Source organism: Cupressus sempervirens, chromosome 6 (genome assembly GCF_028749045.1).
Source record: "Cupressus sempervirens isolate cs-2001-9-10 chromosome 6, ASM2874904v1, whole genome shotgun sequence".
In the NCBI taxonomy this organism is placed as follows: Eukaryota; Viridiplantae; Streptophyta; class Pinopsida; order Cupressales; family Cupressaceae; genus Cupressus; species Cupressus sempervirens.
In genome coordinates, this window is record NC_143123.1 from 145,770,638 (window position 1) to 145,842,726 (window position 72,089).

Sequence of the window (72,089 nt, forward strand, 5' to 3'; positions counted from 1 at the left end):
TAGAATAACTAAAAACATCAGTCGGCTACATTAATTCCATGAAACAATCAAAATAATAAAATCCTTCGCTGGCCGACTTAGCTCAGTAATCTAGTGTTAACCAAGTGAAGCTTGGTAAACACTGCTTCAGAATTTTTTCTAGTGTTAACCAAGTGAAGCTCGGTAAACACTACCAAATCTTGCAAAAGTATTTTTGAGACTGAGTGAACTCGGTGAGCACTAACTTTCCTTTACTGTCCTAGTGAACTCAGTGGAAGTTAACTTCCCGCCATATTTCCTTCGATGACTGAGTGAGCTTGGTAGACACCAGATTTCCTTTTCTAACTGAGTGAACTCAACAGAAGCTAACTTTCCTTTGCTGACCGAGTGAGCTCGGTAGAAGCTGACTTTCCTTTGCTGACCGAGTGAGCTCGATAGAAGCTAACTTTCCTTTGCTAGCCTTGTGAGCTCGGTAGAAGCTAACTGATGACTGATATGAAATTTGTGTAACATCAAAGAGAACATTCAATTAACAATTGTATCCAACATGATATACATACATGTGCACACATGCACATGTCTAAATTAAATTAGTTTCAAATGATTGAAATTTTAACATGAACAAATTTTTTTTTACCTATGTAGATGGTGGCATCTGATAATACTCAAACTGCCTATCATCAATCATGTCCACTAATGCATCCAGATTTTGCTGCGTCGCATCAAGGTCAATCTCTACATCTACACGGGCCCCATGACTAGTGACTGGCACATGTGGACTATGTAGATGAGATGGCATAGAAGTAGAATCATCACGTGTCAAAAAGTTCATCCATCCTGTGGTCGACAAGCTCAAATTAACATCATCAAAGCTCACATCTAAACTCTGAGCCTACACTGTAACATTGGCTAAAGGGTCTGTGGTATATATATTTCTCTCTATAGCAAAAGAGTGGTTAGTAGATGGATCATGACCACCATGACCACTATGACCACCATGACCACTACTTGATCGATGAGAGGAATATGGTTGAGGATGTGTCCTAGTACTACCATGGACACGACCTCGAACATCTGATATGGGTATGATAAGATGCTCTGATAAAAATCTATATGTATCTAATAGATCCTCAGCCAGACCAATCATAGTATCTCATGCCAACACTCTAGTGAGACCCTCTAAGCTAGCCACTGAAGGTATGTCTGCTGCACTATACAAGTCTCTTGAAGATGAAGCATAGGATGATGATTTGGAACATCGACGAGACATCAAATACTGATTAAACTCATCACTCAAAATAGATCTGATAGCTGCTGCAATCTCTCCAACTCCCTGAAGGACCCCATGTAACTGAGTGCTATGCATGGACTCATCAACTGATGGACCTAACATAGGGGAAATAGTAGTTTCCCTCTGTCTAACAATCGATCTATGTGCTAGTGGAGGACGACCTGGCTGCCTATCAGCTAGTCTACCACGCCCCTATCCTAAATGTCCTAGTAAATTTTTGTAGTTCACCGGCCTGTGTAAGAAAACCTTTGCATAAAGCTATCGAGCAAAATAAAGTGGAAATTGGTTGTTATTTGGATAACGACCATGGGCAACAAGGAAGCATGTGTATATTAATGCAGCCATCTGTGGATCTGTATACTTAAGGGGAGAATACCCATTCACATACTTTTGTGAAAGATAATAAGGGAAACATTCCCTCTTTAGGACATCTTTGGGCACCAAGCCCTACACCTCTTGGAGTGAAAGACTAGAGGAGACCTCTCATCTCTTACTGTCAAGGACAATCTATATAGTATGTGCAGAATATGGGGTAGCGCCATGAATCTCATCTTGAATAAATGTCAGGCTATGTAAGATACTCTGGCATGTACCACTATAAACACTAGGGCATGTGCTACTAGTCAGGGATTCCCGAAGTCTATGAATCTCCTAGTTAGTGTGATCATAAAGCTCCTGAGGTGGGATAGGTAGTTGATCATAGGGGACATGATGCTACTTAGGGGGGATAGGTTGCTGCTCAGAGCCTGTATAGGTTGCTCAGGCTTGAGTATACACTGTTGCTCAGGGCTCGGGATAGGTTGGTCAGGCCTGGGTATAGGCTGCTTGAGGGGGACAGGCTGCTCGGGGGGGATAGAAGGTTGTTGATCATCCATGTCAATGTATGTAGGTGCATGTATAATGTGTAAACCTGAAAATTAAAATTAAAATGTATGACATTTAATAAACTTGAAATTTATATTAACATATGTATGTACAATTTGACAAAATTAAAAAACTTGTATCTAAATTGTTTAATAAAATTAAACATGCACATACATGTCTACATATATATATATATACATATATATATATACATATATATATATATATATATGTATGTATATATATATACATACATATATATAGACATACATATATATAGACATATATATATATGTATATATATATATATACATATATATATATGTATATATATATACATATATATATATGTATATGTATATATATATGTATGTCTATATATATGTATGTCTATATATATGTATGTATATATATATACATACATATATATATACATACATATATATATACATATACATATATATATATATATGTATATATATATATATATATATATGTATATATATATATATATATATATATATATATGTATATATATATATATATATATATATATATATATGTATATATATATATATATATATATATATATGTATATATATATATATATATATAAGTCCTAAAACATAAATGAACATATACCTTAAAAGAAAACTAAATTTTAAAACACACATGTTGTTATATATAATGTTTGTAACTCAAGGACTTTTTAAGAACTACATGTGTGCAAGTTATATTTCTGTCTAAGTTAGATTGAATGTTCAAAGGTTTTAGACATATGTGTGCACATAAACTTGTCAAGTGTAATTTAGGTCCACGAAGTAAATATGTGCATATATATCTATATGTATATATAGATATATGTGTATATATACATGATATGTATATTTTCACATATATCTATATCATGTGTGTGTGTATATGTGCATATGTGTGCATACATATACACACACGTGCACATGATATGTGAAAATATACATATCATGACACATATGCATATATAGATCTATTTATGTACACACACACACACACACACTAGGATAAAGTTTAGGTTTAGGGTTTTGCATTGAGGTTAAATGGTGTGGACCTTGTTTAAATCATGGTTAGCAAATTAGAGTTAAAAGTTGGAATAAAAATATAGTTAGGTTTGGGGATGGCTAGTGTAAGTGTTACTAGTAATATTACGCTTTAGGGTCAAGGTCAAATTTAACATCATGATTAAGGTTTGGGTTAGGTTAAATTGTATTAGTGATATATTTAGGTTTAGAATTATTCTTAGATTAGAGAAATACTTTTTTTAGGATTATTTTTAGCATAACTTTGGTTATGATTAAGATTGTAGTTAAGGTCATGGTTTATGGTTAAGGCTATAATAAAGGCCAGTGTTAGGATTCATATAATGCACCATGTAGGGTTAGAGTTATGACTTTGATTAGGGATAGGGTTACGATTAGTGTTTATATTATCTCTTAGTTAGGGAGAGAATTAGAATTTGGTTGGGTTGAGGTTTAGATATGGTTTGAAAATATTATTTGACGTTAAGGTTAGGGTTTACATCGTGGTTGGTCACGAATAGGGTTTGGGTTAAAATGACATACCTAAGTTTTATGTTTGGGTTATGGCTAGAGTCAACATTAGGCTTTATAGTTGAGGTTTTACATCACATGGTAAGGGTTTGGATTAGTGATATATAGTTAATTTTAGAATCATCTTAGGTTAGAGAAATAATTATATTGGGGTTTTAAAAAATTAGGGTTAGCATTTCAATTATGATTAAAATTGGAGTAAAGCTTATAGTTGAAGTTAGAATTAATGTTAGAGATTTTTTTAAAGGTCATGGAACTATGGCTAGTTTTAGAGTTTAGATTAGGTAAAATAGCTATAGTGTATTTAAATACACTTTAAATTAAAAGATAATATTATATATTTAGATCTAATATGGATGAAAAATTATCTTTAAAAAATATCTTATTTGTGTATTTAGAGATTCACAATGACATTAGAGGCTTAAGTATGAACAGTAATATAAAATATACAAAGAAACATATATAAAAAACAATAAAATATACAAAAAAACATATATTTAAATACTAAAAATATATAAATTTTAACTAAAAAAATAGAACAAGAGAAAAAACAAATGTTTCATACCTTTTTCAGATGGTTGATAAGGCAGATGTCGGTCTGTCTCTAACTTTTGATCAAAATAATGAGGAGACAATCGGCTATGCCCCTATTTATGCTGACGGATTAGGGTTTTGATCGAAACTTAGGTCAAGTTTCAATCAAAAATTTGAAACCCAAGCAAAAACCCGCGTTCCACGTTTCGATTGAAACTTGACCAAAGTTTTGATCAAAACTTTGGTATTTGGTTAGTTTCGATTGGAAGTAAGTTTCTATCGAAAGTAGAGATTTTCGATCGAAACTTTTAAAATCAGTTTTGATTGAAACTTCTTGGATTATTTTTTGCCTGTGTGCTTTTTTGGTGGAATTTCTTCCTCCAAAAAAGTGTAACCCACTATTGTGGGTTCACCCCATGGAAAATGAATTTTATTCACTAAAAATGAGGATTATCAAAGTGTGGATGCATATACTGATGTTGACTAGGCTAGAGCAATAGATAACAGGTGTTCTACTTCAGGTTATTTCACCTTTGTAGGAGGTAATCTCATTACATGGCAAAGCAAAAAGGAGAATTTTGTTGCACGATTAAGTGTAGAGGTAGAATTTAGAGGTATGGCACTTGGAGTATGTGAAGTGTTGTGGCTAAGAATTCTCCTAAGAGATTTGGGTTGTCAACCTAGGTGACCAATTCAACTATATTGTGACAAGAAAGCAACATGTGATATTGCTCATAGTCTAGTTCAACATGATCACATAAAGCATATGGAGGTAGACAAATTATTTATTAAGGAGAAGCTGGATGAGAAGATTGTGGAGCTTCTTAAGATCCGATCAGAGGTTAGCTAGCCAATATTCTTACCAAAGCAATTTCAAGTCAAGCATTTTTGAATTTTTTGGGCTAGTTGGGCATGTGGGATATCTATGCACCAACTTGAGGGGGAGTGTTGCAATATTGGATTGTTTCTAATATTGGATTTGTTCTTTCCTAAACTTGATTCTTTTATAAACTAATTATTTCCTAAACTATTCTTTTCTAAATCGATTCTTTCCTTTCCTATAGCTGTATTATAATGGCCTTTTTAATTAACACTTAGTTCCAATCCCCCATTAATGCCACTACTCAAAGACTCTTCAATGAATCTAACTTTTTTTGGTTGATTAGAGTTTTAATAAAAACACTCTATTCGGCAGCTATAGTAAACATTGATAAACCTTGTAGTTAACTCCTAATTTCTCATTCACACATTGAAATTCTTCCACTCCCCCCTATTCATAGTTTGCACCTTGAAACACATGGCATAAAAATAGAATAACAATGATAGTTGAACATTTCTGAGTAAAATCTCATTAATGGTTTACATTTATTTTTATTCTTTCATTTCATTCATTTGAAAGGAAATAAAATACATAAAATAATTTATGTGCAAAAGAAAATCATCCAATTATTAGTCATTTCTTTTCATTTTGATGCTAAATTTTAAACAAATATGAAGACATTTGTTTAAAATTTTCTTTTTTTTATGCAACATTAAATCTAAAACATTTTTCCATATCTAAGTGTATGTGTGTGTGTGTTCACCAAAAAAATCCAAATCAACCCTACCAAGGAGCTAAACTCCTCTACCTCAACCACTCCACCTTCATTCCTGCATACTTGCAAACTCAAAAAGTAACACAAGTTTATCACTACTGTCATCATTGGAATAGAAAAATAACATCATTAAAAATGATATCTCTTATTGAAATTTATGATTTCATTAACATTTAAATAATATGAATTTAAACATTCATCATTCTTATAAATGCAAATCTGAACGATCTAAAATCAATCATTTACATCATGCATCAAAAGATATAAACATGTAAATAAAACCAAAATGTTAACCATCATGTCACTAACTCATAAGATCAAACATAAAGTGACTAACATAATAATGACTAGTAAGGTCTAATCAAAGTATATGATGTGTTTGACTCGACTCAAGTCATAACATAGTCTAAGTCAAAAGAATCGATCACATACTAAGTCTTGAAAGATAGCAAGTCAAAAATTGAGTTGTGACAATATGATAGTAAGGGGAATATATTAGAGCTCATGACTACAACCATGATTTTTCTAAAAAGATAATAGAAAGCATTTATAGGTGCTAAAATTTATGATTTTTCTATGTTTGTCAAAAATCACATATCAATTTTTTTTTAATCTTAGTTTCTTCTTTCCCTTCTACTACCAATTGTAATATTAACTATTATTGTAAATAATTTAATATTAATGAGTGAATTTGAAAGTTAGTAGGAGTTTTTATGGTGGAGACAACAAAAAAAAGCTGTGTGCACAATGTAATGACTTTGAGATGTACATAGAGAGGAAAATTACAATAATATTATTATTTGTGAGAAGAACAAACAATAAGAAGGATTATATTAGTACAAAAATTTGCAACTCTAGATAAAGAGATTAATAATATGCAACTCCAAATATCGAAGAAAATAATTATTGACCACAACTCAACATAGAAGTAAAAAATAATTTTGTAATTTCAAAATATCATTTTTTAAATATTATTTTTCAAATGATTGAGTAAAATTATATTTTAAATAATATTATTCTCAAAATATGTCTATAGTTATTTTATTTTGCATGCATTGTCACTTATTGAGATATTGTGGCAAACTATGAGAGTTTGATTTGTTTGGACTTATATCTATCAAATTAGTATCAAAGCCCTACATTTTTAGTGCTTTGGGAATTGGTTGTCTAGATATTAAAGTTTTGATACAAAAATGATACCTTGGGCTAATTAATTCAATCTAAATATTTTAATCCCTTATCATAACATTGGTAAAAAATAAGAGACCTAAGTACTCTATTGTGTTTGTGTGTGTGTGTGTGTGTGTGTGTGTGTGTGTGTGAGAGAGAGAGAGAGAGAGAGAGAGAGAGAGAGAGAGAGAGAGAGAGAGAGAGAGAGAGAGAGAGAGAGGTGTTGGAAATCCTTAGTCTAGAGGGTGTCTAAGATATTATAAGATGATTAAAATAAAGTTAGGAGGCTATGTATATTTTTCTCCCATAAATATAGTTTAGAGTGGCAAGATAGTAGAGTTGGGTGCCCCTATATGAGGTTCTTTGTTTATCCAAAGTTTGTTGTAGTTTTTCACTATCTATTTACTACTTTTATAACATTTTTTGCTATTGGATCTTCATGTATACATTTGAAAATGGTGAGAAGTGTTGTACCATTTAGGGGCATTCTTAAGAGAAAACTTGTGTTAGTATTTCAACTTCTATAATGGCTAATGATTATATATGAGTGTGGTGAAGGGTACAAATCCCTTTATTAACAAAAACACACACAACATAATAGAGAAATAAATAACAAATTGTAAGAACATGAACACTTGCTTTCTATTATCTTTGATGAAATGCTATTGTACTATTTAGAAATATAACATGCTACAACCACATGGATATTTTCATTATAATGATTTGCAAGACAAAGCTATCGCATACACCACCAAATCTTCCCTAGATATCCCTATTTTCCTTCTTTATATGGGGATTTTAAACCACTGTAGACAAATATGAAAATTCTAACCCCTAATTTTGAGGCTGACCATACTTAAATTATTTTTTATTTAGGTTGAATTATGTTAAGAATTCACCTCAAAAGATTTTTGAGGCTCAAATGAGTTTTTGAAGGAATTCTATTTTTCTATCCAAAGTTGTACAATTTTTGGAGGCCATAACATTTGACTCGCTGACCCAATTGGCTATTATATCTAATTTTTGAAAACCTCTTGAAGTGCTTTACAATCCCAAACTTGTGTTTGTTAGATGTAACCCATGAAGTGTTGTTTTTCCAAAAGCTTTTATTACACAAAAATTGACCCCCTTTTGGAGCTTCTAAAGCCTTCAAGACTAAGTTCTAAGTTTTTGTACCCTTCTTGCAAAATAAAAAATAATAATCTCTTCAAAACCAGACTTGAGCTTGAAATGAAACTTTACTAGTAGGCTTATATAACCAAACTTAACATATAGGGAGGAAATTATAACATTCGATACACAAGTGAAAACCTTATTAAAAGTAGTAAATTTCCTATAAATAGTAAATCTAAACAAAGATATCCTTGATTGAAAAACTAGATAATACTTTTGAGTGATGCAAGATTACCCTTACTTCTTGGATGTTCCTACATCAAATACACTTGGTAATTTAAGAAATGATCTTTTCACATGTTAGGTTCTTATAGGAAAACCAAGGAAGTTAACCTCCTCCTTTGATAGACATGATGAATCTTCAACAATCTTTGTCTTTCTATTCGACCAAATACTCTTCATATATTATATTTCTTGTGCTTGTATCAACATGATTATCCAAGATGGCTTATGTCTCCTCTATAGTTGAAGAGGTGTTCAAATACTTTTTTTTTCTTCTATTATATTATTTTTAATACTTCCTTCATGATACTCTATTAAATCTAAAATATTGAACATTGGTGAAATATTGAGCTTATTGGATAACTCTATTTCAGAAGCATTCCTTGAATCATGCTTCTTTAAGATTTTGCATAGTCCAAATTTCTTCATTTTCAGCTTATTGTATCATCTCACTAAAAACATCTCCTTTGTCAAATAAGCCATGACTACATCTTCAATATGAAATTTATTATGCATCATTTTCTCATCTATCTTAGCTTTGTACTGTGTATTAAATTTATTAATATGTTTCCTCACCTCCCCATGTAATAGCTTTAGTGTTGTGAAAAGTCTTCATCTTCAACACTACTTGACTCCCTTTTTTCCAAATTTCGTAATTCATAGGCATTTTTGGATTACTTGCATATACTATCTAAAATTGTGATTTACCAGTGCTTCCAATGAAAGATTTACCATATTCAAATTCTTCCAGCAACAAAACCTAGTTTATCTTCCACAAAGGACCTCAATAAATCTTCCAAGTTCATATTCACCACTTATATGTGTTCTATGGATGGTTTTATGAGATGAACTTCAATTCTATCTTTACATTTTTTTACAACATCCTTCAAAAGTATTCAACAAACTTGGTATCTTAGTATGAAACTATGCTCTTTGGTAGACCATGTAGTCTCACCACTTCTTTGAAAACCACCACATAAACAACACCACTAGTCTTCTTGCAAGGAATTGAAAGTGTCATCTTTGAAAACCTATCTATCACCCAAAAATAATAATCTCTAAGTCCTTGAAAAACTAAGAATAAAGTCTATACTATTATCCTCCCATTATTTCTGTAGCACAGGTTATAGATTATATAACCCTATATTCTACTTGGTTCCTTTTTCCATCTAAAATGTTCTACAACTTTGTATAATCTTCTTAACATCTTATTGATACTATAGCTAATAATAATGCTCACTAACTAGAGAATTTTTTATATCTAGAGACTAAACTATCCAACTAATCCTCCACTATTCTTCTCCTTGATTAGATGTTCCCTCATGCAAATCTTTGGAATATATAATTGATTGGATTTGAATAAAATTTCATCCTATATTATAAAGTATAACCATCTCTTCTTGTCTAAAGTAGAAAATTCCATATAAGCTCTCCAACCCTTGTCAAAATTAAGATCCTTAGGGCACAAAATCTTTAGGTCCTTGAGTCCAAAAGCCTCAATATCCATTTGTGTCAAGTAATTTTGTCTCTTGCTAAGGATATTTGTAACCCTATTAATCATTCCACTCTTATGATTCAAAATAAGAGTATAATCTATAGAAACTCAACCCATTTTAAATTCCTCTAATTTAACTTTCCTTGACTATTCAATTATTGTAAATCTTGATGACTAGTAAATAAAATAAATTATTTAGGAAAAAATTTATGTCTCCACTTTCTTTGTCTTGCAATACCCTAAAATTGGTACTCTAAACCAATTTTCTTCTAATCTCTAAATCAATCAATAAAGTCCTTAAAGTACCAGGTATTTCTAGTCCTAATTGACGCTACTCAATTTGAATATAAATAGCATAAAACTAATAATTTGAAATAATAATTTAATAAAAAATATATTAATATTAGATTGTGATGAAGGAGCATCTTAGGGTTGTTCACAATCCTGCATGGTTGAGATATTTTGACTTTAGAGTTGAGGACTTGATAACCAAAAGAGTATTGCTCGATTGTTATTGGGTGCAGTGTTGGCTGAGGTGCTTTGTCATTGAAGGAGCTTAGCATCTACTATTTCTTGGCATATACTATTGCTCAATAATGCTTTTGGGAGATTGACAATGCTTGATGTTTGACAGTATGACTTGGAAGAAGGAGTTCTCATGAATTTTTTTAGATGACTTTGTGCATTTATTGCATGAGGATTGAGATCATGGTGTCAATCAATCATTGGAGTTTTTGTGGACCTATTTTTTGTCTTGGTTATTTGTTCTAGGTGTATTCAATAATTGTTGTAAGCCTTTTAAGGCATTTTCTATTTAATATTTGTTGGAGGCTGACTTGTGGCTCAACGTGTATTTAATGTAAGGGTTTAATTTGATTTTTTACTTGCTACACTGACTTGTGGCTTAGTTGGGTATAAGTAAGGGATCTTATGGAGTCTTAAGTCATACATTCAAAGGAGTGAGTTGACATATCATCCAGCTTAGAGAAGAGGATGAAGCGAAGGAGCAGACTTTGAGAAGAGTTGTAGTTGTGGCTTGGAAAACAAGGAGATTGCTTGGAGGGCTTGTGAGCACAAATTTAGATCTTCCTTGGAGGTTTCTACCAAAGTGTGGTTATAGGATAGCTAAGGGTTTTGGATTTGGATCTTGAGGGATCTTGCTGTAATAAATTTTGTACATGGTCATAACTCAGAAGGCCTTACAATCGAGTATATTGCATGTAAATAGTTATTTTATGAATAAATAGTTGCAAATTGGTATTAGATCTCGTATTATTATTGTGATTCTGTTGTGTGATTATTTACTGGGGGCTAAGACATCTCCTTTTGGGGATTATCCTACCTTGCACTATGTTAGATGATATCAAAGCACAGTTGATCTTGAGCATGTAGACAAATCACCAAAGTTGAGGCAGTTTGCACCAAGACCTTGGGTTAAGAGGAGTTGATTTGAGAAAATCTTGATCTGTGGTGGATTATTCTTTTTGGAGTCCTAGATAACTTCATTGTGAGGTGGTAGATCATGGTTCTAACTTACAATTGTAAAGAACTTATAAATGGATCAATGGATGCAAAGATGGAAGGTTGATCTTGTTGAAGCATGATCCCAAATAGTTTGTTCTTTGACTTGTGATTTGTTCTTGGTTGTTCATGTGAGGTGCTAGGTTCCGATCTAACTTGCAAAAAAATTAGGTTTTTCACAAGGTGCATGGGAAGGATTTTTTGTAGAGGGTTTGTAAAAATCTTGGAGGATGTATCTTTTAGATTGTGGTGATTGATCAGGAAAGTATTGTACATACTCCATAATTTTGTGGGGATTTTTTTTTTTGGGTACTATTTGTAGATTCTCCATTCGTAGATTTTCCACTAAAGTTATGGCTAATTTATGGCCAACATGTCATAACCCTAAAGTGATTTAATACTTGTATAAAAGGGCTTAGGGTTAGGGATTGTTTTCATAGTGTGATGTAAAATTGCTTCTTGCGGCAGTATTGAGTTGTAAGGGATTACAGATTGTAATCAGGTTGTAATCACTAGATTGTAATAAGATTAGACTTGCTATTTGGTGGATGTAGCCCAGGGATTGGGTGAACCACATTAAATCTCGGTGCCTTGTGTTCATTTCTATGTGATATATTATTTCCTATTATTGGTTAGATTTGCATTTAGTTTTTATTTCTAAATGTGGTTTATCCTAACAGTATCCAAGAATATTTGACCTTGGGATGATTGTGAATCTCCATGATGTGGTGGAGAAGAGGCTTTCCAATTTGTCTTCTCAATTTGAATTTAGTTTGGTTGAATGAGTTAAGGATGGGATGGGGAGGTCATTCTGTAGATATTTGTGGAGTTGGAGTCTACTAATTTGAAATAGAGTTGTTTGGTTAGTTAGAATACTTATTCAAGAGAGAAGATGGCATAACAAGGTCAAGGTGAAAGAGGTTGGTTTTTTGATCAGTTGGTGGTGTCTAATGCGAAACCTATAGAGAAACTTGTGGGTTTTGTTGAGGATATTTCTAATCTTGTTGATGCTAGGATGGAGAATGGTTTTCATGATCATGTGATTGAGTATGACATGGAGATTCTAGAGCATCTTGTTGTGAGCAATGAGACCACTGGTGTTGTGAGTTTGGCATATGTTGTTGAGGGGTTACATATTACTACTTATATGGAGTATTTTCCTACTATTATGGATTCACTAGTTGTTGTTGTGAATAAGGATGAAAACCATGATAATGAACTTGACCAACTAGATAATTTACTATCTCAATGAGTACTAGTAGGTTAGAAGGCACTAGAATCTTTTCAAAGGACTAATTTATTCAGGACTCATTGTAAGTTTGGTGGCAATGTTTGCAAGGTGATTGTGGATGGTGGTAGTACTAATAACCTTGTTGTTAAGGAGATGGTTCAAAAACTTGGTTTGAGGAGACTAAGACATCCATATCCTTATAGGATTGACTGGTTGCAAGGTGAACATGATTTGCAAGTGAGGGAGTAGTGTCTTGTTGATTTCTAGATTGGGAAGTATAAGGATCAAGTGTTGTGTGATATCATAGACATGAACAATTGTCATTTGTTTCTTGGTAGAACTTGGCAATATGATTGAACGGTTGTGTATGACTATGTCAAGAATTTATTTAGAATTGGGAAAGTGGAAGGAAGCATTCCCTGATTCCTTTGTAGAATGAAGAGCTTAGTAGGAGGATTTTGAGAGAGTTAGAGATTAGTGTGGAAAGTAGACCTATGGAACACCAAAGATGGATGTAAAGAAACAAAAGAAGATCAAGGGAAAGAGATTATAAGTTGAGGAATTGGAGGATATGTATGTGAAGAACCAATTTGGGATTTATGTGCCAAATCCCAGAAGATGTTCTTCCAACTATTAAGAACATCTTTTTGAACCTAGGGTGTCTAATGCAGGAGCATCCTAGGTTTGTTAGCAATCTTTTATGTTGGAGGGATTTTGGCTTTGGAGTTGAGGACTTAGTCACCAAAGGAGTGGTGCTTGGTCATTATTGGGTGTAGGCTGATGTTCTCAATCATTGAAGGAACTCAACATCTATTGTGGCTTGACATATACTATTTCTTGACAATTCTTGTGGGGGCTTGAAAATTCTTGATGCTCATCAATATGGCTTGTGGGAAGGAGTTCTCATGGATTTTTCATATGACTTGGTCCATTTATTGCATGAGGATTGAGATCATGACGTGGATTGATCATGGAGTTTGTGTGGACATATTTTTTGGCTTGGTCATTTGTTCTAGATGTATTTAATAAGTGTTATAAGAATTTTAAAGAATTTGGTATTTAATATCTATTGGAGGTCAACTTGTGGCTCAACATGTATTTAATGTAAGGGTTTAGTTTAATTTGCTACTTGCTAGGCTGACTTGTGGCTTAGTTTGGTATAAGTAAAAGGTCTTGTGGAGTCTAGCCATTCATTCAAAGGAGTGATTCGACATATCATCCAACTTGGAGAAGAGGATGAAGGATGGGAGAAAACTTTGAGAAGATTTAGTAGCTATAGCTTGGAAAATAAGGAGATTTCTTAGTGGGCTTGTGAGTACAAGTTTAGATCTTTCTTGAAGGTTTCTACCAGAGTGTGGTTCTAGGATAGCTAAGGTTTTTTGGGTTGGATCTTGAGGGATCTTGTAGAACTATTATTGTAATTTTTTTGTACTTGGTTGTAACCTGAAAGGCTTTATACTCAGACATATTGCATGTAAACAATTATTTTATGAACAAAGAGTTGTGAATCACGGTCTCAGATCTTGCATTATTGTTGTGTTTCTACTTTGTGGTTATTTGTTGGGGTCTAAAACATCTCCTTTGGAGATTCTCCTACCTTACACTACGTCAAATTGAAATTGGTTAATTAAACCTCTTTTATTGATTAATTTAATATAAAGTTCCAACACTTTTGTTAAATTAATACACTTTGGTCAATAATACAAATATATTTATTAAATCATTTCAAATAAAGTTGTCTCAAGTTATTCATTTATTTTGATTCAAATATTCAAATATGAGACACTTTTTGGAATGTCCAAATAAGGGACACTTTTCAAAAAGAATCATCAAAAAGTGGATGAGTTGCAAGAGGGAAGAATGTCATATTTCCACTCCTATGGAATTTCCCAAGAATAGTCAAATTCCCTCCACTACTCTCCTTGGACTTTTGACTCACTTTCTCTACAAATAGAGAGTGATCATCTCTCACAAAGGATCCCACTTTTGAGTAAAGAAACTTTTTCAAATTAATCACTAACTTGGTACACTCAAGCTTTCTTGAATTTTGTGTAGCATTTCGTTTGTCATTCAATGTTGCATGCATTTTATTTTAGCTTTTTCTTTGTTTTGAAAAATCTCAGAAACATATATTACTCTTTCATACATCTTAGTTAGATTTCTTTGTTTACTTGTTCTCAGATCAAATATCCATTTCACATAGCTTAAAATCTCATCTATTTACATAGAAAATACAAAAAAAAATCTAGTTTAAGCATTGCATTCATCTTTTTGCTTTCAAATCCTTTTTTCTAGCTAGGTCTTTGGTAACTGAGCTCTTGATTCTGAGAGCAAGCATTCAGACCCCTAGTAGATAGAAGGCAACATGCCAATTTTCTTGGATTTTTTGAGATGAAAAATCTCATGTTCATTCTTGGATGAATCCAACATGTAATGACTATGTTGAAGAGTGTGTAGCCCCATTTTGACACATACAAGTCTAAACTAGAGCATAAAAGTTTTGATCATAAAAAATATATTTTATTTTGGCATCATTCAAGTTTTCACAAAAATAAACAATGGGTTTACATTCCTGACTCAAATAGCTCCAATGACATCACCACTAACATCACATTCTACTCTAAAAACCTCATTAAAATTTAGAAGTTTCAAAATAGGTTTCTCTATATTATTTATTTTTTATTATTACAAACTCTTTTCCACTCTTGTAGTTGAGTTGAACTCTTTCTTATGCCCTCTCATTTTTTTAGTTAGGGGTCCACAAATACTAGTAAATTTTATGATAGACTTTCTATAAAAGCTAGCCAAACCATGAAAATATATTACCTTAGTAGCACTACTTTGAGAAGTCCATTCAAGGATAGACTTCAATTTCTTTGGAACCATTTTAAGATCATTTGTTGAGACAACAAATCCCATGCACATTAATTCTCTCTTTACAAAACTACAATTCTTTATATTAATAAACAAGTTATCTTCCCTCAAATTCTCAAGGACCCTAAGATATGCATTATATGTTCTTTCACTATCTCATTGAAGATCAACATGTCATCCAAGTAAATGATAACAAACTTACTCAAAAAATATTTTAGTACCTTGTTCATGAGCCCAGATGAATGTGCTTGGTGCATTGGATAGCTCAAAGGGCATGACTAACCACTTATACAAACCCTACCCTATCTTGAATTTAATTTCCATTCATCTCCTTCTCTAATCCATATTTGATGATATCTAGACTTAATTTTTATTTTTTTAATGTATAAAGCTCCACTCAAACAATCCATAATGTCATCCATCATTATAAGGAAACTTTACACTTGATAGTGTTAGGAATAGAGGATGTTATTGGTAATTGAGATTATTGTAGATATGTCCTAATAATGAATATGTCAACATATATTATTTGGTTCATGACATACTCATATTTTGTATATCACAGGTTACTTATTAGTTCAATGCAAACAACTATTAAGTTTTTTGGATACACAAGCCTACATTTTTTTAGAAGAAAAAAAATAAACATAATGTCTATACTCATTGGAATTTATCTAATATTCTAGAGAAGTTAAAGTTAATTTTGCGAAGACTAGTAGCAAACTAGTGTGTAGGAAGATGTGATAGAACTAGTTACAATATTTTTGACATATCTTAAAGGTGAACATGAATTAACATTGGTGAGCATGGAAGATGGTGGAAGACTTGTTCATGTGCATATGTTTGGTTTTATGAGTCATTTTTTTCATTCTAGAAAGGTCATTAGCATATAATATGCAATACATTTTATTAGTAGCCAACTATGTTATTGTAGCATGTTAATTATCATCAGAAAATTTTATATTCTCATTGTAACTTATGGGACACTTCATGTAATATTTGTAGAGATTCTTATCAAGGTGTGTATGTATTAGCATGGTCCTATATAATTAACTGTACACTAGGGAAGCTCTATAGGCCAACCTAATTAATTATTTGTAAAAGTTGTAAAGGAAAGGTAGTTTTCTTATTTAGGATGTATGCATGGTAATGAATATTATGTTTGGATACATATGATACAATCCTTGATGTTGGATTATGAGAGTAGATCAATGAAGCTATTTAGATAATTGGTGGACCTTAGAGGATTTTGTTGGTGTTTTAAAACTACTAAGCAACAAAATGCTTAATATCAACATGACATTACTCACACAATCTAAAGACCAACCAATTCTTATTAACAATTGTATGTGCAAAGCATTTGGGCCCAACTTCAACAAAACCACGGGTGGTTTTCTACTCTTTTGGCTCTACAAAACCAGGGTGGGTATACCCAGGGATGATACAAGACTGGAAAAATTGTATGAGAATTATTTTAGTTTCATTCTAATTCTCGTCTCAAATCCTTAAATACATACACAATTCTTGATAACTTGATAAACACATCCCATATAGCAAATATGGCCAAAAATTCTTCTATAGATCTACAGGTATTCTTAGGAATAGTGGCTAACTGAAGCTAAAACATTCCATGCAAACAAGTACTAGCCAACTTTTAAGATCTACAGGAAATAAAAGTAAAATTGATTTAATTCTGCATTTTTGACAACCATTTGTGACATATTTTCTCTTTCAGCTAGATAAAATTTGATTAGTGCCTAATCTAGTGGGGTTCAGAGTCTATAGAAAATTCTTAGATCTAATTTGTTGCCTTACAACAAAATTTATCAGCAGTTCTTATCAGAATTCATCATTCAATATCCTTTCCACTACTATAGCAACCTTATCAAATTCATCAAAGCTATTACTTAATCCATTGAACTAATAGTAGTGATGAATAGATATACAACCTAACTAAATTGCATTTAATTGCAAAAGCCTTTACTTATACAACATCAAGATAACCAAGTAATCAAAATGAGACAAAATTCAGTAAGAACTGATATGGGGACAACTCAAAATTTGTATTCATTTTCCTTGAAAATTGTATACAATTTACAGTAAACTCAGAATGACCTTCAGAAAGAAACATGGATCATTCTATATTCATGTATTCTCAAGATTTGACAGAGAAAATATACCACAAATTTTTTACTCAAAATAATTGACCAAAAATAGACTAAGTGTATCACTTAGAAAAATAGAATTCAGACCCTTTTCTCTAGCCCTGGAATCTCACTTATATAGTGTGAGATGCAACAAGCTTTAGGCTAAGAGAAAATGACAGGTGTCCTTTACAAGAAGAAGACACATACATCTGTCCAAAAAGAAAAGATTAATAGAAAGTTATGTGAACCATATATTCTCTTGTAGGCTTCTATCTATCACCTCCTTTTGCTGATTTAGCTCCAACTGTGATTCTATCGTATATGTAACTGCTAAGCTTGTTCCTAACAAAATCTATTCTGATGATTGCAAACTAACTTGAACCCATGGGTTTTACCATTATTACAGTATTGGGAGGAACACCCTTACTTCCCACTCTTCACTGATTAACATAACTTCTTAAGAAAATGAGATTAACCCTTAATAAACAACGCTTGAGGATGGAAACAATGTGGCTATCAAATATAACAAAATGAGCAATTTCTGCTTACCCAACCATGTCTACATCCAAAACTAGTTTTCAACCAAAAATTTTCACCTACTGACACAAAAATATGTGCACTAACAAAAAGTCAAAGGGACTATTTGCATGCAGCTCAAGGGTATAAAGTCTTCTTCACCTTCTCTAAAAACTCTACACAGGGTCCTACATACTTTTGCTGCCATGGCATTGAAGTGTGCCATCTTGAAAATTTCCTTAGAGAAAGGTATTACTGCTGATAGGATTTTTATTTTATCAAGTGAGTTACATATCAGTCAATTCATGATTATTAGATATCTTATCCTAAAATATCTATCTTTCACTTTTGTCATAGCATTTGGATATTGGATTTACTTGTTTTTATCAATCTTTAACAAGGTTAGAACCTTGTAGAAAGTGTCCAAGGTCTCCAAATATGGATCTATCCTTTAACAAAGATAGTTATACTAAATGAACTATATTTAAGTTTGAATAGGTCACATCCTTTCACAAGAAACTTATATATTAGTACACTCTCTTATGGGTACCATCCCCACCAAGGTTTTCCCTCTAATCAAGGGTTTCCCTACTTAACAAAATCATTGTGTTATGGTGTATAGTTTCTTAATTATTGTGCATTTTTCTAATTGTTGATGACTAGTTTTATAAGTTTAAATTTAATTATATTTTCTCATAACTAATTCAGTCTCCCACCCTAGAGTGTGTGTGGACTTTACTTCTTAACAATTGATATCAGAGTATCGGGTCCTTTTTAAGAAGGAAAATTAGAAACTTGAGGATATCTATAATGGATTGTATGAAGGATAGTCCTAAATATAATGATGATAACTATGTAAGTTGGAAAAATAGGATGAAAACACATTTGATCTGCATTATAAAAGATTATTAGTTAATTCCAAAGGAGAAAACTATTGTTAAAACTAAAAGTGAGCTATCTTGAGGCATAAATGAGAAAAAAAATGTATTCCAATACAACATGATTATAAGGAAGGCATTGACCAAAGAGATGTCAATTGGTAAGTTTAACAATTGTGAAACTACATAATTGACATAATCTTTACCTCCAGTTAAAATTGCATTGAAGGCTAGTGTGCATAAGGATCAGAGGGTACTAATGAAGAGTTCCAACATAAGTAATAGAAATATTGAAGATTATGCCAAGGTAGAAATTGAAGAAGAAAAGAGAAAGATGGATGATTTTAAGATTTGGTCATGAGAAGAGAGAAAAAGGGTAAGTGTAATGCCTACCCCTAGTTTACTTTTTAGATTGTAGTGTTAAATTCTTGTAGGTTTCCAAGAGTAAGCCTAAATCTAGGGGGAGTGGATGTAATGCCTACCCCTAGTTGACTTTTTCTATTAGATTGTCAGATTCTATTAGGCCTATTTTTGTTGGAAATATAGATGAAGTAATTGAGAGGGGAGGGGTGAATCAGTTACCACAAAAACAATTCCAAAAATCCCTTAGATGTCTATAATGCTTACTTACTCCTCATACTTGGTAAATAGTGCGGGAATACTATAACTTGGTAGATTAACTAGTTACTGATCATCTAGCATTCATAGTTATTAATATGCATGCAAAGGTCAAATAAATGAACACAAGAGACACCAGATTTAATGTAGAAACCCAAAATGGGAAAAACCACCAAGTAACTAGTCACCAATTTTTCACTATTCTAAAGTGAGCACTATTAGGAGCCAACCCTGTTAGAGGTTACAAATACACACTGTTAGGTGTGACCTTGTTAGAGGATTCAATCACCTTGTTAAGAGTGGCCTAGTTAGAGGTCTTTAGAACAATTCAACTAAACTGTCACCTTGTTAGAGGATTTACAAAATGGCTATTAGACCAACTCTGTAAAGAGATCCTGATTCACTGTTACAATGATTAGAAAGAAACAATGAAGTGACCTGAATGATATGCAACTTATCTTTTGTTGATTATAGATCTCTGTTATGCTTTACTGGATCCTTACTGATCGAATACAACTTTGCAACTCCTCCAAGATATCTAATCTTTCATCAAAATTCACTCAATATTCACTTATTCCATCCTCATCCATATATTCACTCTCACACTTAAAATCAAAACTTGAACATCTATATATACCTTTTAGATTATCAAGTTGGCTCAAATATAAGTTACAACAACTGAAAAAATCATTACATCAGTCAGCTACATTTATTGCATGAAACAATTGAACTTAATATCAAAACAATAAAATCCTTCGCTGGCTGACCCAATTCAGTAACCACTACTCCATAATGGTTTTCTAGTGTTAATCAAGTGAAGCTTGGTAAACACTACAAACCCTATAAAAATTCTTTGGAGATCGAGTGAACTCGGTTAGCACTGACCTTCCTTTGCTGACCTTATGAGCTCGGTAGAAGCTAACTTTTTGCCACATTATCTTTGATGATCGAGTGAGCTCGGTAGACATTGAATTTTCTTCGTTAACCTTGGGAGCTCGGTTAACACTAACTTTTTTCTGAAAAATCCTTTGATGCTCGAGTGAGCACGGTAAGAACTAAATTTACTGTGTAATGTTCAAGAACGTTCGGTAGACACTGTAAATTTCTTTGCTGATCATCTGATCTTGGTAGACTCTATCTAATGAATGATATGAAATTTGTGTAACATCAAAGAAAATACACAATTAACAATTGTATCCAAAAATCTCCCTCTTTGGCATTGATGGAAACACAACATGACATAAAAGAATGAAATTTGAAAACAAGTCTTTTTCTGTCAGAACAACTTTCTCTATTAGATAAAAAAACTCTCCCTCTTTTAGTAATCTCCCTCTGTAAAGGAATTACATAGCAAACTCTTCCTCTCAAACAAATTTTAGAAAGATATGATAGTAAAACTCTCCCTCTTTGACAACACATGCCAAAGACATCACAACTCAAATGAATTTTAATGTACCTTTAGTACTGATTCATATGTAATATCTCCTGATTATGCTGCATCAACTAATAGATCTTCAACTTGGTATGCATTGATGCATCACTAGAACTTCATTTTAGTGAACTTTAGATAGGGGAGTGACCCCTAACTTACCTCTTACATACAAGAATGCATCCTTAGGTAATGGCTTTATGAATATGTTAGCAATTTGTTCCTTTGTATGGACATATTCATATCTGATCTCCTTATCTTGCACCAATTCTCTGACAAAATGATATTTTATTGCAATGTGCTTGGTTTTGGAATGCATCACTGGATTCTTAGATATTTTGATTGCACTTGTATTAGCATAGAACATAACAACTGGTTCTTTGATTTCCACCTTCATGCCTTCCAACAACTATTTAAACCAAACAATATTAGAATAGTTTACTGTTGCAGCAACATACTCTGCCTCTGCTGTAGATTGGGATGTACAATTCTACTTTTTGCTTGTCCAAGAAACCAACCTCTTTCCAACAAAGAATGCTCATCCACTTGTACTTTTCTATCATCAAGGTTTCCTGCCCAATCAACATTAGTAAACACTTTCAAATTCAGATTACCTCTAAATTTGTACCATAAACCATAATCTTCAGTTCCTTTCAAATATCTCATTATTCTTTTGATTTCCATCATGTGATTTTCTCTTGGTTTTTCTAAAAATCTTGCTACAATACCAACTACAAAGGAAATATCTAGCCTAGTATGAACTACATACTGCAACTTTCCAATCATAGATCTATACAATGTTTGATCTACTTCTTTTGATTCATCTTCCTTGGTAAGTTTTAATCTAGTACACATAGGAGTCCCAACTGGTTTACAATCTTCCATACCAAACTTTTTCAATATCTCCTTGATGTATTTTGATTGAGTGGTGTAGATACCATTTTTATTCTGTTGAATTTGAAGACCAACAAAGAATTTTATCTCACCCAACATAGACATTTCAAATTCCTTGTTCATTTTCTCTGAAAATTCTTTGCAAAGATCATCATTCTCTATGAAAATAGTATCATCTACAAATATTTCTGCCAAGACAATCTTATTATCTGGTCCTTCCTTTATATACAAGCTAGTGTTATCATTAGTTCTTTGAAAACCAATCTGAATAAGATAGTTATGCAATCTTTCATACCATGCTCTAGGGGCTTGTTTCAGACCATACAATGCCTTGTGTAATTTGCAGACCATGTTCTTCTTATCTAGATCAATAAAACCTTCAGGTTGTTCAATGTAGACTTCTTCATCTAGTATACAATTGAGGAATGCTAACTTGACATCCATCTAATAATCTTTGAATCCTTTATGAGCAACATATGCAAGTAAGGTTCTAACTCCTTCCAATCTTGCAATAGGAGAAAAATTTTCTCCATAGTCTATTCCTTCTTCTTGAGCATATTCTTTGCATACTAGTCTAGCTTTGTTTCTTGATACCTTACCATCTTCAGTCAACTTGTTTCTAAATACCCACTTAGTTCCAATCAAATTTTTATCTTTAGGCCTGAGTACAAGAGTCCATGTCTTGTTTTTCTCTATCTACTCTATCTCTTCATTCATAGCCTCAATCCAACTATCATTTCCCAATGCATCTTTGATATTTCTAGGTTCAAAATCATCAAGTAAACAAGTACCTTTCAACTTACTTCTTGTCATGGTTCCTTTAGATTTGTCTCCAATGATTTGATCTGCTGAATGATGTCTCCTAACATATTTTTTCTAATACAGGTTCCTTGCCTTTTGAATGAATTTCATTGTTATCCTCTTGCACTTCAACTTCAGGTTTTGGCTCAGTAGATATTGGCTCGGGTCCTTCAGACTCGGTAGACACTTGCTCGATAGCATCTAAATGTAACTTAGGTTGTTGTAGCTCAGTTTGAACTTCTTGTAACTCGGTTACTGATGACTCAGGAGTAGAAGATTCCTGATTGAATGGTACTGTATCAGGTTCAATGAAAAAAAACTTTCTATAATCTTTTGGTTCCCTTTTCCTTTCTTCTTCAGTCCTTTGTGCAAACTCATCAACTTTCACATGTGCATTTTCTATGACTTTGTGAGTAGACAAATTCAAACATCTATATGCTTTACTTTTGCAAGAGTATCCAAAAAATATTCCTTCATCACTTTTCACATCAAATTTTCCTTTTCTAGATTCTTTCAAAATGTAACATTTACTTCCAAATACTTTTAGATATTACATTAGGTTTATAGCCATACCATAGCTCATAGGGAGTTTTGAAAGAGTCTTTTTTTAGTTGTACTCGGTTCAAGGTATGAACTACAGTGTTGATAGCTTCCAGTATTTGATAGCAATGCTCTTTTCAATCATTAAGGTTCTTGCATAATCCATGATAGATCTATTCCTCTTTTCAACTATTCCATTTTGCTTAGGAGTTTCAGGGGCTGATACCTATCTTTTGATTCCTCTTTCAATGCAAAAGTTATTGAACTCATGTGAAATGAAATCTCCACCTTTGCTTGACCTCAAGCATTTCAATCTTTTCCCTATTTCCTTTTCTACTCTGCCCAAATACCATTTGAATTTTCCAAATGCTTTTGATTTGTTCCTTAGATACATGACTGTGATCATTCTTGAGTAATCATCAACAAAAAGAATGAAGAACTTTTCTCTAGTATAGCTTTCAATTCCAATGGGTCCAAATAAATCAGTATGCACAATTTCTAATATATCTTCAGACTAATAGTTTTTACTTTTAAAACTAGTCTTTCCCATTTTACCAATCTCACAATTCTTGCATAGACCGACCTCAGGTTTCTTTATGTTAGGAATGCCTCTTACTTTCTTGAATTTTCTTATCTTTACCAAATTATCAAAATTGACATGACACAACCTTTTATGCCATAACCAACTTTCTTCAATTTGAGCAATAAAACATGAACATTCACCAAGTTCAAGATAGAACAAGTTACCTTTAGTTTGAGTGCCTGATCCAATCAAATTTCCTTTGCCATCCAGCAATCTTTCTTTTCCATGCATGAATTCTACTTTGAATCCATTATTGAGTAGCTATGCCACACTCAACAAATTATGCTTTAGTCCTTCTACCCAATAGGCATTATCACATATAAGTTCTTTGGTTAGAGAGATTCTTCCTCTTCCTTTTATGTGACGAGATTCATTATTACCAAACCTTACACTACCACCATCATAGTCTTCAAAGTATTCAAACTTAGTTTTATCACCAATCATGTGATGAGAACAACCACTATCTATGATCCATGTATCATTTTTGCTCATTAGAGAAATGAGTGTCATTTCCTCATCATTATTAGACTCATCTTTCACAGCAATGTAGACAGTTTCATCTTCTTCTTCATCATTAGAATCATTAGAGTCTTTAGCCATAAAACATATTTTCTTACCTTTATCCTTGAATGATTTGAAGTCTTTCTTGCCATTGTACTTGTAACCTTTCTTCTCATCTTTGTTCTACTTGTTTGGGCACCTAGCAGCAATATGACCAACTTCTTCACATGAAAAATAGATTAGAGGAACTTTACCTTTATATTTTCCTTTGCCTCTAGAATATTTCCTTGCTAGTAGAGTTTCAATCACCTCGAGATCACTGTCTAAACTTTGGTCTGATTCATCTTCAGTTTCTGACTGAGATTCCTTTTTCTTTTTTCTTTTCTCCTTGAGTGAAATCTTGGCTTCAAATGCTGATTCAATGCTCTTGGAAGTTGGAACATAGTTGTCAAAGTTGTCTAGTTCAAATGCAGTTAATCTTCCAACTATGGCTTCTAGATTTATCTTATGATTTGCTTCACATCTTCTTTCTTGAATTGTAGAAATTCTGATTGCATAAATGGGAAGTAGAGTTCTAAGAACTGTACTTATAACTGTCTCCTCCTTGATATCTCCTCCAGATGCTTTGATTGCACTGACATATGCTTTGACTCTTTCAACATATTTTGCAATGTTTTCATCCTCTCTCATCCTCATCTGATCAAATTGTCCTCTCAGACTTTCTGCTTTGGCTCTTCTTACATTATCATCTCCTCCATAGATTTATTTTAGCTTTTCCCACATTTTAAAGGTAGATTTGTAGTCCTTGATGTCATCAAATTCTTCATAACTTAGAGCAGATGCTATATCTATCATCATAATGTTGTGGGTCTTCTTTTCAGCAATATCATTGACAGATAGTGTACCAACTAGTTCTACATATTTTTTATCAAGGTATTTTAGTCCTATATCTCCAATAGAAGCTAGATGAAGTCTCATCAACCGTTGCCATGCTGAGAAGTTGTCCCTGTTAAGTCTTGGAATTTCCCTCTTATAAGACATCTTGATCTTTGGTTTAGATCCTTGAAATCTTATCCTATAAGCACCAAAAGCTCTAATACACTAGTACATTTGAGGCCATTTTTTGACCATTATTGGTCAAAATTTTGACCCAAATTTTGACCAAATTTGTCCGACCCATTGGTCAAAATTTTTTTGGTCAAAAACGTTCTAGAGCCATGGTGCAAGTTCTGTTAGGAATTGGTCAAAATTTTGACCAATGAAGGTAGAAAATTTTGACTGATAAAGGTAGAAATTTTGACCAATAAAGATAAAAATTTCGATAGATGAAGGTGGAAATTTTGACCAATGAAGGTAGAAAACACCTAGGCATTAGTGGAAATTTTGACCAATGAAGGTAGAAACACCTAGGCATTGGTAGAAATTTCAACCAATGAAGGTAGAAATTTCTACCAATGCCTGGATGTAATTTTTTTTCAAGCATTCTATAAAATAGTTCACATGCCTTGCGTATGATATGACATTTTGCATGCATCTACACTCTCTCATCCAGCTGATGATGGATTACGGAGAGTGATCTGAAACGATGATGGTGAAAAACACACAAAATCAAATCCAAAATGAACTTGCATCACAAATAGATTGTGGAAATCCGATATTGTTAATTTTGCATGCATGTCTACCAGGACAATCACAACTTAAATATTGTTAATTTTGCATGCATGTCTACCAGGACAATCACATCTTAAATATATATTTAAGTTGTGATTGTCCTGGTAGACATGCATGCAAAATTAACAATATCGGATTTCCACAATCCATTTGTGATGCAAGTTTGTTTTGGATTTGATTTTGTGTGTTTTTCACCATCATCATTTCAGATCACTCTCCGTAATCCATCATCAGCTGGATGAGAGAGTGAAGGATGCATGCAAAATTTCAAATCATACGAAAGGCATATGAACTATTTTATAGAATGCCTGATAAACATCGACAGTAACTAATCAAATTGTCATAAACACCGACAGTAACTAATATGCTTCTTCATTAATATGCCCGATACAATAAGAAAACTTGGAAAATATGCACATCAAGTTATATGCTAAAAGGAAATCATTTAGGAGATACATAATTTGAACAACCATATGTTAAGATTCTACATTTTGTATCACTTCCCTGAGTCTAACAGTTGAGAATATGTTCATCATCCTCCTTGTAGTATGTTCTGATGGCTTGCACATCCACAAAAGTTCCAGTGTCTCACAGGAAGGGCTATTATTGAAGTTACTTATAATACGTGTCAATTCTGGTCATTCCATGAATATCGAGCCCCCATACTCATGGAATGATTTCCATTATTCTTATATTCTATTGCAACAAGTAAATAGTTAAAAGAAGTCACTGGTTGTGCAATTGGTGCGGCAACAAGTTTAACACAATGTGGACAACATCAATTAGAAATGTGGATGGTTAATAACTCCTATCAATGCATTAATAAAGAAAACCAATTTGATTTGAGACTCCAAATGATCAAGGAAATCTTGCAAAAATTGAAGTTTTATTGCTTGTGGTATTACACCAGTCTATAGACCTGACTCCCTCTTCTATATCTCTAATAGTGGCTCCCTCTTACATATATAAGACTTCACAATATAAACAATTCAACCAACTGTCATTGGGTTGAAAGGTTCCTTGTCAGATATATTTGAACTAATGGTATCATTTGAGGAACATCCACAAAACTTCTAACAAACAAAAACCTTGATGATGGATTCAGTATTTGCCACCAATTTAGAAAGATTCTTACTTGTCTAAGCTGCTTGTTGGTTCATCCAGAAACAACAACCTTGGCCTCATTAGATTTTCTAAGGAAATGCTCACTCTCCTCTTTTCTCCACCACTGATTCCCCTTAGGTGCCAGATTCCTATGGGAGTGTTGGCACATTCCTAAAGACCCATTTCCACAAGTGTAGACTCTACTAGTGCCGATTTTTTTGTCCAGGGCATTTTATCAGGGAGCCTTACACGAGCTAACCTCAACGAGTGAGACAAAAGCAGAAGCCATCATTGCAAATGCTTGTCTTGCATCAAATATGTGTGCTCCCCATTGGAATGGATAGGGAATCCTTATCCTGTAGAATAACAAGAATGAGTAAAAACTATTTTCAAAAATGTTAACTTTTAAAACAAATTTACTATATGATCAAATTAAAATTGTTTTGAGAAATTATCTTTTAAAGAGAGCCAAGAGGAACTTCCTCAACATTCCCCAAAATAACTCAGCACAACACAACATACTATTCCCCATTAATGTCCAAGTATGAAAATGGAACACTGTAAAGAATAAGCAGTACTAGTTAGTCAAACATTCCTTCTTAAATAAAGAATATGCATATTAAAGGAAAGAATATTTTGGAATTCAAACATTTAACATAAATCCCCACCAAAGACATCATCTTTGAACATAATCTTTCATACGTCAAGTAGAAGCAATCTTTAGGAGCAAGATAAATACTAACACCATATGTCAGACCACCATTCATTAATTTGTTATTGCTAAACCATGTAGTATAATTGATGATATACTTTTATCGGATGCCCCATGCCATGCATATTTAACATTTTCTTTACCATGAGAATTTCTTGCTATCTCAACCTATTTATTGAAAATCTACAGCCGAGCCTATCCCAACCTACTTGTATGTGAATTTTGATAAATAGCAGTAACACTGGTTGCAAGTCCAATTTTATTTAGGCTAGTAAGGAAACAATTTTTCACAGCTACAAACTCTATATCGCAATCCATTAATTTGATCAATCTCTCCCCCAGATGTTCAAATTCATGAGTCACAAAACTAGAACATTTTTGGGATTTAGAAAGAAAACTGTTATTAATCACACCATCCTTAACCTCATCATGCAATACCTGGCCATTCTCCAACTGAGTTGCTTCTGTAAACAGAGTTAACCTGCACTATCAGCTCTCATAGTAACCTGCATAATAAAAGAGACCTTTGGGAATTTTTAACCATTCTTTGAGAAGTTTCAATTATTTTTCAATTACAAACATCATAGATGTTACAAGAGAAACTTACCAATGATATATGCCTAAGTCACAATCCAGATTTACAAGCATAATAAAAGAGACCTTTGGGAATACCATAGACCTACAGATTTTCCAACCCTCTTCATAAGAATTCCACCAACCAGAGTTGCCCAGTAGTCTCCAACAGTTGAACAAACAATCCTTACCTCCACAGAATGAGCCGTGATAAGCCTGTAGACATGTACAGGCTTTGTTTGTCCAATCCTATGACACCGGTCCATTGCTTGAAAATCCATTTGAGGATTTTGCATAATCAAACTTATTATATTGATATAATTACAATAAATACATACAAAAAAACTTCAATGCAAGTTCATAACAAAAGTTCCTGCATAATAAATAATTTTTTCTACTCTATAAACATGCATTAAAAATGCATACCGCAATGAAACTAATATGATAAGATGTAAACTTATATCTTACCTAGTCACTGTCATAAATGATACAGGTATCTACAATAGTGAGATTAATCCCAAGCTCACCAGCTCGTGTGCTTAGCAAAAAGATATGAAATTTTCTTTCTGGATCATTAAAATCATTGATCTGTATTGAAAGACACCAAAGAAGAATTTGTAAGAAAATTGCACATGCTTAAAGATAGTATTCCAGCAATTCTAGAAATTTTGTCCATTGAGAAAATATCAAAATCTATAATCAATGTACAATTTTGGCACCATCAAAAAATCATGTTTAGAAACTGCAAAGTGCATGCCCTAAAACACAGAAGCACACAGAACTTGAGAACAACAAGCAAACTCTTCTCTTGATTGCTGTGTTACTTGAAATTAGTACAAGAAACTTAAGGGCGCAGTAAAAATGAAGGTTAAATAATGCAAATTGTTATTGGTACCTTATGTTTTTGAGCTTTCAAATGCAATATAAGTCTGTCTAACAAGCCAAATTTGCTACACTGTTGAACCAACTGAGCCACTGGTGGGTAATCAATTGAAGAGAAAGCTCAATGTTAGACATAAGTTATAACACTAAATCAATTTGTCCCACTAGTAATCAGTTTCAAAATAACTAAGCTCAATTACTAATTAAATCCTTACTTGACTAATCAAACTGTGATTCAAACAGATTAGGATGGTTGCAGTTCTTTCTCAGTTGAATCATCAAATTGTTTAGCTTTGTTCTGATGCCTGTGCTTGAAACAGATGAAGGAAGTCATACCAAACTTTTATTATTCAAGCAAATAAGACTGGCTAAATGGCTGATAGTACAATTTAATAAAGGAACACAACTTATGCAGGAGCTCTATAAAATAACTCTTCCAAATTAGAGAACACATTACCCTACCTTTCTCTGCCTTACTCTGTAGGTGGGTCTCAAGTGTTTTATTGACTAAGTGCTCTTGGATCTATTTTTGATGTTCCATCATATTTGCATACATGATTATTTCTTTTTTCTTTCAGAGGTTTTGTTCCACCTCTTCCTTCAATCTTCTAAGGAGAAATGGCTGAAGAATCAAATGAAGCTTTGAAATTACCTAAAAAAGCAACTATTGTCAATCTCAAGTACAACAATAGAAAACAAACATAAAATTAACTGCTTGAATTTGAAGCATACTTGAACTCTTCTCTTCTGCTCTTCTTTGTCCTGAACCATTCCTTTGCTATTAATAGTACAGTCTCTTGACATCAAATGAACAATCAGTTGGTAGGTGGAAATCACTACATATGCTAAAGTGGATGACTTTTTAAATTGAAATAATCTATGATAACTTTTCGAGTCAAAATTGTTTATGATAATTTTTCAAGTTACATTAATTATTAGAATCTAGATACAAACACCACTGAACAATTTTGTTGAAGATTTTTGACATGAAGTGAATTCTTATAGACTAAAATATAGATTTCTATCACAGAAATTAACAAAGAACCATTCATAGTACCTGGTTGAATGGTCTCGTCTTTGTGCAAAAAGCAGTCTCTAATAGTCCCTTAGAATGAAGTGCACAAATCACACCAAGAGCAGTACCATATCCTGTAGTTGCAAGATTAACCAAACACATCACTAAGTTATGTTAGAATCATGCAGAGTTCACAAAGAAATGGATAGATCAATTAGTATATTTATATTTTTAATTCTTACTAGCATATATTTTTAGGTTAATCTCATTGAGAAATAACTTACAAGGAGGGATATTGCACTCCATCATCAAAAAAAGAAGTTAAAAATAACTTTAGCACAATTTCTTGATAGTGATTATCTGTATCTTTCCATTTTTTCAAATATGCATAGTTACAAAGCACACTGCTATATCCCTTTGGTTCAGCATCAAAAGAAATTATTAGGAAATAGCTCCACTAAAGCTTATTACTCATGCCTCATCCATCTTTTAAAGTTCATGTTAATAAAGATTGTATTTTGTTCCCTATTATTAAAACAAATCAAGCAGATGTATCAATCATCTTTCCAATTCATCATATTAGCTTGTGGCAAAGTCTTATCAAAAATTGTAAGCTAATTTAAATGGCTTGGTTTAATGTGGGCACTTTTAGAATATATCCATTTATGTTGGCACATTGTTAAAATATAGGTTTTCCTATCTTCAGCCCTTGGGAAAAATATGTAAATCAGACAGCTTTGAAATTAAAGTTTTGAAACTCACAGAAGAAGTAAGGTCATTTGGGTTCAACCTCTTAGCTAGTCCAAAGTCTCCTGTAGATTCATTATACCAATAACAATTGTGAATATTCTCAACTCACACAGAAAACCAAGCACCTTCATCTGTACTTAAGTGTCAAAAGAGTTACATCTTGTATAGGCAATTCCAAAGAAATCAGAACATACCAAGATGGACATCCTGCTCCTTTGTCAAAAAAATATTTGAGCACTGCAAAGAAAACAACACATTATATCATGTTACCATTTCCTAAGAGAAATGCTAAAATGAGTAGTAGTACAATCCCTTATTAACAAATATTAATAAATAATCAATAATTAACCTTCAAATCTCTATGAAGGATATGATTAGAGTGCAAATGGTCCACTGCAAGAAGAAGCTGTACACACCATTTATAGAGTTTCTGCCCGAAAACATGAAGCATATTTATAAATGTGCTCAAAGATTAGAAAGACAAATTACATTTGGATAAGCTGATCTAGAAGCAACTTGGCTTTCACGAGATTACTGTTGACTTCTTCAAGAAAATATACTCCATTTGCCTTTTTCATTATCTCAGCCCTACATTAAAAACTCCGTTTAATCAGGCATTTAAATAGGAGATAATGCTAAATACATAACAAGGAAAAACTCTTTCACGGGAAGGAAAAACTTACATATCCCCGCCTTCATAGTAACCTAGCACAATACATACATAGCAACCCTACAAAGGAAAAAATCAAGAAAATTATTATTAAATTTTCATTATAATAAACTCTAAACAAGTTCTAATTAAAAAACTACGTTAACCTAATTCAACCATAAGCTGCTACTTCCAAAACCTATAACTAAGTACCATTAACTATTAATGTTGGAATTCACTGAACAAAGAACACTACCACCTATTTACTAGCTATTAAAATAGGGGAATTGTTTCCTTTGCATTTTTGTCACATGAGAATGGTGAAAACATAAGTTTCTAATAAAACCAAAGTGTCATATAACACAGACCCAAAAACTAAGAAGAGTCATTTTCTAACAAAAACTCAGATAATTCTCCTGTAGTGATCATTTTCTAACACACACTTGGATAATACTCATGCTCTTGGGTACTCTATCAACAATATAGTAGGTTCACTCTTTGTAATGAGAACCATGAAGCCGACTTGAAAAAAAATAAATCAGGAAATGCTTCCAATTAGTAAAATTTTGAAGCCACTTTTGGCAACTTTTTAAAGCTAATTCAACAGAGATTCTTGTCATAAAGCATTGGTGCTACCTTAAATTGGCCGTAGTTATGAGATAGCAAATTCAATTAACTAGCTAGACATAACTATGCATTGTATGAAATTGAATAGACTTGCTTTTATATGTATAGAACAAATTTGCACAGTTACATTTAGTTCATTGTGAGTATAATGTGATGATGGCCATGTTCATGATATTATCTACATTCCATCACCTATAAATGTGCACCAAAATCCTTTTCAATTGACATGGCAATAGCCATAATCATCATGATGATACATGTTCAAGCCCTATAACAATATTTTTAAGGCCAACAACATACAAGAAATTGGTACATTAATCATTGGGTAAGACAACATGGTACATTAGTCATTCAAGATACAGTAATAAAAAAGATTCAAGATGATATCCATGAAATGCACATTTATAGTCAAGCCCTAGAAGCATTCTAATAAGATCTTAGGACAACACTTCAACATGGATTATCGTTGATCACTTATCTCATTTCATGATAGCACTTTGGAGTTAAATGTAGATTATCCAATGTCATTGCTGGAGGATTGGATGTTGAAGAGGGCCTTGAAAAAGTTAGAAAATATCAAAGGCATTAAATTTCATGGTGCATTTTCTACTAATGGTACTATTGCTGCTTTGACAGAAGTTACTGATGTCTCAGATAATGAAATTTTTTATGGAGTTTTGATGGATCAAAACACCTTTTGGTACAGGTCTCTAAATGGTTCAAGTTTTTGGGTTGTGCTCCTGTGCAACATGCTGCTTCATGAGCTGTAGGTACTATCTTTTAAGGTAGGCTTCCTATTTTCTCTATGGTTTCTTTGAGTTTGCTAGATTTTTTGACAAAATTCCAAATTTTTTTCATGGGGATTGAACATCTGTTCATATTTTGGTATGGCTATCTGTAGTATTGCATAGAGTGGGAGCTATGGGTTCTATGGTATTTCTTTAGTTTGTAAGGCTTTGGTGGTATGGCTACAGTGTTAATTGCTCTGAGTGACTTTGCTACTAGCATAGTTGCTGCTATAATACTATATTTTTTTCAAATGTTGTTGGGCTAGGGCCACATATGTATTCACATTAATATAATTTTAAGGAAAAACAATGTGAATTACAATTACACGGGATACAAGAAAAAGGGCATAAACATTACTAATGCAACCTGATCAGTTACTATTAGTCTTTAGAATATAATCAAGAACATTTTAAATTTCCTCTACATTAGACATTCAAAAGCCTCAAAACCCTTGAATTAATTATGATGTATTGGACAAAATCCACTAATGCCATAAGAAATAAATTGCAACTAGAGAGAAATAGATTACCTCCAATAAAATTTTATTCATGACATACCTGTTAGACTTGGGACATGCACACTAGTAGTAGCTAAGACCTCTTTTATCTTAGCCTTAATATTATGAATATTTGTTGCAGGAATTCGAACGCTTCACATTCTCATGTGCATTACCCTCATCCATAACAGTTTTCTGATCAGCATCTTTCTTTGCTTTGGTTTTAGCCTTTGCTGATATAGACATATAGATAGAATAGTAGTAGGCAATTTTATAGCTGAATTTGTTGTTGGAGGTGTTGTGAGATGAGGATATTCAAATAGTGAGGGCGTAGCTTTTGACAAAAATTCAAACTTTGGGACCTTCAAGTCATAGTTGAGCCCAATGAAAGCAGTAGGAGCAAAAGAGAGACTCAAGAAATATATGAGGGGATACCAATACCAAAATTGGCTAAATACTACCATACCAAAAATAGCAATAATTCTATCATGCTTTGTCCTAGAAAGCAACTTGATGGTCGCATTCCAACCACCTGCATCTAAAATACTTGATGCCAAAATTGCACCCATCTTGCTCATGGTATCTTCATTCTTGTCAAGAATTATCTTCTCAAGTTGACACCTGATATTTTATAAATGAAAAATAACCAAGTTAATTAAAAGGAATCCTAGAATCACAATGCCAAAAAGAATGTATGGTTGGAAGAGACCCTTATTGCAACAAAAGATCCCAATAGAAAACAAGTTGAAATCCTACATTTTTAAAAATGTTCTTGAGATGGAGAATCTTCATTTGGTGTTCACATTTTTCCAATTCAAAAACATCAAATAACTTCAAAAAATTAAATTTACAGCATCACCAACACGAGGTTCACATCCCTCATTTGTTTGCATAAGAACCATAGCCATGGTTATAAGAGCACCTTGACAAACAAAGTCTACAATGTTTGATGTTAATAGCTCCAACAGAGAAATAGCCTCACTTAAAGTTGTGCTTGCACAAGAGATACCTATAGCTAGAGCCACTCCATATCTAACATGTGGATTGTATGATTCAGACAACAGAGATACTATTCTTGGAGTCTGTAAAAATTGCTTTTAAATTTTATGTTGTTGTAAAGAATCATGATAATCTCAGAAAAGTTTTAAAATATTCATTTCTGGCAAACCACCTTTGGCCAAATTTAAGTTATAGTAAAAACATATAGGTGTACAATGATACCAAAGATACAAACCTTCTTAGGCTCAAAGTATAGAACAAATCCAATTGCCATCACCGTAGTTCTTCTCACATCATCACTGACATATGAGATAGTAAAGTGCAGCAGACGAAAAATGGCTTTGTTATTTGTTGTGCCTCTATATGCCAGAGCCAAAGCATTGATTCCACCATAATGCAGAATTGGATCCTGATCCCTGGTCATTTGCTCTATAAGGGTATCAGCTTCTTCTTCCCTTCCATAGACAGTTACTGCCTTTCCAAGGGCCAAGCTTCTATTCATGTTCACAAATTAAAAATATATTCCCAAAATCTAAAACGTAAAATTTTGAATAACTCCTCTAATGTTGTGTTTGCAATTAATGCTAATTTAATAAAAATTAAAAACCAATGGTACCTTATAATCTTCTCATGTTGAATATCATGTGCATATGAAAGCATTTCACTTGTCTTTTCACTTGAAGTACCAACCATAAGCAATCCCATACTGATACCTGCTGCCTCTCCAGCAATTGCACTATCTGAATAAAGAACATTTTTGATATCATCGTAAATCTCTTCATCGGCAGTTCCCAAAGCAGCCAATCCCAGCCCCAAAAATGCACCATGCTGAATTACCTTTAAAAAATACCACATATCTGGTATAAGTAGCTTGAAAGTATTATATCTTAAGTTGAGTAGTTGTTTAAATCACTTAGAAAGTTGGACATGTTTTGGAACTAGTTAAAACTTGAGAAGACTCGCTTCAACACTAGTACTACACAGGCTCTCGTGAAGAAACTATTTGATTCCTTCGCTGTGGTTAGCATGAATAAGCCCTAAAGCATATAGAGTCCCACCCTTAGAGTATGGGCTTCCACCACCAGTTGAACCATTGTGAGGAAGATATGGATCCATCAAAGATCGACCTTGTTGAAGGTGACCCCGGTGAATGACCCCCAAACCAGCAATAGCGCTGAAATTTGCCCAATTTGTTGCCCTGCTGAGCCATTCCTGGCAAAAAAAGTTAAAAATTTAATTGCATGCATTCAACAAAATCCTATGAGTTAGCCAAATTAACAAGGAAAAGAAAGACACATCACCAGATTTTCTCTCAAAAATGTGTCTATAGTGGTTCCAGCATGCATGAGTGCATTGGCATATATGGTGGCACTATGGCATACACTGTTTCACATTTCAATGGATTGCTTTATTGTCTTCAAAATGAGGAGATCTGACTTGCAAAATCCATTCATTCCTTTGATTGTATAATTTGAGCTATTTGGTAATTGATAATTAAGTGATTATTGAATAGATAACTGATGTTGTAACAAATGTTGGTTTGCTAATGATGATTGAATGCATGTTGGTTTAAAGAAAAATTTGTTGGTTGACTATTTTCTTTATTTAGCAATTTACTTTTGTGGATTCACATAATCAAGAGTGATGATTGATAAGAAATCCTTGGATGTTTGGAAAGATTTCTCCTTTATTGGTGAAAGGGTCACCACATCTCATAAGAATTGAGTCACCACCCTCTATTGCTGCCATTGAGAACAATAAATTATTTTCCAAATGTATCTCCCTTGGATGTCCTCAACTGTAACCATTAAAATGACTTGACTATCTATGAACATACAGTAACTGTAATTCTAATTCATTTGATATCTCTAATCTTTTAAATGAAAAAAATGCCCATCATAAAGAACATGTTATCTGACTAATGTATGGCTTTTTTTTGACTTCATTCAACAACATTCCCTAGTCCAACCAAGGTTTCCATGAGATCTAAGATGTTATTTGGAACACTTTCAACATGTTTAAACTAATGGTAAGGATGGGTTCATACCTGATTGCATAGTTTCTTCACAAATAGGGCTACTAGAAGAGCCCCAAATAGGCCTCCTTCAAGATTTTTGGAGCTTATAACTCCTTCCCCTCAAAGATTCAACTCACCTGCTCTAAAGAAAATTTGCTACATTAGACCCATTTCTTTTTTATTTTATATCTAAACCCTTTTTAGGATTAGTTGAAGATCCTACATTGCAAAATCATTCATTATTTCAAAGAAAATTGATAGATCAAATTGAAATAGTATAAGTCCCTTTGTGGGTTACCAACAAGATGACATTATTCATGGAGTTACATCCAATATAAAATCACTAGTTTTCTATATAAACCTTGTGGTTGTCCTAGTTGATCATACATGATAAATTGTTTAGCATCTCTAAGGTTTCCTTGTTCTAGAGAAGATTGAATGCTTGGTGTTTTATTCTCCACTTGCTAAGAGTGTAACAAAACACCCATCAATAGGATCCTAAGAAATTGTTGTGCCTCAAGCAAGCTCCCAAGTCCTTCCTAGGCATGAGAAATGTAATATTTAAGTGCCTCTATAGTTGGTGGTTGTTGATTTTGGATAATGGTTTGCTTGCTCAGTTTAGTTGAAGAATATTTGGCTAAGATTGTGTTAAATTGCAGTCAAATAACCAAATATTTAGGATTTATATTTCAAAAAGGAAGCACATGCCAAACATGTGTTTAATTGTAGATGAGTTAAGATTGGACAGGTGGGAGTAGGTCATTGATCTTTTGGTAGGACTCTATCATTCATTTTGTCCTTAAAAAGTAAATCACTATTTAGGATAGAAAGAGTGAATAAGATTATTCCAAGATGTGTTTTAATATATGTTTGACTTCTTGCACAATATTCTTTTTTTTCTTATCTCAATGGTTTTTGCTAGCTTTATCAAATCTATGTAAGCTTTTAAAAGGGCAAAAAATAGCTTCATAAGTTTGTGCGCACACAACACAAACACTGCACCCATCTTACCTAATGCTTTTGTGTGAATGCATGAACCTTGTCTTCATTAAATCCAATCACAATCAATTTCATCGAGCTTAATGAACATCAGAATCCATCCGTGAGACTGCCTTTGTTTGGCCATTCTTTCCAATAATATTCATGTGCCCCAATGGCATCTTCCACAAAACAGATATTTGTATCCATTTTTGACATTTCATCAAACAATTGAACAGTCTTGATCTATGCTAGCAAGGCCTTCAATTGCATTGTTCCTCATAAGTTCTTGTGGTTCTTACCTTCCTAAGTTTCTTCTATTTCATACCTATAGTGACCACAAATACTTTCCATTTTTACTCAAATGATTCTAATGTAAAATCATGCAATTACCTTTGTTGTACATAGCTTTACTAGGTTAAGTGAGAACCATTTCCTCCTAGCTCTACGTACCAATTTTAGTTCTATTATTTTTTATAGACATCATCATACTTGATTTTATAATCCCATAAATGTGGAATTCTAGTGCCACTGTGGTTTTGCTTCAAATTTGTACATAAGTGCATTTTCATCTAAGAAATTATAAATCTCAAATTGCAAGCATTGTGAATACCGTACACATGCATCATTTAAAGCATAAAAAAATTATATTTTTAATTATGCTGATATAAATTCCAATAATTTATTTTTGAGACAAAAAGAAAACAGAGAAATAAAATTAAATCAAAAAAATAGTGTGATTTAATAAACATGTTAGCTCTCCCAATTTCAAATTTCTATAAAGCAACATGAGACATCTCGAACCTCGAATGAAGAATAAAGCTAATCTGCATATATCAATTTGCATAGAAAATGAGGAAAATGGATTTTATTTCCCCAATGGAAGACCCATAATTAACAAAAGATACACTCAATTCAACTAAAGAGCGACAGAAAGGGAGAGGAAATAACCTACCAACAGATGCTCTCCTCATTGTCCCCAAGCAAGGAACCAATTGTAAGCCAGCTCTCACATTTCCTGCTGGCCAAACACCTTCCCATTTCCTTTAAGTATCTCCCTTCACTTTCTTTTCCTTCCAAGGATGAATAGCCTTCCTGAAAAAAATTTGAGTCTCGTGATGAGTCCATGGAGTAAAATGGAACTTTACTAAAATCAACCCATCAGTATCTATATGCATATGAATTTATCAAATCAACAGCATATTTTAGTTTCCAAGAAATTCAAAAAAATCATTATTAGAAACTGAAGATAAAACCTGATTCCTTCTTATCCTTCCATATAAGAAGACAAATCCTGATTCCTCGTTATCCTTGCACATTTGAGTTAATGCAATTTGTCATGGTGAAAGCATATATGTACAACTTATTTCACATAGCATCACCAATAATCTCCACAAGAACATTGTCCTTGATCGAAATGATGGAACCAATTTGCATCTCTCACAACAATTTCTCTTGCCATAACTTTGGAGATAAACTTGGTTGTAGTGTGTCAATCAACACATACTCAAAGGTTCTTGACAATTCTAATGGTTGTTTCAAGGGAAGTATTTAACAAACCGAATGAAATTGCTATCTTTTCATTATGGTAGCAAAGGAATGCTTCTTTTTCCTCCCCCTCCACATCATTCAATACTTGTCTTGAATCTGGAAAATACCCTGTTGCCTTGATCTCCCAAGACAAATTTTGTAGTGTTGCATAGATCTTCTATGTTTGTGGATGAGATTTATCTCCTACACAAAAAATGTGCATCATTTTATCGACTTCAATCCAACTACATCCATGTATCTTTTTAGTTACTCTGTCTTTCATCAATGTCCTTACTTTCTAAGCATCACCCCACTTGCCCACTTCATAATAGATGTTTGACAAAAGAACATAAGGTGCAGTATTTTCAGGATCAAGGTCAAGAAGGAGAGTTTATGCAAATGCCCCAAGCCCTATATTTTTATGCAATCTACAAGAACCAATCAAACATATCCACACAACCATCGAAGGTTTAGTTGGCATTTTAATGATAAAGTTCAGAGCTTACTCGAGATAGCTAGCATGGCCAAGAAGGTCAACCATGCATACATAATGATCCATAATAGGTGTCATGTCATAAAGTTCATTGATGCTACTGAAGTATTTACAGCCCTTTTCCAATAACCCTCCATGGCTGCATGCAAATAAAACCTAAACTATGCTTACATGATTAGGATATGGTCCAGAGTGTTTCATTACGTCAAAAAGTTTAAGAGCATCCTTACAAAATCAATGCATTACATATCTCGTTAACATTGCATTCCATGAGATTGCATCCCATTGAGGAATTTTGTCAAATAGTTCACATGCCTTTTGTATGTGTCCACATTTTGCATACATGACTACCAGGGCACTTACAATTACATACATGACATCAACATCAACAACAGGGTTATGTGTGTTAAGCAAAACATCAACCGCCTCCTCCAATTGTCCCTCTCTACACAATACTCCCACATTAAAATTGAGATTAGAAATGGCTAGCATTGTATAATTATACTTGAAGCCTATGTCATTTATTTTAATCCCTCTTCTACAATAGTTATAATGAAATGCTATCACTGTTTCATACTCTTATGGGTTTTGGAGCCCTTCGTTTATTTCTAGAAACCAGGTCTCATATTGATACTTAACATGCCAGAATAAAAATCTAGCTGCTCTAGCAAACTCCTATGCTACTTTGGTGAAGGATTCCATCTATTTTAAACTTATCTCAGGTATTATCTACCATGTTATATAATTGATGATTCATTTTACCACTTCATTTCTTCCCAGATTTAGCACATTAAACTTTCGAGTTTTCTCTTGAAAATTGAAGTTGTTGCTTTAATAAAAATTTATTCAAGTTTTTCAATGAAATGGAAACTTACCTAAATTTTTTAACTTTTGGATGCAAGATATTGTATTACAATTTGAATGATCTGCTATTCCGTGCAATTTATAGACTGACAATTCCAATGATATCATCCACGATTCTGAACTTCTTTTGCCCCAATAAACCAATGCGCTCGGTGATTACGAGAAAGGTGAATTTCTCCATGGATTACTAGATGTGCCAATGAAATGCATGCAAAATTTCCCATGCAAATGAAGCCCAACAAAACTTCCCATGCTTATACAAAGCTTTACGCATTATAAACCCTTTTCTTTTTTAATAACATAATGTGATTTTTAAGTTGGTCAAAATTTTGACCAACTTGGGGAAAACTTAAGTTGGTCAAAATTTCAACCATATCGGGCATACAATTTTTATTTTTGACTAATGCGAGAATGAAAACCAAAAAAAAAGGAATTCATAGCATTGGTCAAATTTTTTGGTAGAAAAACAAGTGCAAATGTACTAGTGATACCAATTGTTGGAAATATAGATGAAGTAACTGAGAGGGGAGGGGTGAATCAATTACCACCAAAACAATTCCAAAAATCCCTTAGATGTCTATAATGCTTACTTACTTTTGATACTTGATAAATAGTGCAGGAATATTATAACTCGGTAGAATAACTAGTTACTGATTATCTAGCATTCATAGTCATAGTCACATACTAGTCAAGATATACATGATGCACCACTTCCTACCATTTTTTGTTTAGTTTATAATATATGAGTATGTACATGCGTGGATTTTATGCAAATTATTGGTACCAGGCATCGACTTCCCTGAATTGTCAAGATGAGTGTACCCTATCACAATATCTCAATGGTATGAGTGGGGAGATAATTCTTCAGTCCAAATCCTAACCTAAGCCAATTGTTCTATAAAGTAGGACAAGCATCTGAGGTGTTTACTCATCTGAATTCGTCAAGTGATGTGAATTCATGATTTTGACCTTGGAGTTGATTTTGTTCTTTGTCCTTAGTTGAGTTGTCATATTTGGTTTTGTGGGTTTGTTGTGATTTTTAGTTGTAATTAAATCAAATTAAAAGATAATTTAATGATTTAATTTAATGGATATTTTATAAAGAAAATTCAATATTTAATTATATTTAATTAATTGATAAATTAGTTAAATAAAAGAATTAAATTTAAAAGATTTTATTAAAGTTCTAAATTTGGCATATTTATATTTATTTAATTTAATAATGATTTATTTAAGAGTTTCAATTTAATAATAAATTCTAAATAATATTATTAGTTGAATTAATAAATATATTATTAAAAGTGTCTCGTGATTTAATTAGAGAAAGAAAGGAATTGATTTAATAAAGTTATTTTATTTTTATGCAAAAATTTTTTACATGTAACTAAAATATAATAAAAGAATAAAGAAAAAGGGGCTTTTCACATGATTTCACAATCAAAGCTCTAAATTGGGGAATTTTTTTTTATTAGAGATTTAGAGTTCATTTCTCGATTACTGAAGTTTGGAGGAACTGATTTCCAAAAAGAGAGCTTTTTAAAGAGAAGGAAAATTCTTGCATTTTTTGTGCATTCATTATTTAGAATCAGATCTAGGTAGGATCTCATGAGTTTTGCACACTAGTTCTTGCATTGAAAATATCTGTCTTCTCTGTGTTTGTTGTGTTTCTATTTTCAAAATTTAATTTGGGTTTAAACCCTTGTTGGGTAAGTTAATTGTTTTTCCTTTCGAAAATGATTGTAGACAAAATTTAAATTGGAAACCTTGTTTGATGAATTTGGAGATTTTGTATTTGGATGCATTAAAAATTGAGATGTGGGTTATAAGAGAAAATTGGATTTGTTTATGAATTTGATTGTTCTTCATTTTCAAAAAACCTCTATGGATAAATTGAAATTGGAAACCCTTGTTTGATTTAATGGGTTTGGGTTATGGGATTTGAGAAAGAATATCATAAATTAAATTATTAAATCTAATTATTTTATTTAGTTTCCCTGTTAGATCTATGATAGAATTTTGATAGAAAAATATATATTATATAAATATTGGATATTTTTTAATTTTAATTTTAATTTAATATTTTATATATATAAATTTTAAAATAGTTTTGTTTTATATATAGTAAATGTTATATGTTTTGTTAATAATTATTATGTATGATAAATATTATTAAAATAATTATTACTTTGTTAATGAATTTGTAATTATTTATTAATGATTTAATATGGATTTTGAATAATTAAATAAATTTGATCATTAAATTAATTAATTATTTAAAAATCATTTATTATTATTTTTAAATGGAAGATTGTTAATTGACAAAATATATCTAAAAAGTAAATTTGAGTATTGCAATTGAGAAATGATTATTTTAGTAATCTTGGTTTTTACTTGAGGAATTTTATATGAAAATAGTTTCTATTATTTTGGGAAATTGTTCAATCATCTATTGATTATTCAAAAACTCTATCAACCATTATACTTGGAAATGAAAACCGAAACCCCACTTGTATATCAAATCTTATATTTTTGAAAATTAATTGAACTATGAAAATTGCATGTGTAAACAACTTGTTATGATTTGTTGAGTGTTGAGACTCATATGGACTTGAGAACTTTAGTGAATCTGTAATACTTGAAAATGAAACTAGAAACATGAAAACCTATAAGTGAAAATTGAACCTTTTTGTTTTCAAAACATAATGAATTGAGAAAATTACTTTTGTATGTACTTTATGTGATGTGTGGTTTATTGTTGTTGGGTTGGGCTGACTTAGTGTTTGACCAAATCAGAATTTTTTACCAAAGGCTTGGGAGTTTTGTTCTGTGATGATGTTATGCATCCAATCTTTTATACCTGACCATTGTGATGTAGTCACATGACTTCTTTGATGAGTTTGATCTGTTGTTTATTATTGCTTTCCAGTTTCTCTTATGTTTAACTAAAGTGAATGATATGACTTTTCCAGTATAACCTTTGATTCTTCAATCAATTATGTTTGGATTGTTTCCAAGTTGTTTATATAGGACTGAGGTGATGATGTGATTTGTTTTTGGTGATGTCATGTGATGTCATGAGTTGGTATTTGTGTACTTGATTTTAGATTAGTTCTATTAGGATGATTGTATTGGTGAAATATATGATTTTGATCAATGATATTTCAATACTTTCTAGTTTCTTATTTAAGAATTGATTTGTGGTTTATGATCATATGAGACCTTCTTCTTTTGTTGAGCTTAGGGTAGGTTATCTGTATGCCATGTTGTGAAGTGGCTTATAATGGAGGCCTAAGCCAGAAAGAGGTTGCTTGGGTAACCCATTGTAGGTAATTTTAATAAGTGATAACATTTCATTAAATAGGTTTTAAATGAATTAATAAGATATTGGTACCACATAAAATCACTAGGGTCCTAGAGTCTAGTGAGACTACCAGGGTAACCTTAGAGTTGACTCATTAGTATGTATTGTGTGTATGAAAGGATACTAATGATGTAGAGAGACACTAGGGGGTCAAAGTCTACCAAGGCTGTCGGGGTAACCTTAGAGTTGGATTATGTGATGACACTTGCCTACTTGCATAGTAGATATCATACATGTCTATGTTGCCTCTAGGATTAGTTGATACTTGTGTCTTGGTACCCTTTGAGATAGTTTTGTTTCAGGTGTTTACTTGACCTAGATGGTGGTTTTGACTTATGTTTTGGTATCCATATTGGACTTGAGTTGATCTCCTTAGTGGGGTGGGAGTGGGCCATTTAGGTTCCACAGGGTTGAGTGGTAGTGCATTTTTATTTTACCATCGAGATCCAACAATTTGTTTCCATTGCTGGAGTTCCCTATTCTATATTACCTTTCTTTCTACTCTTATATTTATGTCAGATGGTTATATTATGTTATATTGTACTTGATTTATCAAAGACCTTATGAGATGTTGTATATTATTGATGATGTATATCCATTGAGCTTTTCATACCCTGTGACTTGTACAATGGATGATTAAGCATTCAGATTATGCCAAGTGGCATCTTATTTAATTGGATTCATACTTGTGATTATTCTATGATGTGGATTTTCATTATGTGTTAGACTTTTAATATTAATAAACTTAAATGTGATTCAATGCCATGGAACCCTTAGTAGATGTAATATGTTTATGATGGTTGCATGTATGTGAGTTATTGCTTCCACTATTTTATCTCTTATTATTATTGCTTCTACTATGTTATATTTGTTGTTGTTTATTATCTTTTAAAATTTTTTTTTGGCAAAATTAGTGAAACTTTAGGTTAATTTCTTCCAGGTTTCTTGGTGGGGTGTTATAGTAAGGGAGTATTTAATAGTGAGTTAACTTTTTCTATTATTTATATAACAAGATTAGTCATTTTGCATCAAGATGTCCTACAAGAGAATCCAAAGTTAAACATAAACCTTATACATAAAAATTTCCCAAGGAATGTCTTTATGTTAGTAACGATGAGATTAAAGTTAGAAAAATTAACTTTGAAAGCAGTCATAATGAGGCTACAATAGGATTTGTTGCAATCAAAGATACAATCCCTATTAAAGAAGGAAACAACTAATTTAATATGTTGAGAAGAAGAAAAAAGGATGGGTTATAGATAATGGATTTTCATATCATATGATAGGAGACAAAGATAGGCATATTAAGCTAAAGAGGCATGATGGAGGTATTTTCAGATATGGTGACAATACACCTTGCTTAATTAAGGAAAGGGGTTCCATAATACTTGATGGTAGGACTAACAGAAATGATGTTTATTTTTTTATGGCTTGAAACATAATTCATCAAGTGTTGGACAACTGTTAGACAAAGGCTACCACTTACAACTCATTAATGGAAAATGTTCGATCAAAGATAAAGTAGGAAATGAGATTGTAACTAGTACTAAGACCAAAGGTAATGTATTTCAATTAAATTATATAAGATAATTTATTTTATTTTAAAAATTTGATGATAGTTTATTTGGTACAAAGAATTTTGTCGTATAAACTTTGATAACATACTGAAGGTCAGTAATTCTAGTGAGGTCAAAGATTTATGTAAGATTGTGCAACCTTCTACATGAAGTGTAAGGAGCGTGTCATGGAAAAATATATTTAAGGAGTACATTTTAAAGAAAATTATTCACTACTATAGAAAAGTTGGAAATTGTACACACAGACCTGTGTGGACCTATAAAGATAAGTACATTTTATTGTGAGAAGTATTTTATTCCTTTCATTGATGATTGCACTAGAATTATGTGAGTTCCTTTCTTAAGACATAAATATGAAGAATCTTATAAGTTTAAAATATTTATACAAAAAGTTGATAATGAACTAGGATTCAAGATAAAATGTTCAAGTTTTGATAGAGGAGGATAATTTACATTTGATTGGTTCAATGCATATTGTGAGGATTATGGAATTCATAGAAAAAATTTAACCCCTAGAACAATAGAGCAAAATGGCATAGTAGAAAGAAGAAAGAAAATAGTTTGTGAGGTAGAAAGAGCAATGTTACTTAAAGTAATGTAGCACATGTATATTGGAGAGAAGTAAATAATGTAGTATACAACTTGAACAAAGTTTAGATAAGACAAGAAATAGGGAAAACACTTTGTAATCTTTTGTTTGGTCATACACCTACAATAAAGTACTTTGGAATCTTTAGAAGAAAATAATATATCAAAAAGATAATTAAATATAATACTTTATCCTAGACATGATGAAAAAATATTTCCTAGTTGTTCTACAACAAGTAAGGTTTACATATGCTATAACTTAAGGCCAAAGAAGTTTTATTGAAAGTGAAAATGTAATAGTTGATGAAATATTTTAGGTGCAAGAAATAACTTTTGAGTATGTTTTAGATGAAGATACAAATCAAGCAAGCACAAGTTAGAGACTAGTACAAAATTAGAGTACAAAAAAATAACTATTATATTTTAAAATTAGCAATGTAATTCATGTTTGGGTTGAAGAACCTAAAGAAGAATAGATAATACCAAGGTATGTTCTTTTAAATCACCCAAATGATTAAATTATTGTGAATTTGATTAATTGAGTAGTAACAGAGAAGACTGAAAGATGAAATATGCTTGTATTCACTATTTGAAACTAATAATATTGATGAAGCTTGCAAAGATGAATCATAGATTAATTTTATAAAGGAAGTACTTGAGAGATTGAGACTAACAACATATGGCAATTGATTCCTAGGCCTACAACAAAAATGTTATAGGAACTAAGTGGGTATTTAGGAAAATGATGAATGAGCAAGGTGAAGTGGTAAGGAACAGGACAAGACTGGTATGTAAAGGTTACTCACAAGAAGAGGATATTGGTTTTGAGGAATCCTTTTCCTTTGTAACTAGATTACAAGCAAGTAGAATATTTTTGGCATGTGCAACAAAATTTTTTTTTGAAGTGTATCAAATGGATGTCAAATCTACTATTTTTAAAAGAGAATTGGAAGAAGATGTATGCATTAAATAAAAGGATGGATTTCCATTGACAGTGAAAGAAAAAATTGAATTTAAATTAAAGAAATCCCTTCATGAATTGAAGCAAGGTCCAAGATCTTGGTATGCGAGGATAGATAAAAATTTGTTGCATTTAGGACTCAAAAAGAGAAGTGCATGCATTAATCTATATCTAAGAGTTAATTCAAATGGACTATTGATCATTGATTTTTTTGTGAATGACATTATCTTTGGAGGAAATGATGAGGTAAGTAACAATTTTTTTAATGAAATAAAAAGTGACTTTGAAATGCTTATAATGGGAAAGATGAAATGCTTTCTTAGATTAATGCAAATAACTCAGACTAAAGATGGCATCTTTATTTCTCAAACTAAGTATCTTAAAAAAAACTCTACTAAGATTTGATATGGAAAATTAAAAACCATTTGAAACGCCTATGGTCACATATTGCAAGTTGACTAGTATAGATGTTTCCCCTAGCACTATTAAGATAAGCTATAAATCTACAATTGGTGGTTAACAATAAATTAATCTTATACTAAAACTGACACAACAAGTGTTGTTGGTATTGTGACATGATATCAAAAATAATCTAAAGAATCACACTTGCATTAGTAAAAATAATTTTCAATTATTTGAAGGAAACTTTAGAATTTGGTTTGCGATATGATAGATTGAATGATTTCACTTATATGCTTATACTAATGAAAATTTGGATAGAAGTGTTGTGATAAGAAAAGTACTAGTGGAGGTGCATTTTCCTTAGAGGAAAAGTAGTTTCATGGTTAAGTAAGACACAAGATTTTATATCACAATCTACTAAATAAGTTGAATATATAGAAACTATTTGACTTTAATGCTTCAACAAATATAGAGTTAGAGAAGGAATCAAAGAAGATTGTAGATGTCTTTGATTTAACTGTCGATAAGTTCTAGTTAGTTGTAAGTTACATCTAATTTGTTGTCAATTGTGTTAATTTTTTGTCATGTTTATTAGCATTATATTAGATCTTGGTGAAGTGATATAACTCTATATAATTGTAATTAGTATTACTTATGATGAATAAGAAGCTACAAGTTTAGTTTATCTATTTTGGCATATGTTGTTCTATTTTTCTAATATAATATTAGAGCCATATTCCTTTTAACTTTCATGTATATAAGAAGATGTTTTGTGCTATTGAGTAAGTTGGAGAAGAAGCTATCAAGGATATGAGGCCTAGAGAAAAAACACCAGATCTTGATGGTGAAGATGGCCTTTTTATATTGTGAAGAAGCCAATGTTATGAAAATAGAAAAGGATGTAGTAGAGGCTAGAAGGATTTTCAATAGTCTAAGATGCTAATGGATTAGAGAAAATATACCTCATTGGGGCTATGAGACACACATGTGGGGATCGGTGTCCAATAGTTTAGAGAGATTTGGAAGCTTGAAATCACACCTTTACGAGCTTATGAGGCATTTCATGTGAAAATGGTGTCCAATGGTGTTGGAAGCTTGAATGATATTTGCATGACTATACTAGCAGTTGGGAGTGAATTGAAGAAGCCTTACTAGTTTAAGAGCTATTTTCAAAGAAAATAATATGTATAATGTATCTCCTATTGTATACTAGTTTAATGTTGTAGCATTAAGAGGGGTTCTTGGAATTTAATACTTCAATAATTATAGAGTTAGAGAAGATACCAAATTAGATTATTAGATGTGTTTGACTTAGCTATCAATAAGTTCAAGTTAGTGGTCAATCATGTTTACTTTGTTGTCAACTGTATTGGTTTTTTTTCATGTGTATTAGCATAATTATAGGATCTTGGTGAAGTGATATAATTCTATATAACTGTAATTATTATTACTAGTGATGAATAAGAAGTTACAAGTATAATTTATCTATTTTTGAATTTTTTGTTCTATTTTTCTAATAGCAACAACAAACAATTGTAATCACTTGAAATAAATGATGAAAGACATTGCTATAACTTCCTATGAACCTATCATCATGCATCGTGATAATACATGAACAACTAACATATTAAAAAATTCAATATTAAATTCAAAGAATAACCATATTCCTATCAAATATCATTTTGAGAGAGAGTCACTAAGAAGAAAATCAAATTGGAATATATAAGCACAAAAGTGTAAGTAACTAATATCACTAGTACATTTTGGCAAATATGTGACTATGTGACTAAAAATTTTAGTCACACCACTAAAAATTTTAGTCATGTGACTAAAAGTGATCACATTTTATTATTTCTTCACAAGTTATAGGTACAGGTGACTAAATAAATGACTAAGTTGGTCACTAGGTAAAATCACAACATCAACCAAATAGAAATGAGTAAATAAACTACTAAATAAGAGATTAGATAAATAGTCACTAATAATTAGTCACTTAAACACAAACAACTACATAAGATACCAAATAAATGACTACATAAGTGATAGGATAATTAGTCATTTTTCCTTTCACTAAGGTTTATTTATTAATGGATTAGGTTAACTTTATTTTTCATAACTCATTCATGACACTTGTACCATCTCTTTCTCATACTAATCATGGTTTTACAATCTTTATACGAGTCATTATGGCCTTATTTTTTAACAACACTCTTTATATGAATCCTTATCTCAATAAACCCTTCAAGGATAATCACAAATAACTCAGCCTTCCATCAATAAGTTTCCCAACTTATGTTCATTATTAAGTTCCCTATCTTCACAAATCATTAGCTCATTTAAGGACCCAAAAAATTTAAGATTCATATCCAATCAATACCTCAACATATATTTACTATCATGATCCAAAGAATAATAACATTTACCATTCAATATTGTTCCTTTAGGGATAAAGTACACTTTCTTTATTATTGGTATCTTTTCCCTTAGATCAAATAAATGAAATTGGCCTAATCTCATTTTTGTATGTAAGAAAATGACTAATCTCATTCAAACATCCCTTATGTCCATCCAATTTTATTATAACTACTCTTCTTCCAATTGACAACATCTTTAAAACTATTTTTTTGAAAATTTGATAAATGTTCTCTTTTTTAAGGTTTCATAAAATATTATAAAATGTGTCTAAAATAAATTAACTATGACATTTTTATTGTGTATTTCTATTATTTAGCAAGATCATGCACACAATTATAAATCTATGTGAATTATGCTATAACCAAATGAAGTTCTAAAGTCTACATAATTGTACAAGAATATTTTGTTTCCAAAATAGAAATCTAAATTTATATTCATTAAATTTGATAGAAATTATAACAAAATTTAATTTAAGAACTTAAAAGAAAATTTATTAAAAAAATTCAAATATTATAAAATATCTTCTTAGATTAAATTTTGTATATATATATATTACCTATTTATTAAATTTATAATATACATTTTCTATTTAAGTATACTTTAAAATTAATTAGATATTACAAATTTTAGAATGCCACATTATATATAAATCATAATTAAAGTATTGTAGTGGTGAAAATTTTAGTATTTATACTGTTACTTAGTTTACCAATTTTCTTAACATCTCTCTTGTTATTATTTTACATTCTTCTTTTCTATTTTTAAAATTACTTACACATTCTTTCTAAAGTGATAGTTTAGCAAAGTAATCTTTGAGAAGCAATGCATTTTTCAACAAAAAAGCCATGGTGGGAAACAATGAAGTTGCTTTCCCTCTCACTAAAAATCATTAGCACTGAAAAAGTATCACACAACTCGCAAATGGTGTTTTCTTGGCATGTCCATGGTCTACAGTTTCCACCTCTGGCAGTATTCAAATAGGTATGGCAGTCCTTTTGTATTCAATTTGAATATCACTTGACTGCATGGTCATTTCTAACGCTACTTCTTGTGTTTGCTACAAGAACAAAGGAGTTGAGCATTGGGACATAGAGTATAGTGGGTTTAGTTCTTACGTTGCATACCAGGTAATTTCTACAACCAGGTAGTGTGCCTCTAATTTTTTTTTGACCCCTACTGAATAGTGCATATCTTTGGGGGTTTCTAGATTTTTGTCTAAGGTTGAAGTAAATTATGTATCCTTAAAATAAAGAATATTTTATAGTGTATATGGAACTTTTTAGACACCATAGTGTTGATACACCCTTGTTTAAACATCTTTCATATTCTAATAACAATTTACAATATGAGAGATGCAAGAGAATGATTGCATACTTTGTGGCTTCTAAGTAGCTCAACCATGTGAATAAAAGGGGCCACAAAGAGTACTAATCCAACCCATTTTTAGGGTTCTCACACTTCTCTTACTAAGAAAATTGAACATGAATCTAGATATCATTTTTGTAAGTTAAAAGTATGACTAAAAAGTTGATTGGTGTTACCATTGAATGAGATTTTGAACACTTAACAAGAATAATGAGTTTAATGTATCTAAAATAGTAAAGTCATACTGGTAAAATGTTCAACCAAAGGAATTGAAGATCCAATTACTTATACTAGTGCTCTCCATAATTTGAACTAGTCTAAGAGACTCCAAATGGTATTATTTTTCTCTGCCAATAAAATTACAAATGCTAGTTGAATAATGAATTTATTATCCTAGAAGACTTTAGCTGATTAGGATACACATGCCCAATTGGAAAATCTCTTTGGGGTAGTAAAACTAGCTTTTGATCAATCCCTAGTGTATCTATTAGTTGAGAAGGATACAACACTAAAAATAAGGGCTTGGAGAATATAAAGGAATCCCTTTTAGCTAAGGAATTTTTTCATATTCTTGAGTATATTGGGTCTTGATATAAGTAGAAAAGGATAGATGAAGAGGAAGAGATGTAGATGAGTCTTGGAATAAGCTCAAATTAAATCTATTTCCAGATAGAAGAAGCATCAAGAATACTCTTACTTTTGGGATTTTCTCCAAAACTTGAACCAATGATCTTCGAAACTTGACTTTCTTGTTGTAGACTAGTATGCAATGATAAATTGGGGAGGAAGGACAATTACACTATACTATTGTTTTTCTCTATGTACAAATTCTTCTATAACATCATTCAAAATGAACCCCCAATTATTTTATTGTATTTGTATTCCTCTACCATAACATAGATTGTAGAATCAACTAAATAGCATAGATAAAATGACATCAAGCCCATTAATGCAGTTTATCATTCTCATGGATCTATTTAAAGTGCTTCTACAATTTGCTTGTATATACTAGAGGCTTCTTTAACAAGATTTTGAAACCGTATGGGACCCTTTTTTGTATACCTAAAGTGATTTCTTTGGAATGCATTGGTTTAGGTGTAAGGATGAGGTTTAAAAAGTTGTAACTTTGGGATAATAAGAAGTTGATAGCTACAACTGACATAAAAAGAAAACAAAACAAAAAAACTAGTACCTTAAATTTAACCTAGAAGAAAGGCATGAAATATTGAAGAGTAGTGATAAAATGAATTAGAGACCCCCAATACAGTCTAACATTCTTGAAAGCCTTTTTGGATCCATTGGAGATTTGTTTCAAGAATTTATGCAACTCTATTTAGTATTGTTAGGAGCTCTTTAATGTAACCTTAAAATGATCTCTTTGGAACACATTAATTTGTGTTTGACATTAGCATTTGAAAACATCAAATGATAAGCACTACAACAATTTTTTTTTGATCTAGTGACATAAATTTAATCTCTAGGTATATTTTCTCTAATTAGGCTATTTATATTGAGGTACTATTTTCAACTTCCCATATGATCTTGGCTTGCATGGCTTTGGTAGCTTCATAATTTTTAGATTATGAAAAAAATGCTTCCTATGGATATGACTAACATTAGCATGAATGGACAGAAAGATAAAGAAAGAGATATGATGATTTAATGAAGGGATGGGTCCATGTGGAACTCTTCCAAAATAAGTAAACAACCTTCGAACAATTTGTGGTGATATAAATGGGTGCATCCCACAAACAACATAAAATGCAATTGATGTAAAACTACACATTGCAAATAATGTAAGATGTATCACAATAGTCCACATGATATGTGAACAATTAAGACACACTCTACAATTTTTTATAAGAATAAGCTTCTAACCAATGCTACTATATAGGATAGTTGTGTGAACTTAAATCTGCATTTTGAAGGCTTTTTGATGTCATGTAGTTCTCCATAGCAACTAACATATATATACATGCTTGTACAAGGTTTGAATGTCCTTTGAAAAATTTGTACCTATATTTTGTCTTGTGAAGGGTTCCAATATCCCTTCAAAACCTATTACATACATTGACTACAAAAGATGTTCATATTATTATTGTAGTAAAAGTTACAACCCCTTTAAAAAATTTCACCTAGGTATGAATTACTATCTATAAGAGTGCATTTTATTGCAGTTCAAACTTATTTCTTGCATTGGTTCATTTGGCAACACCAGTAATCTCCATAAAATTATTATCCATTTTTAGAATGATGGAACAAGTTGTATAAAAATAGTGTTAGTGGATTCTATTGCAAATAAATCTTATATTTTGCACACAATTATATTCAAAAAAGGGAATAAGTGGAAATCCTCAAAATATTCTTTCTATGGCTTTGTTCTTTGGAATTATGTGGGCAAAAATTCTTGACATGCCCAAAATTTACTTCCCTAAATATGATTCATTACAATTAGTACTAAGGATCAACCCACTTGTCCTTTTTTAATCTGAGAAGTAAAACCATTCGATGAGATCACAATCTACTCACATGTTATACATTTGCAATACTAGTTTTATGTATGTCTATGTCATTTTCCACATGTCAATATATGCAAGGACTTATAATTGGATTCATAATTTGTCAAGTTGACAAGATTATCAAAATAAGAGCTATAAGATGTCTACAATTTCAATCTCATAGTTGTATTCAATAGTAATCAGATAAGTTTTAGGCCATGGAAAAATAGAAATTAATGTTAACACTCCCAAATGATGGAGGTGATCAATAGGTTGCCAAAATTAGCAATTGGAAGCATGCCCAAAGTATACCAATGACTCCAACCTATTTGATTTTCATTAAATAAGTGTTTCAAACTTTCAAGTTTATAACTATTGCTTGTAATTTCAACAATTGTTAGTCAAAGTAACTTCTAGATCACACTAATTCCACTTCATTCACATGATTTTCTAAAAACAAGCAACCAAAATATATATTCAACATTATTTCAAATGTTATTCTTGCCAATTTAATTTTCAAGAAGTTGTACCATGACATTTTGTACTTCAGGCACTAAGAAAATCAATGTTTATACTAGACCCAAATGCATTTATTCGTGTACATTAATCTATTAAAATTACCCTCTTACAATCTAAATTGTATGCAAGTGTGATCATTACTTGAGGATTGGACACAAGACATATTTCAAACTTGGCATTAGGGTCTAAACCAAGCTCGGATGTAGCTACTCTACCAAAAGTGAACTCATGGTGAAAAATAGGCTATAGTTATCATTAGAGTTCAACTAGTACCAATGAATTTTTCAACACATTATCATTGTATCTAGAGTAGCATAATGATAATGTGTTGAAAAAATCGTTGGTACTAGTTGAACTCTGCTCTTCAATATAAGAATGAAGAAACAGGTGAATTTTTTTATAGAACTGCATCCATAGGTCAGTACCACTAGTCATAAAAAATCAAGGTCTCTGAAGAAATAAAAAATCATAAGGTCTATAAATGATAATCATTTGGGTATGCATATGTAGAAAACACACATAGTTCCTTGAATGAGGATGCATTCTATCTGATCATTAGGAGAGGAGGTATAATATGAGGATAAATTTTCCAAAACAAGATTAATATATGAGTTGGACCAAAAAGAAATAGCCATAATATAAGGCTATACCCCCTCCATCACCTCCTTTTAAAGATGTTTTTGTGTATGTCCATTGCTGTATAAATAAGCCTTCATCACATTGGTACACTTTGTTCATATTAATGTCCTTTATTTGAATGGGATTTCCAAGTTCTTTTTTGTAAATTTTGTTGTGATTGTAGATACATGTTGTGCTTGATCTTATTTTGTAGTGGAGAAAAGTTTCATTACCTTATTAGATGACTAATAGGTTTTTTTAAAACTAGATTCTATGCCTAATAGTTGTGCTACATCATGGTGGAGAAGATGTAATCCCAATAGAAGTGCAATGGTAGAAAAAGGGTTAGGAACAATGCAGTGATACCAATGAGTGAAAGAAATGTTGAACCAAAGGAGCATTTGAAGGTGTTCGAGGGGAAATATGCATGCTATTGTGTAGCATACTTGATCAACACCAAGCATTAGAAAAGGCTCATTCTGAATTAGAAGCTAAGAGAAATACCTTTACAACCATGATTGATGAGGCCATGAATATGGTTTATAGGTTATAGGTGGAGAAAGCTTGGATAGAGTTGGAAGGCTTATAGTTTCAAAGAGGAGCAGAGTAGAAAATCACATATGATGAACAAGCCTTGGCTTATTATGAGAATCTTCTCATTGTGCTAATGAGGAGATCAGGCTTCTTTAGGTTGAGATCCAAACCTATAGGATTAGATATACAATTTGTGATAATATAAGTATTGATAATGATAATATTCCTTCTTTACATGTGAGAGATGATACTAAAAAAATAGAATGAAGGTCCTCTTTACTCTTGAAGATCTTGATGGAAGCCAAGACCAAACTCCAATAAATTCATCTCAGAGTGATTTGGCCTTAAACAAGGATCTCACTACTCAAACTAAAAATTTAGGGCACATGAACTATGATTATGTAGGTTTACAAGATGAGACCTTTGATAAAGAATGTGTGGAGTGTGAAAAATATGAGGTTACCCATGATGATAATCTTTTAACATGGGATCAATTTCACAAGAATTCCATAATAGATGAGGCAGGGATTAGATGTAGCCTACAATTCTTAGAACAAGAGAAGAGGATCCTCAAGAAGAAAGTTAAGAAAATAGCTAAGGAAAGTGGGCTAGATAAGGTGGAGGTAGCCAATGTAGTGATGAAGGTAATAAAAATGTGATGAAGTCTAGCTTGAGTAAGAGAAAGGTGAAAACTTTGTGCTACATGTTTGCCTATCTCAAGCATAAAAGTATGGTTTCTTTATTTAAAAATAGAGCAACAATATCCTTTCATGCACAAATATTGAGTTTCCATCCTTTAGACTAAAGTCAAGAGAGCCAACTCTATGAAAAAGTCAAGGCTAATTCCTAACAACCTTAAAAAGGTGGCATATAATGATATTTATCTCAAATTCAAAGTTACATGTTTTGTGTCTGATGTTCACCTCAAATCATAGCAAATCAATGGGATAATTCAATTGTAAGGTTATAAGGTATTGAGAAATTTGCATTTCATACTGTGAAGCTCACTTTCCATCTGATTGAGAAGATAAATTTTGATGTTTTTGAATTTTTCTGTCTACTACCTGCATCTGTACCTTGGTTTTGTCTTTTGAAAATAGTCACCTGGAAAATCAGGTTGAATAACTAGACCTTAGTCTAGCATTTGCTCATGATTTGATTTGATTCTAATTTTTAATGTAATGTGAGCTTCTCCTTGTGATAATATTCAAATGTTATATATTTGTACCCTTGTGCAAACATTCTTGGACACCATTCAAAATGCCTTTCCCCTTTGTACCCACTTATCCAATGTCTCTTGATTTATATAGGTTTTTGAAGTTTAGGAATTTAGTGTTGGGTTTGTAATGAGACATTTTTTAGGCTTTCAATTGTAATAGACAAAGAGATGTCGTCATGCATGAAATCTTGAAGCTACGATTTTAAACATGATGTTTTGGAATGACTTGGTCAAAATTTTAACATAATTATACTATTCTACTCTATATATTTGTTTTCACACCCATCTATCAATTGAATGGGAGGTCAAGGAACCAATATTATAAGTTCTCAAATAGCCTTCAACAACTTGTGGTGATATAAGTGGATGCATCCCAAAAACAACATTAAATGCAATGTGATGTAAAAACATACATTTCAAACAATGCAAGATGCATCACAAAAGTCCACATGATATGTGAACAATTAAGGCACACTCTACAATCTTTTAAAAGAATAAAATTTTGACCAATACTACTACATAGGACAATCATGTGAACTTAAATCTACATTTTGAAGGGTTGTAGCTCTTGCTTCTAATGGATATTGGATCCTTAGTTCTTTGGACATGGAGGATACTCACCATATAAACATTTGATTAGATGTATGAGCTGTAATTGTTTTAAATAGAATACAAATGGTGGAAGAATATTCTTATATTTTTAATTTTATTTATTTGCCTTGGCTACCAAAATTGGAGTGTAAAGATGCTTGCAAATCATTTTTAAAGACAGTAAATAAGTTTGACCTTGTTTTCCAAATTTTAGACATATTCAAAATTGTTGCTGCTCCAACAACATCCAACAAATATTTAAGTGGTCAACATACATAGCGATGCTCAAGGATGTGACCAGACACCAAGGAGGGAATGACTAAATTATGTGTAGAGGTAAAAATAGTGTGATTATATAAAATGGACTCATAAGGAAGCCATGTGCACACCTTTGAAATAAAAACTAAGCACAACTAGTTACTATTCAACTATATTTAAGTCATGTCAACCAATCTCTCTCTTCTCAGTTATGGGATTTAAAATGTGACCACTACAAAAATGGATTTTTCATTGTTGAAAGAAGTTGGCCAAAATGAAATGTGTCAAAACCTTGAAGGATAGACTGATGGAAAAAATAAAAGAGGGCCAATTAAGAAGCTATTGAAATGATCTCACCCAAGATGAAAATAGTCACTAATTTATGCAACAACCAACAAAAAATGTTTATAGAGACTAGAAGCGATAGAGCAACAAGTTCTAATACATATTGCCTAGAAAGAAAATGTAGAGCTTCAACACTATGCATGGGTTTTGGAAAAACTCCCTAGAGAGATATTTGGTGGTCACACCAATATAAATAAAATCTACAACTATTGGGAAATCATGGGATGTGTTGGCCCTGCAATTGCCTATATGGGTCTTATTAGTTCCTACCATTGCATGGCGGAACTCTTGCATAGGGTTTTCACTAAGTCGTTATTAAAATCTTTGGTTTCAGCAAATCATGTTTCATCATTGGTTCTCCAAAAATGCTATTTTCTAGTGTATGTAAGCAAGAGTTGCACGAGTTTTACCCATGTCTACCCAATTTCACATGTGTCATCTTCTTGAGTTAACTTCTGATTGTGTGGGAAGGTTTCTATGAAGTGCCCACATTAGAAATCACCAATTTTCACAACAAAAAATAAATGGCTTTTAAAGAAGATTTTCTTTGCAAACAATTGCAATTGCAATTGCCAAATGGATTCTCGCATGGTTTCTCCTCATTCAAATGATCCATGTGGTAATATGTATAGCCTACGTTCATAAATTTAGATGAGAGAGCATTAAAGTAGAATAAATGAATGTCTTCTACTAAAACTACTTCCTAGCTATTTGTGACACACTGAGATTACCAAATCATTCTCTCTACCCCTACTGGTATGGTGTTAAATGTCATTTCATTCTATAATAGGTTTTGGAGCTTTACTTTTATTTTACCTTCTTTTGTAATTGATTTTGAAAATTTTGGTGGGTTTATGATATGGATGGAAAATTTAGAGTTGGGTTAATAAATTTTGTTATGTATATTAATTTCATTTGGAAATCAAGATTTTGGTTGTAATTTGTTGAGATCTATCTATTTGAATCACTCTTAAATGTTAGGGTAAGCTATTCACTAATAATGGATTTTGAAAATGTGAATGTCTTTGTGGTCTAGTTTGTAAACATGTACTAGGGTTACCAAATTTTTTTATCCGTCTCTATTTGAATTGTGTCATGGTTGAGAGTTTTGCTTGTTAATAGAGATATAGAATTGGGTTATATTTGGATACAAGTATGGAGATTTCTTCTATTTGAGTGGGTTTGATTGATTGTGAGATGCTAAGGATCTTGGCTCACAAGTTGATGAATGTTTAAATATTGTGGAATTTTTCCAAACAGTATATATCTTTTATTGTTTTTTCTGTATTAAGCAGATATTTTATATAGCTATGGTGTATTGAGATTTCAAACTACAAAATACTTGAATTAGTGATGTATCCCTTTATATTAGTTTTCATTCTTTTGAGTTAGTGAAGCTCATAGCTCAAATGCTAAACTACCTTTAATGGAATGCTTGAATGGATGAAATGTATGCAAATTATAAACCAAGTTCAAGACTAGGCTATAGAAAAGCTCTCTAGTAAGAAATGGGTATTATTACTATTTTGGTTATTTTAAGTTGAGGTTTTACAGAACTTTGGTGTGCTGATATTTCAAGAAACAATATGTGATTCACATTTATTAGTATTATCCTTTTCAAAGCTAGGGGCTATACAGAAATTCCAAAACAAGGAAAATCACTTATTTTTAATTATTATTTATATTTAGTAGAGATTTTGAATGTTTTCTTCATATTTTTATGTCAGTAAATGATATCCTCAATTATGGATAGAAAATCCTCAATTCATAGGATATTATTCATCTCCTTAATAATTATTACTAGATGTTGATGTAAAGATTGGATCATCTATACTCCCTGCAAAGTTACTATTTGTATATTTAACTTATTCTTAATAATACTGATATACTCTACAACATGCCACTCCTAGTTGGACACTCTTTGTCTGAGTTTAGAGCTCAAATTCTCAAACATTTTAAATTAAAAACTTGAACACAACTATAGAGCCCCTATCAAAACAAAAGGATCCTATTGAATGACCAAAAAAGATCTAATTTATTTCCACTTAATTGAGTTATTGGTAACCACACTTGGCATCCAAAACATAGCTTATATGGTAACTATACCATATACCTTGACCAAAGGTTCAGAGATTGTATCATTTATGCAAGCTACATAGCTTTCAATAATACCATCCTCTCCTTTGTACTCGTCAACACCTTTACTATTATTTGTAAGCCCAAATCTATGCAGCATCATAGAATATCATTAATCAAGAATCTCATGAACTGTTGTTATATGACTCTACACTCCATTGGTTCCTTTCCATCTTTTCTCAGCCCTACGTTTATCCAGTATCATCGCACCTACAACTTTCTCAACTGGTGATGAAAGAGAACCTAATGGAATTTGAATTATGACTGGTGTGAAACAACCTTGATTAAGAGGTATATCAATATCTACAAGACATCATTGACAATATATAACTACAACCATTGTCACTATGTCAGGAAAATCTAGTTTCCATATACTTTTGTACTAGTTCCTCATAATCATTTAAGTTCTTCTATTTTTTGTTTATGTTAATGTTATTTACAATGCATAGAATGATCAACTCATAGTTGCATTGAATGAGAAGTCCCAACAGATGTCAGTATAAATAAACCAGTTGTTAAATGGTAGCAACCACATGAGAAATTTAGTTTGATCTAGCTATAACACATATTTTTCAAATTTTAGTCTAATCTAGCTATGGACATACTTCTCAAACCCATGACTCAAGCTACATAGCTTTCAATGTTCAAATTAGTAAGAATTGTTAGAATTCTTTAGAATAACTGAGAGGGGGGGGGGGGGGGGGGGGTGAATCAGTTATTCAAGGTCCGAATGCCCTATTAAAACCTTTTTACTACTTTTAATTAATCCATACCCTTTTCATCTGTTCAAACTTAAATCAATCATATAAGCAAATTACTGTAAATCAATCATGCAAAGATAAAACATTCAAGATCAACACATGACACAATGATTTATGTGGAAACCCAATTTGGGAAAAACCACCAGTAACATGCTACTTGATTCTCACTCTTCTGAAGTGATGCCCTATTAAAAGCCTGCCTTGTTAAAGGCTTACAACACACTGTTAAATGTGACCCTGTTAGAAGATTTCACCAAACTGTTAGGAATGGGCCTAGTTAAAGGTCTTTAGAACATCCATTTGGAATGTCACCCTGGTAAAGGATTTATCTAATGGCTATTAAACCAATCTAAGTCCATAGGATTTATCATACTGTTACAATTTCTAGAAAGTAACAATAATGGTCTTTTGATCTGATATAACTTACAACATACTTTGTAGATTTTAGATCACTCTTTCTGTTCAATCCTTATGCTTGGCTTCAATCACTTCAGCTCTGACTACTTTTTTCCCTCTCAAGCTTCGTCTCCTTGAGTCTTCTTACTCATTCTGCCAATGCAATCATCCTTGTGGTCATCTATCCAAACAGAGTTCTTGTGCTATCTTCTCCTTAGCACATTCTTTAGCATTTTGTGCTTTTATGCTTGATCATGACTCTCTCTCTCACTATCCCCTCTCACTCTCTCTTTCTTCATTAACTTATGTCTTCTTATATAGAAGTCTGATTTACCTTTTTTGCTTAATTCTCCCTCTCCAATTTTAGGGTTTCAAAATGGATTAGGTAGGATACAATGTATCTACCCCATATCTTGTTTTCTTCTTGAAACTTTGCCAGTTGTATCTTAAAAATGTTCTACATGGTGTTCTGTGCCATCAGCTCATCATTCTTATCTTCCTCTTAATTTACAAATTTCTAGATAACAACCTTGTCGGCTTAGATCTGGCAAATCTTCGATTTCCAAAATAATGCAGCAACTCAGCATTATTGAATTACTGGTGCTCGACACCTCTGTGTTACTTGGAACCTATACCTACTTGGCACTTGGTTTTTCTTGGCACTTCTACTCGGCACTTGGTTCTGCTCAGCACTTGGTTCTGCTCAGCACTTGGTTCTGCTCGACACTTGGTTCTGCTTGGCACTTGGTTCTGCTCGGCACTTGGTTCTACTCAGCACTTGAACTTAGTTTGAGCTTTACAAAAGACTTAGCTAAGACCTTAAATCTTTGATATGTTTCAGTGTGCCCATTCTTTGTAGCATGTCATCAAATACACTTTTCCATCAATGGCTTAACTAATCCTTGTACTTCATTACAACATCATAACTTCAACATTTCTCTAGGTGTTCTAGTTACATCTTATTGATTGCCTCCACCTTGACAATCAACTAATTGATAGTATTTGGATCACTAAAGCAATTGTCATTCCTCCAAGTAGCAAGTTTGACATCAATGACAAAATAATGATTGAGGACATTCTTTACTAGTTCCATATTTTATTCCAACAATCTCCCTCAACTTTTCTTATAATTATTTCAATCATTTCCAACAATCTCCCTCTTTGGCATTGATGGCAAACCAAACTGATCAAGTAATCAATTCAGTTACCACCAAGATTGTATACGTTGTCTTACTGTATTTCACTACCGATCTCATATATTTCCCTCTTTCATATATATCTCCCTCTTTCTTTGTATTGATCAGTTTTCAGCATATTTCTCCCTCTTTGACATAAATGCCAAAGATGTAGCATCTTTATCATGCAAAATATAAGCTTTGGCTTTTTTTTGTCTTTCTCCCTCTGTCACCATACTTGTGACTGATTTGGTGTTTCTGTTCCTGCTATCATCCTTTGCATCAACCTGTTGATATTTCAATGATTTATTCCTGTTGATGCAAGGTAGCTTCCTTGTTGCCTTAAACTGCTTGAGTTAGGGGTATAACCCCCAGCTTGCTTCTAAGATATTCATAGGCATCCTTGGTCAATGGTTTGGTGAAGATATCTGCAGTTTGTTCCTTTGTGTGAATGTATTCCAACTTGTTTTTCTTCTACCAATTATCTGACATAATGATCCTTGATTGCAATATGTTTGGTTTTTGCATGCATCATTGGATTTTTGGATATGTTTATAGCACTTGTATTATCACAATACAATATCACCAGTTTTGTTACTTCTTCTTTCATTCCATTCAAAAGATGTGTGAGCCATACAATGTTTGTACAATTGACTGTAGCTGCCATATATTCTGACTCTGCAGTAGACTAGGATATACATGTTTATTTCTTGCTAGTCCAGGTAACCAGCTTTTTGCCTAGAAATAATGCACCTCCACTTGTGCTTTTTCTGTCATCAATGTTTCCTCCCCAGTCTGCATCTGTATATGCATTGAGTTCAAATTTTCCATTCTTTTTGTAATATAGACCAAAATCATCAGTCCCTTTGAGATATCTCATTATTCTTTTTACTGCTATGAGATGATTTTCTTTAGGATTAGCAGAGAACCTAGCCACTATTCCAACTGCTAATGCTATGTCTAGTCTACTATGTACAACATATTGTAGTTTTCCAATCATGGATCTGTACATTGTTTGATTGACTTCAGTTGACTCATCATTTTTGGATAGCTTATTCCTTGTGGCCATTGGTGTGTGGACTGGTTTGGATTCCTCCAATCCAAATGTTTGAAGAATTTCTTTGATGTACTTTGATTATGTAACAAATATTCCATGTTTGAGTTGATGAACTTGCAATCCAACAAAAATTTGATTTCTCCAAACATAGACATTTCAAATTCATGTTTCATTTTGTCAGCAAAGCCTTTGCAAAGTACTTCTTTACCACCAAATACTATGTCATCCACAAAAATTTTAGATACAATAATGTCTTTACCTTCTTCAGCTTTGATGTACATGTTGCTGTTATCATTAGTTCTTTCAAATCCAATTTGCACTAGATACCTGTGAAGTCTCTCATACCATGCTCTAGGTGCTTGTTTCAAACCATAGAGTGCTTTATGTAACTTACACACCATATCCCTATTGTTTTCATCAAAAAATCCTTCTAGTTGTTCAATGTAGACTTCTTCTTCTAGTACACCATTTAAGAAGGCAAATTTTACATCCATCTGATAGACTTTAAAATCTTTGTAGGAAGCATATGCAAGTAAAGTTCTTACTCCTTCCATTCTAGCAACAGGAGCGAATATTTCTCCATAATCTATTCCTTCTTCTTGAGCATAACCCTTGCATACTAATCTGGCTTTATTTCTGGTAATCTCACCCTTCTCATCTAATTTGTTTCTGAATACCCATTTTGTACCAATCACATTCTTATCAGTTGGTCTGGGAACCAAACTCCAGGTTTTATTTTTTCTTATTTGATCAATTTCTTCTTCCATAGCTTTATACCAGTCGCCATCTTGTAATGCACCATGTACTGTCTTGGGTTTAGATTGGCTGATCAGACATGATTCATGTCTTAGTCTGTTCCTTGTCATTGGTCTTGCATCTTTGTCATCAATTATTTGTTCAGCAGGGTGATGTCTTGTTACATATTTGGATAACCTTGGCTCTGTCCTTGTTTCCATATTTGATCTTTCAGATTCAGGATCACTATGCATTTCATTGTCAGGTTGTTCTTTAGTGTGTGTACTATCTTCAAAATCAGATTGTGCATTTTCTTCATTTTGTAACTCGGCTTCTGAATGCAACTCGGCATTCACTGGTTGTGATTCAGCTGAAACTGACACTTGTTGTTGATTTTCAATTTGATTGACATCATTCTCATCAGCAGTCATTCCTTCATAAGAATATACAAAGGTTTTGTATTCTTCCATTTTCTTTGGTTCTTCAGCTTGGACTTCTGTGTGCTCATCAAAATTTACATTTGCACTTTCCACAATTTTGTTAGTGTTAACATTCAAACACTTATATGCCTTACTTATTGTGGAGTAACCAAGAAATATAACTTCATCATTTTTTGCATCAAATTTTCCATTTCTAACATCTTTAAGGATAAAAAATTTGCAACCAAATATTTTGAAATTTTTTGCATTTGGTGAGTAACCATACCATAATTCAAAAGGTGTTGTATTTGTACCTTTCTTGACTTGTACTCGGTTCAATGTATGAACCGCTACACTTATAGCTTCTCTCCAATATTTTAGAGCAACATTCTTTTCCATCATTAATGTTCTGGCACAATCAAATATAGATCTGTTTCTTCTTTTAGCAATGCCATTCTGTGGGGGAGTTCTAGGAGCTGATGTCTGTCTTTTGATTCCTTTGTCATTACAGAATATCTCGAATTCATTTGATGTAAATTCACCACCTCTATCTGATCTTAGAAATTTCAAGCTTTTTCTAGTTTCCTTTTCAACTCTGGCCACATACCACTTAAACATTTGAAAAGCATTAGATTTTTGTTTTAAGAACATAACAGTCATCATCCTAGAATAGTCATCAACAAATAACATTATGTATTTATCTCCTCTATAGCTTTGTATTTCCATTGGACCACATAAGTCAGTGTGAACTAACTCAAGTATCTCTTTAGATGTATAGTTTTTGCTTTTGAAACTTGACTTTGTCATCTTTCCTAGCTGACATTGTTTACACATGACATTATCAGGCTTCTTCAATTTTGGTAGCCCTCTGACTTTCTTCATTTTACTGATTTTGACCAGATTGTCAAATTTGACATGACATAATCTTCTATGCCATAACCATTCATCATCAAATTTTGCAAATAGACAAGAAGCATCATCCATATCAAGGTAAAACAAATTACTCTTTGTTTGATCTCCTTTTCCTATTAGTTTACCATCATTGTCATAGATTTTTGTAATTTTGTTTTCAAATTCCACTTTGCAACCTAAATTGTCTAATTGTGAGACACTCAGTAAATTGTAGTTTAATCCTTCAACATAGTATGCATTGTCACATGAAATTTGTTCTGTGAGCTTAATGGAACCTTTTCCTTTGATTTGACATGGAGCATCATTACCAAATCTAACACTATTTCCATCATACTGAGTAAAGTTAACAAACTTACTTTTGTCTCCTATCATGTGATGTGAGCATCCACTGTCTATGATCCATCTGTCATTCTTGTTTATACATGTCACCAGTGCTGTGGCTTCTTCTTCATTAGATTGGTCCTTCATGGCTACATAAACAACTTCATCATCATTGTCATCAAAATTTTCTTCAACAATATAACACTTCTTACCTTTTTCTTTGTAATCTCTCTTGTCATCATCTCTTCTGTTCTTGTATTTGTTGCCTTCCATGGAATCCTTTTTCTGTGGACATCTTGCAGCAATATGACCTGCTTCATTGCAATTGAAACAAATGATAGGCATCTTACCTTTGAATTTTCCTTTGCCCCTGTGAAATCTTCTAGCGAGCAGTGCTTCCAATTGTTCAACATCTTCCTCATCAGTGCTACTATCACTAGACACATACTTAATTTTTATTCCTTTCCTTGATTTCACATGTTCGGCATCTTTTAGTGATAACTTGGCTTTAAAAGCAGATTCAACATTTTTAGGTTTGTAGTTGTCAAAGTTAGATAACTCAAATGCAGTGAGTCTACTTATTATACCTTCAAAGCTTAGGTTATTTCCTGGTATACATCTTAGCTCTTGTATTGCTGATACTCTAATATCATAGATAGGAAGAAAGGTTCTTAAGAAATTACTATTAACAGTATCTTCATCTAGTTGACCATTCAAGCATCTTATTGCACTTACCACTTCCTTTATTCTTGCACCATACTGAGCAACATTCTCATTTTCTTCCATTTTCATGTCATCAAACTTTCCTTTGAGACTTTCTCTTTTTGCTCTTTGTACATTCTGATCTCCTCCATAGATATCTGGTAGGGCTTTCCACATTTTGAATGCAGTGTTACATCCTTTGATATCATCAAATTCAGCATAGCTGAGTGTAAAGGCAATTTCCAGCATTGTCTGGTTGTGTTCTTGTTTGGTTTTCATGTCTTCTGCAGTAGGAGCACCTGTTGGATCTACATGCTTAGTGAAAATTGAATTTTGGGCATAATCTCCTATGGATCCAAGATGTAGCATCATCAAACTTTGCCATGCAACAAAGTTGTCTTTGTTGAGCTTGGGAACTTCTCTCTTTGGCATTTTGATCTTTTCTGCTAGTAGTCCCTTTAAATTGAATAAGTAGTCAGGCTCTGATACCAATTGTTAGAATTATTTAGAATAACTGAGATGGGGGGGGGGGTGAATAAGTTATTCAAGGTCCAAATGCCCTATTAAAACCTTTTTACTACTTTTAATGAATCCATACCCTTTTCATCTGTTCAAACTTAAATCAATCATATAAGCAAATTACTGTAAATCAATCATGCAAAGATAAAACATTCAAGATCAACACATGACACAATGATTTACATGAAAATCCATTTTGGGAAAAACCACCAGTAACATGCTACTTGATTCTCACTCTTCTGAAGTGATGCCCTGTTAAAAGCCTGCCCTGTTAAAGGCTTACAACACACTATTAAATGTGACCCTGTTAGAGGATTTCACCAAACTATTACGAATGGGCCTGGTTAAAGGTCTTTAGAACATCCACTTGGAATGTCACCCTGTTAAAGGATTTATCTAATGGCTGTTAAACCAACCTAAGTCCATAGGATTTATCATACTATTACAATTGCTAGAAAGTAACAATAATGGTCTTTTGATCTAATATAACTTACAACATACTTTGCAAATTTTAGATCACTCTTTCTGTTCAATCCTTATACTTGGCTTCAATCACTTCAGCTCTGACTACTTGTTTCCCTCTCAAGCTTTGTCTCCTTGAGTCTTCTTACTCATTCTACCAATGCAATCATCCTTGTGGTCATCTATCCAAACAGAGTTCTTGTGCTATCTTCTCCTTAGCACATTCTTCAGCATGTCATGCTTTTATGCTTGATCACGACTCTCTCTTACACTATCCCCTCTCGCTCTCTCTTTCTTCATTAACTTATGTCTTCTTATATAGAAGTCTGAATTTACCTTTTCCGCTCAATTCTCCCTCTACAATTTTAGGGTTTCAAAATGGATTAGGTAGGATACAATGTATCTACCCCATATCTTGTTTTCTTCTTGAAACTTTGCCAGTTGTATCTTAAAAATGTTCTACATGGTGTTCTATGCCATCAGCTCATCATTCTTATCTTCCTCTTAATTCACAGATTTCTAGATAACAACCTTGTTGGCTTCGATCTGGCAAATCTTCGATTTCCAAAATAATGCAGCAACTCGACATTATTGAATTACTAGTGCTCAGCACCTCTGTGTTACTCGGCCTCTATATCTGTTGGGCACTTGGTTTTGCTCGACACTTGGTTCTGCTTGGCACTTGGTTTTTCTCGGCACTTAACTTAGTTTGAGCTTTACAAAAGACTTAGCTAAAACCTTAAATCTTTGATATGTTTTAGTGTGCCCATTCTTTGTAGTATGTCATCAAATACACTTTTCCATCAATGGCTTAACTGATCCTTGTACTTCATTACAACATCATAACTTCAACCTTTCTCTAAGTGTTCTAGTTACATCTTATTGATTGCCTCCACCTTGAAAATCAACTAATTGATAGTATTTGGATCAGTAAAGCAATTGTCATTCCTGCAAGTAGCAAGTTTGACATCAATGACAAAACAATGATTGAGAACATTCATTACTAGTTTCATATTTTATTCCAACAAGAATAGATAGTTATTACAAAATATTTATCAATTTTCATGGTTGCATACAAGTCTAAACTATGAAAGACATATATTTTAGCAAGCTATGGTTGGTGGCATTTCAGATAGCTGACAGAATGCATGAAAACCACTATGTATCAAAGTCTTTCAAGGGTTATTCCTGAAAACAATTACACATGGGTCTAAATAATGCATTACATTCGCACTAGTCCACATGCCTTAACTGCTCATGGATATTTTGCAATTTCTAATCCTCTTCTTTCAATTTTAAGTACCCTTATTTCTATAATTATATAGATATCATCTTCTCTATTGTAACTAGATTTGAATTTAATTATACATTACTTAATCTATTTATTTGGTTTAGGTTTACAAAAGAATCATTTCATTGGATTGTTCTTTTAAAAGTTTGTAGTTTTTAGAGCACTAGAAGTCATGCAACTTAAAGACGGTTCAATGCTTGTGCCATCTGAAAAGGATGAATGGATTGAATGGATGAATTTTTCTTAAACACAAGGAGGTGACCATGTAACACATGTGCCATCTCTACTTGTAACATATTTGCAACCTTTATTTGTTTATAAGACTCCTACTTTGCAAGGCAAGTTGTGAATCCAAATCAATTTAGTGAAAGATGCTAAGAAAGAATGTTATATAGTGCTAAGAAATGTATTAGTCTATGAATTCTGATACAAAAATGTATTACTTTATGAGTTGTCTCCATATATCTTTTGTGCATTGACTTCATTGTGTGGCTGCATTTCATTCTAATTTCAGTTTCAATTCCTTTTAGTTTTCAAATTGAAGTTTGATAAATTTAAATTGATTAAGGATCATGTTCTACACCTTGTAAATATCAAATTTGCTGACTTTATCTTGTTGGATGCTAATTGTTTCTCTCTTGGATGAGTGTTATTGCTTGATGGTTTGATTTTCCTCGATTGATACCTTGAGGTATGAGTGAGTGATGACTTTCTTTCATTGGATGTTGATCATTGATCTTGGGTGAGGTTCCGACAAGGTGAGGAGCATAATTCTATTATTTTAGTTATATTTAGCATGTTTCATCAATAGTATCATTTCATTTATAATTGTAATATTTCCTGCCACATTTATGAGAGTCAACTGGACTTTCTTAACATTCTAGACTGAGTCGAAGAGTGAAATACAAATAAAATTAGAGTGAGTTGGGTCTCACTCAAGTTTTATTTTAAATTAAAACATTATAGGAATCTTCACATTAGAATTAGTGATATGAGAATTTTAGAACATAGAATAGCTCTTCCATTATTCAAGCTTACTTTTTAAACTTACAAATAACATGATTAATTTTTACAGGAACACATTGAGTAATGTGGATTAAAAATGTTATAATAGATTAATTGCTGACTACTATGAATTTGTGTTATTTGTTTGAGCTTAGTATGTGAGATTCCATGTTTAGAGTCATTCAATTTATACATATAAGATTATGATTCTATTGGAATAGAGAAAGTATCAAAGCATTTGATCATGGACCTTTTGTCTTTTGAAATTGTTAGGAACTTGTCAGCCATTAGAGATGGAAAACATGATTTTATATGCTCTAAAATGTTGCAACCATGGTTGGAAAATAAGTTTCAATTTGATGATGTTAGTTGTAATTGGAATCCTTATTTTAGACTATCTAATATTATATTAGTTCATTTCTTTAATAGATATTTAATACATCTATGGATTTGTGACCACATGGCTCAATAATATCATCAATTAGGTAGATTTGCATTGCTATATTTGTAAGATTTTAGAGAACATGATTTTAATTGTCATTGACTCCCATCCTTATCAAATTTTTATCATAAAGGATATGCGTTATCCTTATTACTTGACCTAAGAATGATAAATGTTAATTCCTTTATGTCTACCTTCGAATCTTTTATTAGTTGCTTGTAATTTAGAATTTGATCATTGGGGAGTCAGTTGTGGTTGGCCAAAACAACTTAAGCAATTATCATAAGTTTTTAGAAAGAGAAAGATGAATGCTCGAGCTATGATCAAGATGACAAATAGTGTTTATAGTAGCACATTTCATTGTTTTATAGATTATGACATACTCAATATATGCATGGAAAGTAAGTCTTGAAATGAAACTTGATCTTGTATGTGTTTCACTTCATACATCTCCTTCTTTGTATTGAAACTATATTAGATTCCTAACAACCTATATTTTTCAAAGCATAACAACTTGGGGACTGATGAGATAGTTACCTTTGAAATTATCTCTCGTAATTGGCATCCTATTGATATTCTTATCACCATTCACATAAAAAAAAAATTCTTATTGTTTACCTATTTTGTATCATTGCAATTTGGTTTCTCTATTTTGCCACAACCCTTTTGATAAGAAATACCAAAATCCTTTTGAATATAGATATTCGCTAAAGCAACAATAGTGGCACTAGTAGAATGTTGAGTCTAGTGTTTATAATATGGTAGTGGTCTTTAGATGATATATAGTTGTGGTATGCTTCATCCTTGACAACCTTAGGGTAAAAGCACAGATCTATGTCACCGTTTGTGATATCAAAACCTATTTTGGTCAAATTTCATTTCTTTATCAAAAATCAATTTTATTCAAAAAATAAAAATACCCTTTTATAGATCTTAGACTCAATATCATCATTATATAATTTTTTGAGTGTTTTGATTAGTTATAATATGTTAGAATTAAAAAATATTATAAGTCAATATTTCAACATTTCAGAAGATGCTCACTTAAAAAAGGGAAAAAAATAGTAAATCATACCAAAAAAATTAAAAAAATATATTTATCTCTAGAGGAGAGAGTCCTCTTCATGAATATGTAATTTTTTCTCAAGAAGGTGTAGATTTGATTGGAAAGTTTTGACGGGAGGAAAAAACTATTGGCTTCTGAGAAGGTCGAGCTTGAGTACTTATAACAAAGAAAATATAGATCAAAAATAATTATTTCTTTTTTTGTGCACTAGATATACATGTCATCTATAAGATATTTTCAAATCAAAACAAAAAATGATGATTTACATTTTTTTTTTGACGGGAACTACACCCTATATTTTTTATAGTTAAAAAAGAAACTTCAAAATAAAAGAAATGAATAAATTCTTACTCAAATTTTTTTTTAAAAAATGATAGGCATAAATTTCATCCAATTCTACACATTTCATCAGTTTACATAATTTTCAAATTCTAAACACAAATACCATTATTTTTGTCATTAATGTTGAACTGTCGCATTCTTATATCAAATTTCTTCATAAAAGGTGACATAGGTTTGTGCTTTTACCCCTTAGCACTGCATATATGTTCTCATTCAACTTTGAAATCTCTATTTGGGGACCTTCCACTAGTTAGTGCATGCTATCATACCATACATTATTAGCATTTATCAAATAATAGAAACACTGTGAGGCTAGGTAGGTTGAGCATTTATGTACTCTTTTGATTTAGAGTTAGCTTTGCTATTGCATCATATTCTAGATAGTCCCTCATTATCTATCATAGGAAGTTGCTTAAGATATTCTAGTTTCCCATAAGAAGAAACAATAAACTAAATTATTTTCTTCTAATTCATCAAACATCTCAATGACATCTTGCATTTGAGTG

General features: G+C 32.2%; 2 pseudogenes; both read right to left on the bottom strand.

The window, feature by feature from the left end:
* Positions 1-27,452: 27,452 nt before the first annotated feature.
* LOC149551643 (chromatin remodeling protein DDM1-like) lies at positions 27,453-30,561 on the bottom strand (annotated as a pseudogene).
* Positions 30,562-33,833: 3,272 nt separating this feature from the next.
* On the bottom strand, positions 33,834-36,163 carry LOC149551644 (26S proteasome non-ATPase regulatory subunit 1 homolog A-like; annotated as a pseudogene).
* Positions 36,164-72,089: the final 35,926 nt, after the last annotated feature.